Raw genomic sequence first — 72,089 nt, 5'->3', positions numbered from 1 at the left:
ACCCCCTTTTATTACTGTAATTTTATAAATAATATCAACAGCAAATGAAAGCTATTACTCTATTTCACTAGCTATTTTGTAAAAAAAAGGGTTTGAAACATGGTTCTAGTTCACCAGGAGCTTAACCACTCTGGATAATGGTAAGACACTTCAAGTTAATTACCTACTTGAGGCCACTTTAAAGAAGTAAAAAAAGAAAGAAAAGAAAAGAAAAGTTAATTGTATGTTACACTGTCTATCAATTTGAAGGTATCATAAATAAAAAAATAATAAAAATGGATGTTCTCACTGTTAATAAATGAGAGTTTTGTTCATTCATTCATTATCTGTAAGCGCTTATCCAAGTCAGGGTCGCGGTGGGTCCAGAGCCTACCTGGAATCACTGGGCGCAAGGCGGGAATACACCATGGAGGGGGCGCCAGTCCTTCACAGGGCAACACAGACACACACACACACACACACACACACATTCACTCACACACTCATACCTACAGACACTTTTGAGTCGCCAATCAACCTGCAACGTGCGTTTTTGGACTGTGGGAGGAAACCGGAGCACCCGGAGGAAACCCACGCGGACACAGGGAGAACACACCACACTCCTCACAGACAGTCACCCGGAGCGTGAATCGAACCCACAACCTCCAGGTCCCTGGAGCTGTGTGACTGCGCCACTGTGCCGCCCAGTTTTGTTCATGTAAAATATTAATAAATGTTCTACAGTCTTGTATGATGACTTGCATGCATCTATCAATCAATTTACCTTTACAAGCTTTACATAGTTCTGTATACCAATATGTATCTATGGAAATCACCTCACATGTAAACTATTTCAAAAGTAATTCAAAATCCACTCATTCTACAATAACACTAGCTGAAGTGTCTTTAACAAGAACATTTTATCAATCTATCAATTTATCCTGTAAACCCTAACATCAAATAACATTATTTTATAAAGTTTTTATTATTTTATTCTATTTTGTTTTTTTTTTACTTAAATCAGCATTATTCTCCAAAACATGAAATATAACTCTTTATTATGTATTTCTGTATTTTTCAATAAATATCACATGAAATAAAAATGTTTCTTATGTGTATTCAATTTTTTGTTTTTTAGACTCTTTGTAGTAATTATAAAAAAAAGCAAATATACAAAGAAAATATAAAAACTTAAAGAAAACAAATATTTCTGACACTGTAGATTCATTGACACATACGTATTTTAATAGACACAAATACTAATTATATACAAATGAAAATGTGATGCTTTAATTTACATGATTCAGAATTCTGTACACAATTCACATACAATGTCCTTATTTTCCCAAAATTACAAAATGAAATTGATTGAAAATGGAGTATTTCTACCAGCTTTAAATTTGTTTGGTTCTTGAACATAGTTTGATTAGAGCAGTTGGTACCACCAGGTTTACAATCTGTTTATTGTTGGTCATTAATTAGGTTGTAAATGCATTACAATCATTAATAATCATATATAGCACATAAATAGAAAGTGCATTGACCTGCTCTTTGCCAAATTGTGAACCCACATCCATCTACACCATTAAACCTCAGATCTCTGGGTACTTACCTTCTTTTGTCTTCTCCTTCAGTCGATATTAACTCTGTCAGATTCAGCATATATTTGTAAATATGTTTAACCCTTTAACATCCACATTTGACCACAATTAACCACAGAGAGAACCTCTTTTCAGACACTGATGATAATGTGGTACACCTTAATATATGAAATGAATAAATTCACATTCTAAATTATGAATTTATTCTTTATCTCAACATTTTCAGTAAGTTCTGACATTTTCACTTTTCGATTTGTAAATCTTTGAGTTACAAATGATTATTAATGGCTTTTAATATGTTTACAACATAATAACAGTTATTAAACAGATTTTTAAAACATTCATAAACCTTTATAAGTGTAGTCTTATTTTAATGTGGTAGTGAGTATTTAAACTTAAATGCAGTAAATAACCGCAGTTTGAGTATTTTTAAAAGATAAATGTCTCAGAATGCATTTTTTGCCAAAAGCAATGAAAACTGACACCGTTTAGATCACATTCAACACTGTTGTGTAGTGTCAGGACTTTGATGAAAAGTAAATTCAGTGTTGATAAATGTGGCTGTGGAGCAGTGAAACTCTGCTGCCTGGAGCATCACCCAATACCTCCGGGATCAGCCGTAGTGATATATGTGACCCAAAGCTAGTGCTCCACCATCAGTATCTTGAATGCAGTCCTTATGGCATGAAGTGTAGAGCATGTTACTGCAGCTCCATTATTACCCTTCATCCAGGAAAAAAATAAAATAAAGAAGTCTGCAAACTTTGGGGTCTATCTTACCTACACATAGCTGGTCCTGTAGAACAGGATGAAATGGGGCTTAAAACGTATGTTTACATTTGTATTTATTTGAGTAACAAGCTTGTGCCACATTTTCACTTTGTCTCAAAACGATCTCACTTGATTAAAATGTGAGTGATTGGATTTCTTTTGGAAGAAACCTTACAAACCTCTATTTGATCTTCTTTCACTTCTTGCTGAGCTCTTATATCATGTTCCCATAATTTCTGTGATATTTCTATCAGATATAATATATTGTAAAAGGTCACCGTTATTTGACAGTTTGAATGGGGACCTATTTTTTTTTTTACTGTATACCTAGTATAAGGTCTCTTCATTGATTACCTGCTGGATTTGTATCCAGAACTGTATTATTCAAATATATACTCAAGCTTTCATCACAGTTAGGCAGTCACATTTAGGGCATATATACTTTCTCTTACAAGTAATTACTGCAGCATTGATTCTTTATTACATAAAGAGGAAGTGATAGTTCACCATTTTTTAAAATGTCTGTATTAAATTGTGAGTAAGATGTGAACAAAGTCAGTTGGTGAGATCTTATGTGAAGTCAGAGTTGTTCTCAGTGGTGCTGTGAAACCATAACCCCTATTTATAAAAAACGGTGGCGCTGCAGGTAGTGTCGCAGTCACACAGCTCCAGGGACCTGGAGGTTGTGGGTTCCGGGTGACTGTCTGTAAGGAGTTTGGTGTGTTCTCCCTGTGTCCACGTGGGTTTCCTCCCATGGTCTTAAAACACACACTGGTATGTAGATTGGCTCTGGACCCACCGCGACCGTGAACTGGATAAGCAGTTACAGATAACGAATGAATGAAGTTTAACTTGTCTAAGTTTTTCACAGTTTCACAGTTTGAGTAACCAAAAACTCATTTGTGCTTCAAGCTGTTTTGTTTAGTTTTGAAGCACTTTTGGTTATGCAGTTAGCTGTCTCCCAAGATTGGAATTTCCACCCTAAGTGATTTGAAAAAGCAAAAATTTTATTACTCACCTATGGAGCAGGAGTAGAGCAACATCCTGATTTCAGTTCATGTTTTTTTCAATGGTTGCATTTCTCTCCATTGTCTAAATCTCCAGCTGCCTCTGACATGAGCAGAGAGAGAGAAAGCCTAGCATACCGGACTGAGACAGTTTGTTTTTAAATTATTTACAGACACCATGGCACGCAAACACACTGAAGAGTGAGCAAATAGTGAAATCTTCAGAATTTATCAAGTACATTCCTGCAAAATGGTATGTGGTACAAAGGCGATATGATATGATCTGCAGATACTATGTATGAATACTAATTTGCTAGTGTACATAAGTCCAGGTTTAATGTACATGTTAATTAGACTGGATATAGAGTATAATTAGGTAGAGGTTAACATGGTAAAAAAAAGACGTGTCAAAAACTGCAACAATGCACAACAGAGCTCTGCATGTGTAATCAATTAAATAAGATGCTAAAAATGTTATGCACCCATGTCAGTTTAATTAGTGGAAATGAATATGTTTCTAATGCTGCCTTGTTCACAGTGTATTTGGATTCTACCAAAATCAAGTCAGTTGGAGAAAAGGTTCTGGGGGTCTCGCTACTGAATACACACGCTCAAGCTTTGCCTCAGTGACTTCAGGACAAATGAAAAGTTTTATCTGCATGTGCATATTCATATCCGTTTGACCGGAAGCGCAGACACTGTACACAAGGATTACGCACACAAATTTGCCCTCCCACACAAAAACGCTGGGAATAACTACATCTTTTCACAGGCTAGGATACATATTCATCACACTCGTACACACACAGCTAACACACACACACACATGTGCACAATGCCTTTGGCATTCCATTGTATTAAAATGAGGATCTACCGCATGCCTGATGCTTAGCGTTAACCTTTGCTTATGCTTACTCTTCTTATTTTAAGAGTGATGAAAAAGAAGTCTTAGAGCTATTGTCAAAAGGGCACTCGAAAGAGCACCGTCTTATAAATTACAGGATTTTACCAACTTCACCTGACAGTTACTAGAAAAGTAATTGTGCATTATCCTACTCACTTGATGCATAGCAACATGACCAGCTTTATTATTATTATTATTACTACTTTTTATATATTTTTAAATTAAAGTAATTGTAAGAACCTGGCATCCCCATAGACAAGCACTGCAGACAGAACTGAACACTTCAGAGCAGTCAAACATGAGTCTAAAGTCACCATGCTCAATACCACGAGTCTGCCAGAGGGGCCTAAGCATTGGGCTATAGAAACCCAGAACTGCATTCTTTGGAGTGAAGGAACCCCTTATTTCACATACTTTCAGCAGCACGGTGGCGCAGCAGGTAGTGTCACAGTCACACAGATCCAGGGACCTGGACGTTGTGGGTTCAATTCCCGCTCTGTCTGTGAGGAGTTGGTGTGTTCTCCCTGTGGTGTGTTCTCCCTGTGTCTGCGTGCACAGGGAGTTCTGGTTCTCTCCGGGTGCTCCGGTTTCCTTCCACAGTCCAAAAACACACGGCGGTAGGTGGATTGGCATAGGTGTGAGTGTGTGTGTTGCTCTGTGAAGTATTCCCACCTTGCGCCCAATGATTTCAGGTGGGCTCTGGACCCACTGCGACCCTGAACTGGATAAGCGGTTACAGATAATGAATGAAAGGATGAATTGTTGATTGAGGGATACACGCATGGAATTACAAGGGAAAAATATAATACCCAAAGACTGATTAAAAGGAGGGGATTTCTCTTTTTTCACCACATAACATTACTAGAACCTGAGTTCTACACTGTATGGATATCAGTCAGCATATTCTTATGGTGCCTGCCTGACACTTAGCTCTAACCTTTGTCTGTGTTTACTCTGCTTATTTTTAGCGTGATGAAAAAGATATCTTGGGGCTATAGTCAATAAGACACTCGAAACTGTGCAGATGTGCAAACTTACTGGATTTTCTTGAGGGGAATTAATTGTACATTATCCTAGCCGCATGCTGCCTAGCAATACAGCCAGCATTGCTTTTAAGATCAACAGCTCTTTTGCATCAGTGCTATCTTTCCCACCCCCCACAACACCCCCCTGCCACACACACACACTCTCTTGGCCTTATTAGAGTCTTTTGTGAGATTTCCTGCCTACGTTGAAGCATTATCCGAACAAACAGTGAAAGACAGTCCTCATTATGCTGTGAACTCCTAAAGCAACGCAGACACGTAACATGGCGGCCGTGGACATCTGTTGCTGGTACAGTTCATTTACCCTTCCATCACAAAACAGCTAAACTGGCAAATGTTGCCTCACATAAACGGCTCTATCTCCAGGCAGAAGCAGGCCACGTTAATTACAAAAAAAAGGTCTCACTCCTCTCAGCTTCTACACAGCGCTACGATAAGACAAGTCTCAGGGGATCTTACATGAGAGCCGCAATCATGTAAGAAAATGGGACAAACAGGTGACGTTGGGAGGGTGAACCCTTCTCTGAGCAGAAGGAAGTGCTCCCTGATCTACTGAATGAATTAAAAAGGAAAGGCTCCCAGATGGAGGTGCTATGTTCCATGTGACTCACCACAGCCCTTTTTTTTTTTTTTTTTTGATTAGGCCTTTAGGCAGCAGTAGTTGGCTAACTACTGCAACCTTCACCCTGCAGGTTCCAACAGCCAGAGGAGGAACATTGTGCTACAGAACACAGCATAATGAGGAAAAAAAAAATATTTGGGCACCCTTCCTAAACGTCTTTTGTTGCATTTTCGAATTGAAAAGACACATAAATTGATATATAAATGTGCTGAGTATGTGACTTGGCTTAAGAATAGGTTCCATAATACTTTTTCAAACAGTGTTTTTACATCTGGGTAGCAACCACTAAATGACATGCTCTGGTCACATAAAAAAATGTTTTCTGTATTGGCCACAAGACTTTTTGTCCAATCATTTAATTTGGACAGGATTAAATGATCGGATTGCTTACCCACCTACTACAATACCTTCAGATCTCCTAAACAAGCTGCTAAACAGTGCAAGCAGATAAACAGGGCCAATTCCAGACTCCAGAGACTTAAGGTCATGTTTTATCATCATCTCCAGATTCTCAGCCCATTGAAGTCACCTTCTTTTAGGGCTTCCATCATATGCCACTTCTCCTTTACAGAGCATTCAAAATGCTTTGGCTTGTCTGGCCTGAAAGTCCCCCCTTGAAGTTCCTCTGCTGAGATCACTCCATTGGCCTCCTGTGGAAGCAAGATGCAGGTACAAAGCTCTGGTTCTTACAGTTCAGGATTCAAAGGGCTCAGCTCCTCGCTGTCTCTGCTCCTGGGGTCAGAACGCTGTATCTGCACTTCAGTATAGGTCTTTGATTTCTGGGCTCTTGACATGTCTTTTCTTAATATCTGAACGTATTAACGTGAGCTTGGGTCTTACTTGTCAGTGTCCAAGTTCTAAGCAAAGGAACAAACTTTCGGAACGGAATGGTCTGAAGACGAGCAATAACACATTACTGCACTCATTGACACTTCACCTCACTGGCAGTGCTCTATAAGCATTGTTGCATGAACATGATTTCTTAGCAAGAGAACCTGCCTTAAAGCTTGTTGACATCAAATATTTCTCATTATGAAAATATTGCTCATAAGGCGTGGATGGACACTGTTAGAAAAAACTGTCAATGCGGTGGTACTTTCAAGGGGACGTATTATACATTCATTCATTGTCTGTGACCGCTTATCCAGTTCAGGGTCGCGGTGGGTCCGGAGCCTACCCGGAATCACTGGGCACAAGGCAGGAAAACACCCTGGAGGAGGTGTAAAAATGAGCATTAATTAAAATTAGCTGATGTTTTTCTTTCTATCCCCTCCAAAATGATCACTACTCAGAACCATTATGAAATTACCTGCAGGATTAGTAGGTGATATTTTTACAGAGAACTCATGCATAGCGCTGCTATAGACACTGAAAGCACTTTTCATTTATTTTGGGATATTACAGAGTCGCCACAACCACCACCGATGTGCAGAATCCTCCTGGATGATGTAAAGGCAGCCAATCTGTGCCAGTACACTCACCCCGCTATTAGTTAAGAGAGGAGACGAGAGAATGACAGAACCAATGAAATGGCCATAGTGCCAGCTTTAGCAGGACATGAGTGTAAAGAACTTTGTTTAATATCTCATCCTAAGAAAGTGGCTATCTGTTCAGTACAGTGCCCCTGTCACTGCAATCAGGCATTGGGATCCACACTGAGCACAGGGAGAGCACACCTTTGTGGGCTGCACAGATATAATGGCAGCTGGAAGCACTAGCTACCACTGGTTTCTACATTTTGTACTTGGGCAAGACTCTGTTTCATTTGTCTTCCTCCCCACATAATTAAAATTGTAAATGAGTCTGTATGAGCAAATAAGTAATGAGAATGATAGTAAAGTGGCAATACATTCATTTGTTTGAAATGAAGTGCAAGCCTAAAGGCTAAAAAACTGTTTAGCTCACAGAAAGGAGGAGCATTTCCATCCATGAGTTTACATTCTCTTCAAAAGATACACAACTAAATCTATAGCATTCTGTGTTTTTAACTAAAGCTTACACTTTACGGTGTGAAAAATTATTGATTGCAACTTTTTGATGGTTATAGATTCTTAATTTGTCTAATAAGTAATCGCTATAATCCATTGAATAAGAACCCTCCAAAGATGCTTTCTATTAATGAAATATCATCTGTAAATTACATTTTGCGCCCTGCTCCTGGTAACTGTCTGTGGGGAGTTTGGTTTGTTCTCCCTGTGTGTGTGTGTGATGCCCTGCAAAGGACTCTGGCATTCCACTATCTGGCAGAAAGACTTGATACCAGTTATTTCAAGCTCATTTGGTTGATAGTGTTGTTTTTTCCATGATCTTTTTGGTTTAAAAATAATAAAAATAAATTAAAATAAAACAAAACAACAATAAACAATGAACTAGATTTCCAGGCAGGAGTGTTTTATACCTACCCAAGTTGAGTTCAGTAAGATGAGGGAAAATGGAAACAAGGAGAGAGAAGAAGGAAACAGAGAAAGATTCTTTTTATGGGTGTCTATGAGCTTTTGCCCTCCTGGTGGGCTCACCGTGCTTATCTGTGGTCTATACACATCCTACAGTGAATACCCTGTGATGCAGCAATTAGCATCCGCCAGTGTTCATCTGTAGCTGTTCTGATGAGTTCTGATTAATGAAAATACATTCAGCAGCTCCAGTAGGTCGCGATCGCTGGGTGGTGCAGTAAAGAATGGAGCTGCTTTCTGAAACTTGCAACGACAACAGGTCTGTTCATTATTCAGCTAGATTTAGATTTGGGTCGAAACCTGGATCTTCTGCCTCGGTGAATCCCTTCATACCAGGATTTGTATGCTGCCTTCTAACATGGATTGGGGCAGGTTAAATTAGGCATTATGGACCATATTATCGTCTTTATTGGACCTTGGGAGTGCACCATGTTTCTAATAACATGCTAATAAGCTTCTTCTTTTTTTTTTTTTTTTTTTTTAACAGTACACATAAATTCACTACACTAAAAGTAAACAGCACCCACTTGGTTCCACATTATGACACTTGAAGCCAGCTACTAAACAAAATATTCATGTGTCATTTAATAGATGCTGTTATCCAAAGTGAGTAACAATTTTGATTATGACATAGGTAAATAGTGGTAGGAGTCCATGGACCCTAGTTTGATGTATTCTCCAAAAAACTAAACACAACTACTGCAAAAACACTGACTGAAATGTATCTTTCAGCCAATAAGACTTCATACTACATAAACATTTTAACTCCTTAAAAGGAGTTCCTCTTAACTGTCAAAACCACTGCCTACCGTTCAGAGTAGTTTGATCTGAAGGTCTCCACTGCAGAGAAAACCACCAGGTCAGAATTGATCACAGTGATGGTGATAAGAGCCAGATGTCTGAAGAGTTTAATGCCACTTACAAGCTCCCTCTCAGAAACTACTGCAATACAACAGTTACTCCTGAGAAAATGAGATTTAAAAAGTGATTTGAGAAGATAAAAATAAAACTAATATCATGATAAAATCAATTATTACAGTAGGTATATTCTCTGTGTGAATGTGTTGATTTCACCCTTTTCAGATCTCTCCACATGGCAGTCCAATATTATTTGTGGTTGTAATACATTACCTGTATTTACTGGTTAATAAATACTTCATAATGTTAAAACAATGATTTAACAAATCCATACAAACCAGGAGAACATCTGGAAAAAAATCTTAATCATCACATCTGCCCTCAACACACCTACGAATTTTTAGGAAATCAAATCATTTTACTTTAACTTTATTCATATTTTTTTCATTTATCGAAATTATATAAAACAAGCACAAAGATAAATTAATCTTATTATTATTACCTTAAACAATAATCAAACTTATGATTTAATGCACTTACTACTTCCTGGCATATAGCACTCAATGTAAGTTAATTTGTATAAATTGTGCTGCAGTTTGAATGTTAGATCCTATTTTGTAAGTCGCTTTGGATAAAAGCATCTGCCAAATGCATAAATGTAAAATGATAATCATCTAAATGTGTGTGTATGACTTTTGCACACTGCTGTATATATTGTTACATGAGAAATAAATGTCATTAATTGCAGCAGCGATACGGTGAGTTCCAGAAAATATGGCAAATAAGAGACCCCCTTGGGCTGAGTCTGTAAATTTGTTGTCTTTATACCCGAGTTAGTTGGAAGAGAAAATTACCTTGTTCTGATTAAAGACAGGAGTTCAGCATTTTTACAGCTAAAATGTGAATGTTTTACAGCTTATCAGTTTGTCCTTTGCATAACTTTCCTAGTCACATGTTGATGTCCTACTCTTTGTACTATTTTTCCCCTAGTGAAATAATAGGGCTCCCATGACATGTCAGTGTTTGTACATGGGTGAGTGAGTCTAGTTTTACCTTAATTGGGGCAGAAACCAACTCTAGGAGAGGCTCTCTCAGTTGAAGGCACTTGTAGCTCCTGAGAAGTGCCCTCTTTCAGAAACCACACAAAATCATAGCACACTGAAGCCCTGCTTCATAAGCACAAATAAACACAATTTTAACAATTTAACCAGTCTTGAATTAAGACGTACATTGTTAATCAAGCCTTGCAGGTATAAATGTAATCAAATCTAAATGCTTATAGTTTTTCGCACAGCAGCAGGAAGCAAAGGGTGGCTTTGGGCTTGACTAAACATATCAGTGAGAACAGTTTGGGCAGAAACAAAGTAGTCTGTGTTATTCGGCTGCTTGAACAATGAAAGCTGGAAGGGAGCAGTCTGAGCTTTTATGTGCCTGGAGACTGCCCAGTGAAAAACCTGAAGACTCTATTTGCCCCCAAAAAAACACCCACAAGTGCATGCATCAGCAAGAGTGACCTGACCAAAGAGTTCAGCTGAGAGAGGGAGTGAGGCATTCCCTTTGTGCCAGCTTTGAGATAAGCTGCATATTTGAGAGGGAAAATGGAAAACAGAACACTTGTTATAATTGCTGTTTTACTTCAGTCAATAACAACCCCAGTGTCAGTGGTTTTAAAGTCATTCAGTGGGATTTTGGTTACCGGATCATAAGAAATCTGGCCAATTAATTGGCTGTTCCTAGGATTTAGCTGAACCCAAAAGCAACAATGTGATCAGGTTGACAATCTGATTAAGCTCAGAAAAATAAGGGCAAGAAAATATTTCAGATTTTTTCATGCTTATTTTGATTCCCGTTCATGTTATTTACTTGTTTGTATATATTCAGCATAGAAACCAATCATTTAACCTGTAATTAAGATTCAATTAAATAGCAGAAGAGACTCATCCAGCTATTTGCTTGAAGGCCATTCTAAAACATTTATGAATGGCAATTTCAGAACTGTGGTTTAACTCCACTGATTTGATCCTACATGGAAACCACAACTTTAATTGCAGCTTCTTTGCTCCATAAACATATGGATTCCCAAACAAGCTCTCAATTAGATTAAGTGAAGAACATCTGGTGTAATATTATCTCACTCCACACCTACGCGAAAACCCTGAGGCTTCCAAATTAGACTTCTGATCACTTTCATACATCAGTCATAAACTGCAGTGACACATTTATCATTGCAAATCCATTACTTCAAACATGACATAATTTACATATTTATTCAGTTTCTGTTATTTGCAAAATACGCCAGTCCTCTATATATCCTGGACTGAAACTGAGAGAACCCCCCCCCCCCCCCCCCCTCACAGACAAAAGTATCAAGTTGCATCCTGCCACTGGGCTGAGCTATATATAGGAATATATATATATATAGGAAGCCAATGCAGCGGATGACAAATTGCAAGGGAAGAATGCTTGAATTTGTCATATGGACATGCTTAGCAATATTCCACTTTAGCATTTCTGACATAACGCAACTTTAATTTAAAGGTCACTTTGTATAAAATGTTGATGTGTTTGTAAATTTGTGCATGAATGATGAAGACTTATAATAATGAACAATACCACAGTCTTAATTTCTGTAACAAGTAAACTGAAATATGGCATCAATTAAAGAATTTAATTATCTAAAAGCCTGGAAAAATAATGACACACAGAAAAAAAACTCAGGATGACGAGGATGCTGCCATTTCTGTCCCCAATTTGAAAACTTGAAAATAGTGAATGCCAATTAAATATAGCCACAAAAAAGTAATCCACTTAGGCTTTTTTAATTGTATTTTCTTTCTGTTAGCAGCTTCTGTTCACATTTAATTTTCGATACATATGAACATTGGCCAAAAAAGTAGGGCCTAAGTTCTGTTACACAAGAAGCTGTAATTCATGAAGTATATAAAGTGTTCCTGTTACATCCAGTAAATACATTTAATACAAAAATTCTGGTACGTTTGCACCTAAACAACGTGATTCTTCACGCTTACATCTCCATTGTTATATTAATATGTACACACCCATGATAAAAACAGCTACCTACAGTTCTTAATCTTGAGGAAAAAAATATATATAATAATTTAAAATAGGTTTAAACACCTTGATAAAGTGTTAACTCAGTGTTTCCTAAAGTAGCTCCTGGAGTATGCCTTCTTTGCATTTTCTTGTGCTAAAACAGACAAGAAGGCTACACCAAAAAGCAGAATTTCATAATCAGCTGGTCTCATTTCCAGAGTGTGAGTTGGCCAAAAGAAACGAGTCTTACCTCTACTTCTGTAAGTTAGTCTTTACTTTGGGCTAAATTACCTGCTTAAATGACAGCACGTGGTTTGTTGAATAACCCCCTGCTCTAACTAATCAGAAAATAAACAACCCTTGCTAAACTGAAGGGAGCTCATAATGTCAGATTTGGAAAAGTGCAGAATGCTCCAGGACCAAGTTTTGAAAACACTGTCTTAACTGTGAAAGGCATGTCAGTGATTGTGGTTTGTGGATGTGCAGAATGCCACATGCCAGGTTTTTCAGGGATGAAGCCAGTGTTTTTCAGCTTAATTTCTATCTGCAGTGCAACAGACTGTTGGCCTCAGCAGTATCCATTGGCTTCTTTTGCAAGTTAGTTTTGATTCAAAGGTTTTTTCCAGTTTTCATACTATGTACAAGTAAATCAAAATACTTGTCTGTGGTGGTTGACTATATAGGGATTAGGTTGAAAAACACTGGCGTATTCCTTTAACAGACAGAAGTGCCAACTCTACTGGTCACAGTCTGGATGACCAGTGAACTCAGGCCTAAGTTTGGTCATATTTTCATGTGAGGCACAAAGAGACATTTATCCTCCTCCAGTTTCTCTGTAGAGCAACCCTAAAGACAGAAGTACACCAAGTCTGACGCCCTGGAAAGCTATGTGCCTTATATGTATGTATGTACGTGTTTATGCAATCAGCTGTGAGCCTCAGCAGGAGCAGTTTCCACAGCCCTTTACACTGTTCAGGATCTCTTCCTGCAGCTTCCTGCGCTCCTCCTCCTTCTGAGAGATGAGCTCGGCCTGGGCAGAGGGTTTGTCGTTGCCGTTGTAGTTCAGTATCTTGCTGTTCTGTGTGTTCCACAGGTCCGCGTACAAACTGCCCGGTGTGTTCAGGAGAGCTTGGTGGCTGCCCCGCTCTGCTACCTTCCCCTGTGGAGACAAACATGAGAGAGAGAGAAAGGGGGTGAGAAAATCAGAGAACAGATGGGGAGGAGAAAGTGAGAGAAGAAACAGACAACCAAATTAAGAGGGTGCGGGGTGTGTGTGTGTGTGTGTGTTTGGGGGGGGGGGGTGGCAAGCCAACATTAAAGGCAATGAGAATGTTTTAGAAACAAGAGGGAACAAAGGAAAAAGAGAAAGAAAGAGATAGGACGAAGAAGAGAGAAAAGGGGAGAGGCAAAAGTAGTGGATAAATTAAAAGGAAAAGTTGGAGAGGAGAGAAAAAACATGACAAATGATGGAGAAGGAAGAAAGAGTGAAGAATGAGGAAAAGGAAATCAGAGTTGGGGGGTGGTCATTATGAGAAGGTAAGAATCCATCCATTACGAGAGTAATAGAGACTGAGAGGAGGAAAAAAAGAAAGAGAGAGAGTGAGACATTAACTCACATTTAAACTTGCAGAGAGCAGGGAAGGTTAATGAGAATTTATAGTGTCTATTTTTTGTCATGGTTGACAAGACAGAACCATGTTCAAGCACCGGAGTAACCTACTCTACTGTGATCGAGAGCTTTCTGTTTCTTATACAGCTATACAGCTCTATGCAGCAATCGATAAACAAAAGCTACGCTCACGCACAGGCGTGAACACGCACAATCTGGCACTTCATGCGGGATTTGCCTTGGGAGCATTTAAAGAGACTACTTGAGAGTATTATGGTGCCATTCATCTATGCGTCATCAATAGGAAGGCACAGTTTTAAATGACCGTAACAGGCCGGTGGTGCAGCTGGATGTGATTCTGCAGCAAATGGGAGCACCAAGCAGATCAGCAGTGAGAAGAGGGGCAATGGCAGATGAGCCAAAGGAGGAGCAGGAGGGAGGGAGAGTGTTTGTGTGTGTGTGTGTGTATGTGTGTAAGGAAGAGAGGGAGAGAGCAGAGACAGACCGAGAGACCGAGAGAACACACAGCGGCCCTGAACAGGCACACAGGCTGTGTGTGGGCGCGCTTGCAGCACTGGGTCTTAAAAGACTGCCAGCAACAAAGCAAAAGTATGAAATTAGCTTGCACAATGTCAGCCGAATATGTCTCCGGGCTGTTTTCTAGTTATTGCCACAATTACTACACCGCTCCTCGCTGAGAAAGGCGGTCTATAGCACATGGCATATTTTTAGCAGCCGCTGCATTTTGCAGTAACATGGTACGACTGTGATCCTTTTCAAGACACTAAAATGTAAAAAGAAACAGGGATTTCCTGATCAAGTCACTCTTCCAGATCCAAGCTGGAGATGTTAAATACAAAAGTTTTTGTCAATATCAAACTTGACCCGATTTGTTTTTGTAGCTAATACAGTATGGCGTCAAAATAGAGCCAACATTTTCAGAACCAAAACTTATGGTTTATGGAGAGTTTTATAAATGGGTTTGTAAACAGAATAGTTCTGTATTTAATCATTCATTTTGTATCTGCACATTTCATTGGATTGGAGGAAAAAAGAAAGAAAGAAAAAAAAAACCCTTTCAAAAGCTTCTGGCCCCGTTTTAAAGGGAGTGCAGGATCTAGTCAAACCATTGGCTGCTGGAGATAAGCCCCCTTCACCCCTAAGCACATTCTACATGCCCCACTAAGAGCCTGTGGGTTTCACCTCTCCATTCATATGATTTCTCAGTTACAGATTCTGCTTATAGGTTCACAGAATGTTTGTCCCTATTTTGACGCCATATTACAGCCACACACTGTAGTATATCAAGCTTGTACATTAGTAAACAGGTGAAGTATGAAAAGAATCACACATTCCCAAACATTTTGCATAAATAATGATGTCTGATGCAAGTCTTTTTGATAGGTTTCATCTGAAAAATAACATTTATAAGAAAGCTATATTCAGGTTGTTCATAGTGGCGGTCATAAAAGCAGACGTTTAAAAGAGATTAATAATTTTAAAACGGCATTAATAACATGAAATGATTAATAATCCGCCTGATGCCTGAAGCAGTGTTTTAAGATAAGTTTGACATTAAGTTAATAGCCTGAAGTAAATATACTTTGAACTAATGTTGATAGTAAATACTAAATACTGACAGCCAGCACAGATGTCACCATAAGCTTATCCCTAACTGCCATGTGAGTATTTTAATGCAGTACTTTTATGACAATGTTGCAAACAGGGTCAAGCACCATTAATATAACATTGAAACTAACTCAAATTTCAAAACAGCTTATTTCAGGGCTGCTTGAAAGTATTCATAGGACAAGTATGAACTTCAACCTCCATATGCTAACTCCCAGCTGCCTGTCTCGACACTCTTTCTGACCAACAGCACCCACGCTTGAGCTCCTTAAAAAGGTCCCCACTCAAAGGAGATACACAGAAGTGTTGACGTCAGAGTGGAAGGTGTGAGCCACTTCCACTCATTATTTTAATGAGGACCACCGCCCACTGATCTTCTCTCTCTCTCCAGAGCTCTGGTGACAGAAGTAGAACATCTGTTACAAGCACGGCTGCAAGTATATAAATTCCATATATTTTATGAAGCGTTTCTGTAATGACCAGCGTTTACCTGAACAATCAAACTACATACTAAAAAACAGATTTCTGCCGTTATTATTATGTCAGCCAAAAAAACTGATGTCCGTGTGAATGCCTGGATCTAGGATTTCCCTGCAGAACATTATTAATGCCTGCCCATTTCTCCCACATCCAACATGTTGACTATGAGAACAGACTGTTCGCTTAATTTCTAATATTTTTCAGAACTTGACATGTGCCATTATTACAAGTCAACATTAGCTGCTTCATTTGTGAGTGGTCTTAATATTTTGGCTCACTGGCTTGGTATTAAAACACACTGATCAGCCAAAACATTCAAACAGCCTCCTTGTTTCTACACTCATTGTCCATTTCATTGGCTCCACTGCAATGCTACACTTTGTAGTTCTACAATTACAGAATGTAGTTCATCTGCTGCTCTGCATACTTGGTAAGCCACCTTTACCCTGTTGTTTACATGGTCAGGAGCCCCACAGAACCACCACAAAGCAGATGCTATTTGGGTGATGAATCATTGTCAATACTGAAGTGACACTCACATATTGGTGGTGTGTTAGAGTGTGTTGCACTGGAACGAGTGGATCAGGCACAGCAGTGCTGCTGGAGTTATTTAACACTTAAGGGTGACTGCTGGACAGAGGGCAGTCCACCAGCCAGCATCGTGTAACTACTGATGAAGAATCCAAATAACACCTAGTCTGGGGTGGTCCTGAGCTCTGAAGAACAGGTGTCTAACAAAAGCATGCAAAGCAACACAAAGTGCCCACATATGATAACTGGAGCTGATAAAATGTATAGTGATTGCAGAAACAAAGATGTAATTTTAATGCTATGTATGGCAGGATAATTTGAATCATTCTCTTTGAAACTGAAAGGTGTGTGTGTGTGTGTGTGAGAGAGAGAGAGAGAGAGAGAGAGAGAGAGAGAGAGAGAGAGAGAGAGAGAGAGAGAGAGGTTTCTACAGCTCTGCCTTTGCATTTCAAAATCTGCACCTCACGAAGGTGATCTTATTTTCATACTTCGATGGGTGAGAGTTCAAATCTTTTCACTAATGAAAGGGGTTAAGAGGTCAGCATCTGCAAAGAAGCTCTCTCGCTCCACTGCCATTTCGAGGTCAGTCCAAGAGCAGAGAGTCACTGTGTTTCGCAGGGTCTTCTTATTCACACCGTGGCCCTGCCTCTCATCACTAGCACAATGTTCAAGGCTGCCTCGCCATTAACAACACTACTAAAGCACTGCACTTAAAAATATATATAAATAAAGAAAAGACCCAGAAGGCCATGGGACAGGCTTTTTTAATAAATATCCCTGTAACTCCCAAGTGGTGCAGTTGGCTAAGAAATTTACATTATATTGCCGGATATCTAAACACCATCCCCAAAGATGGCACAAAACCATCACAGTCACTTGAAGTCAGGAGTCAGAGAGAGTAAAATTTATCCATATTGTTGAAAATTATAACTGCATGAAATGGGCAAAATACCATATTGTTATAAGACTTCTAATGAATGCTGTGTGCACCCCTGGACAAAATGCATGCTTTGTTGATTTTCTAGTAATAGTTTCTCTCTTCTTGTTGATTAAAAAGATGCCGGTCCAACAATACTGTAAGAGTCGCAGCACAAAAATACAGTAGCTTGGACAGCGAGGACGCTGATGTTTATGGTGCAATAGTGGACATCCAGAGAGCAATAAACATTGGGAAGGTAATTATGATAAAAGGAGAAGGAAGTAAATTCCTTACACAGATTTAAGAAAAGACACTGGAAATGCAAAATCTGTATTTGTCTGGAATCTGTTTATGCTGAGCACCACTGATTTGCCAAAAGATGGCTGAACTTTCCCCAAAACATTTTCAATTATAGCTCCATCTCAAAACACAGTAGGCTAAACAGTGTCTTGAAAATTCCACAGTGATCCCATGTACAACACAACTGAGCTGGACCTTGATCATAAGAATCACACAGGGCCTTTTTATTAGCAATCGGAATTAACATGCAGCATGGGTACTATTCCTTCTAATCTCATTTAACAGTTAGGGATCACGTTTGTAAACTATATAAAATTTATGCTTTCATTTTTCACAGATGTTCTCTACTATATTTCAATACACACTAAGTTACTATTGAATAAAATGATTACTATGAAAAGTTTCAAAAATATTTTGCAGAGTAGGGTATAAGTGGTTTCTAAAGAATACCTTTAATACAGGAATGGACAGGAAGACCATAGCACAATTGTGCCTTCGCTGTGTATGAGCTCTCTACAACAAACTATTCAGCTTGCCTTAAGAAGCATTACTTCAAAAGCCACCTGAGTGAATTTTTAATCAGTCTTCTTTACTCTGCATGGAATTCTCAACTGAATGTCTTATTGTGTTGCATACAGTAAGTGATCTTACCTGATTCAGCACAATGATCTCATCTGCATCCACAATGGTGGATAGTCGGTGGGCAATGAAGACCGACGTCCTGTCTTTTACCATATCTTTCATGGAGCTGAGAATGTTCTAGAAAGCAATGAGATTGAGGGAACAATAACATAATTCCCTGAATAATACCAAGTTTGAAGAACAATTTTAGAAACATTAAAATGAATCCCCACCTCCACCCCCTCTGTGATGTTTCAATGAGAGCTTGCCTGGCTTATGACAAAGATGTGTCTCTTCCTTTGTAATAACTAGTACCAATATGATTGACAGGATTTATATGAGGACTTTTTTTTTTTAAACATGATACCGATATGGGGAAACAAATAAATAAATAAATAAATTTAAAAAAAGGCTTCAAAATATCTCCAGTGTCTGTAATAACCTTTAAAGTCTCATCCTCATAAAAATAATTGAGCTTCCGTCTAGAGTGTAAATATCCATATGAAAAAGTCCACAATGACATCAAGAACAGACCCAGCCAATCTTAGAAAAAAGTAATTGCTCTCTCTACCCACTATCCTAAATATATTTTAAATCACTAAATGGCTGAATATTGGAAATTGAAAGGTCTATAATGCTTGATGCATAAGAATCATTAGCTACAATCATTTCATAAAAGCAGTTATGTTAAAAACCTTTTTCAAAGTGTCATAAGCTCATTTTGCATATTACAAACCTGCATATTAAAAGCCGAAATGTAAAATGCTAATAATGGCGATTAATAATACAGTTATTAATACATTCTTTTTTTTTTTTTAAACCTATATTAAAGTCAGGTTCACATTTGGTGTTTTTTTTTCACTTCTAGGAATCTTTTGGGACATTTTGTAATGATCCTATTTCCCAGCCTCAAACTGCTCCTATCATAACATTTGTGAAACATGTTGCAGTGAAATCCACCACAGAAGGACCTTTTATTATAAATTATATGTTATTTCTATTTCACATATTATTTTGGAATTAAGGTTTGTGCAATTGGGTGCCCTTTATTTAATTAGGTAGAGTATTAAAACAGTATATTTCTGTACCTTATCAAAACAAAAACCAATATATTTTCAGCAAATACTAATGCAGTTACTCTTTCTTTCATAACATTAAACAATTTAATTAATATCACTCCCTTTGGCATTTATCATTATTATAATTTTTTATTCATTTATTCAGTCATTCATTTCATTCAGATAAAATCTTTCAACATTTGTAGATTAAATATATTCCCCACAAGCTCAGACAGTTTATGGTCTATTCACAAATATTCTATTATGTTTAGTTCAAGAGACAGTGAGGGCCATTTCAAAAACATCAGGTTGCAGCTCTTTAGGTAGTACATGCTGGATTTTTAGGTATGATTCCGATGATTATCCTGTTACAGAAGCCACCCTTCTTCACTTTCAGCCTTTTAACAGGCAATTTAACTTTTGAATCCAGCATTTGCTGTTTTTTTTAAATTGTGGAATGTATTTTCCTCTAGCTTTGCAATATAGCCATCCCCACTGGTGGTAACACACCCACAAAGCACGATAGACCCCAATGCTTCACAGTTAAGAAGATGGTCTTTTCATGAAATGCAGTTCTTTTTTTCTACACTACACATATTGGATAACTGTGGCAACAGAGTTCTATTTTGACTTCATCAAGCCACAGGATATTATTTCAAAACTCATCTGGCTTGTTTAGATATACTATATATACTATATAATGTAGAGTTTGTGACAAGGTTGTATATAACGTTTGCTTCTTAGACTCTTCCAGGATTATATTTGTTCAAGTATTGCTGCACAGTGGAACAGGGCATCATAACTTTTGCCTCAAATCATTCGGCAGGTTTCTGGAAGTCATATGGGAGATTTGAATTGCGTTTCTTGCCAGCATAGTGGTTCTTACCAGTCCAAGAGTTTTAGTCTTCCAGATCTAACAGTGACTTCCCAGTTCTTCTGAACTGCCATTCCTTATAATTCTGCATCCTAGTAGCCACAGGCTGAAAAAACTTTGCTAGGTTCTTATAGCCTTCCCTACCTTGTGGGCATTGGTTAGTTTCATTTTCAGATCTTTAGACAGATGCTTAGAGGAGCCCATGATTGCAGAGTTTTAGACAATTTATAATACCTGGAAAACTTATTCAGCTGACAGATGCTAGTCAAGGTCCCAAAAACCAAATTCTGAACAAATGTTTTTAAAACATGCTATGAAAAACTAACTGAATTATGATTTGCTGAAAATAGTTTTTTTTATTACATTTTATATTATTATTATGTAATAATTCATGGATGTAAAAATTGTTTTCCAAAAAAAAAAAGTGTATCAAAATTGAACCACATGGGTGGGCAACTTGTGACGTGACAATGATCCTTACCTCTTCAGTAATTGAGTCTAGTGAAGAAGTGGCTTCATCATAGAGCAGAATGGGAGGGTTTTTCAGGATTGCCCTGGCAATGGCCACACGCTGTTTTTCTCCACCTGTCATTAGCCAGACACATCCAAGTGTTCCTCAATGAGTGTTTAATTAATCAATATGCAAAAAACATCATAAAATCATTCCTGCAATGAACTACGTGTATGTAACTTAAATGTAAATAAGATCAAAAAAGCATAAAGACCTGTTCTTGATCAATGACTAAAAGCAATATTCACATAAAGGGAAATTATTTGAGAATTGTGAACATTCCTCGAATATAGAAGATGGCATGAGATTGGCTAAAAAATTAGCGTTTTGCTGAATGAGAATGCCCTTTTCACATAGAACTCCTCTGAGAATTAAAACACATTCCAATCTCCATAAACCTTACAAACAAAAAGACAAGGATGTAGGGCTATATTTCTGAACTTGTTTGTCTGTGCATGTCTGAAAGCCTTTGCAAGGACTAACATGAGATTAACAAATCACTAGTTTCGATATTCAGATCTCATTTTGAAATGGATCAGCAGACAACCACTGTGGTAAAGTAAAGTAAGTCATTTGAAGGGGAATTATTATTGTCCAAATTATGATCCCATTCTTTTGTATAGGACTAAAAATATTTATTTATGTCTCATTCATTTTATTTTATTTTACTTTTGGTAAAAAATTAATTAACTGGACCAAATAACCTCTTCTAACATGTTTCACTGCTGCCTCTTTAAAAATAGTATATTTAACAGTACTAAGCAAAATTGCCAAAACAGAGAAGAAAGAGAACTAAGTGAAAATGGCTAAAAACAAAGCTTTATATCACTCATGTCTATGTAATTGCATTGTGTGAAAAGGGACTCATTCTTATTTAAAAGAACAGCTGCTAAAACTATTTTTTTTTAAAAAGGACTGTTTAAAAAAAATGTGAGAATGATGCATTGTTTATTTTTTAATAAGATGTTTCATTTGAGCCTCAAAATGAGTGCAGGTTTTTGATCAATGTGAGCCTTGAAAATATCGCTGGTTTTACTTGCGTGAGGCTGCTCACACTTGAAGAAAGGATGGAGCCAGGTTAGCCTTGTGATTGTTCACAGTAAAAGCTTAAATATGCTTTACTCATTTTAGGACTGCCCGTCTTACATTGAAAGGGGAGAAATACTGGTAAAATACTTCAGACCTTTTACAGACTATTATGAAAATATAAAAAAAAACATTATACGATTACAGTGGGGGTTATGATGACTCAGATCAACTTAATTAGAAAAAATATATATATATTTAATGAATTTTCACCATACCTGAAAGCTTTAGGCCTCGCTCTCCAACCTGAGTGTCATATCTATGAGGCATTCTTAGGATAGCATCATGGATACCAGCAAGCTTGGCTACTCTGTACACATCCTCTGGTGTGGCATTGACATTTCCATACAGCAGATTGTAGAAGATGGTGTTGTGGAAGAGGACTGCATCCTAAAGCCAGAGACAAGCAAGATATAAGATGTGAAGCAGAGGTAATGACATGTATGTTAAGACTACAGTTTAATTTAAATTGGAATTTGAGGTTCGAACATCAAGTGTAGTGTTAACAGGATATCACATAGCTTATGCCTGGCCCACATTTCAGGACAATCTAGATGACTTTGATGCTAATTTGCACCTTCTGACAATCCCAAAGTTTTCTTGATTTCAGGGTGATTTTAAAGGATGGTCTTTCTAGAATATCCTGTAGTTTGGGGCCTCCCTAACTGTGAATTGTAGTATGAAATACGTTCAATATTTATGACTAAGCATCCTGTATTGTGGGCGGCACAGTGGCTTAGTGGTTAGCACGTTCGCCTCCCAGCTTCTTGGGTTCTCCCAGGATCTTGGGTTCAAGTCCCATCTGGGTGGAGTTTCCATGTTCTCCCCATGTCTGCGTGGGTTTCCTCCGGGGTCTCTGGTTTCCTCCCACAGTCCAAAAACATGGAGGGTTTGTAGATGTAGAACATGGAGATTAATAACTGTCCTGCTGTGTGAGTGAATGAGTGTGTATGTGAATGAATGTCTGTATGTGTGAGTGAATGAGTGTGAGCCCAGATATGAATTGGCACTCTGTCCTGGGTGAAATCCTAGTGCCCGATGCAGTCCCCCAGGTGGACGGTCGTTCCTGGTCGAGAGTACACTGTGCGCGTCTGGCTGCTGCTTCTCGCCAGTGTGTGTGGATTGAGTGTTCTGAGCAGTGTGGATTGTAAAGCATCCTTGGGTATCTAGAAAGGCGCTATATAAGTGTAACAATACACACCATTTGGTATGAAATTTGACATTGAGGTCATGCCTGAAACACTGCCAACAAATGAAAGCTGACCTAAACTGAACTTTTCTGTGTGTACCAAATTACACGGTTGTGCAGCAGGTAGTGTCGCAGTCACACAGCTCCAGGGACCTGGAGGTTGTGGGTTCGAGTCCCAGGTGACTGTCTGTGAGGAGTTTTGCGTGTTCTCCCTGTGTCTGTGTGGGTTTCCTCCCACGGTCCAAATGTTAATGTGTGTGTGTATTGCCCTGTGAAGGACTGGCGCCCCCTCCGTGGTTTGTTCCCGCCTTGAGCCCAGTGATTCTGGCTAGGCTCCGGACACACTGCAACCCTGAATGGGATAAGCGGTTTCAGCCAATGTATGTATGCATGTATAGTTTCTTCCACATACTTTTTTTTTCTGAGCAGAAAGCACTCACCACAAGCACAGCACAGGTTTAGCTTTTCAACAGTCATGTTTACGAGCGTCTAATTTTATATTACTCCCTCCTGCTCACACAATGTAGCAATTTGTGAGAAACCCAGAGGATTTGAGGATTGGAGTCGTCAGTAGGACGTGTATGTGGTGTTTCATTCAGTGCAGATGGTGTAATTTAGTGTAAAATACTGTGTACAAGTGTATTGATATAAAATATTGCATAAAGTACTGAACATATTTGATGGCTGACAACGATCAAGCACAGAAAAATCTGTGAAAAATGTCGTTATTTGTGGAGTGTCTCACATTTTCATCATGGTATAGGATGTTTTTAACCCTGCTATATGAGCCAGGCATGAAGCATATGTTTACTGTACATTTCATAGACTTGTAAAACATATGAAATAAATGATTTAAAGTAATTAATTATTAAAAGTACTGAGCAGTAGGATAATGAGTTACTTTGGAAAAAGTCAGTGTCCTGGATCTCAAGAATTTCAGAGTTTTCCCTACTTTAAACTCATTAGACATATCATAAGCACTTTGTGAGTTTACAAATTGTGTTAGAGTAGAGTAAACACAAATGTGCATTACTGAACTGGGAGAATCTAATATGATCCTATTTTATAGGATCACTTACCTGGGGTACCACACCCAAAGCCTTCCTCAGACTTTCCAGACTAACATCTCGAATGTTCTGGTTAGCGATATAGATGTTGCCCCTCTGGGGTTCATAGAATCGAAACAGCAACCTGACGATTGTGCTCTTTCTAGAAAAAAAAGAAAATATAAAAAAAGATGTTTATCAATAGGTAGAAGACAAACACCATAAAACAGCATTCCTACAAGTTGCCAGTAAAGTGGCAGAGTATTGCTTTCCACTGTGCACTTACCCAGACCCGCTGCCTCCAACAATGGCCACCTTCTTCCCAGCAGGCACTTCAAAGGAAACCCCGTTGAGGACTTTTTGTCCCTCCAAGTACTCAAAGTAGACGTCCTCGAACCTGATGGTGGCCTCCTGAGGGGTAACCAGCAATGAAGGAGCTAGCTCTTTCTCCTTCAACACATAGAACATGAGGAAGAGGTTTATTTTCGATGCTGGAGGAAAGAAAAAAAAGATATTGATTTTTTGAAGTACAAGGAAAAGGGACACAGTGGCATTTTTCTACCCAATGCAGTTACTTTCACATCTTTCAATTTAGCTGGTCATATTGCCTGTCTACTCAGGGAAGCAGTTGATATTTCCATGGCACTACAGACAGAACAGATGAATGAATGTTTTAATTACTATATCACGGTAATATACATTATTTATTTAAAAATGAAAATTACTCCGTACGTTAATCACAAAACACCTATGATTCAGTGCACAATCCACATGTAGTAGTAATGCTTAAAACATCTATAGTGAACTTGTCACTATACTATACTATGTTTACAGAACACACTAAAGATTTTAAAATTATTATAACATTAATGGATTCATTAATTATCTTTCCCCAACTCACCTAAGGATAAAAGTACGCTAAGGATAAAAGACGCTAACTTTTTAAGGGCTAAGGCTGAATGGTTGTTGGTTCTATTCCCACAACTGGCAGGAAATTTGGGGGCAGCGGGAGTGAGGGACTAGCACTGTCCCCCTCCCTCAATCCACAGCTGAGGTTCCCTTGAGCAAGGCGCCGAACCCACAACTGCTCGCTGAATGCCGGAGGTGCCGGCCCGCCACTCTGGGTATGTGTTCACAGGCCCTAGTGTATCGTGTGTGTGTGTTCACCACAGACGTGTTAAATTCAGAAGACATATTTAATTAATAATTGCACATTTGCATTTTCTTAATATACTTTAAATTTTAAGTAATTGTATAAGGCCTACATGGAACATTTGCATCCTGTGGTACGTTATGGTTTTAAATTGAAAGGTTACTTAAATATTTCTTTTAATAACTTAAATAACAGTCCATACTAGTACAGGAACCTCTTATTAGTCTTCTACTGAGCTATACTAGAAAAGGACTTCATTTCTGAGTTTTCATGCTTCCAGATTTAGAGAAAAAATTTTAATGATGACTTTGCTTCCTGCTACATGAAAAGAAATAAAAATTCATGACCACTGCATCCCCAAGAGAGAATACTTTGAAAAATGTCCCTGCAGTAAAGAAAATAAATGGCTGAAAAATTAGATTATAATAGGAAGTGAATAAGCACTCATCTCAACTACACTTTTCTAATCATTTACCAAACCTACGTAACAATAAATAAGTCAGCCACAATGATCATCTATGATATCTATATATACACACACAATACAGTTTAAATAAACTCAATCTACAGAAATCGTCCCATGCTTACATTTTATTTTATTTTATTTATTAATTTATTTTGCACAGCATGCAACTGTCATACCAACAAATGACCTCGCATATTTCAACTCCATGTCTGGGAACTAAAGCTAAGCAGCCCAATGCTTTTGGTAGAACAGAAGTACTCAGCAAGTTTACACTAATTCTACATACAGCCACATTATTTCAGAAATCAAATTAGAGCCCCCAGTAATGGCTTGATGGGCTGTTCAGTCATGCAGAGAGCCATGGTGAAAACCATTACTGATCACTGGGAACAATTGGACAGATTTTATTCACAGTAATTACAGGCTGCATACAGAATTAGCCAAATGAAGAATGAGCTTCATCAACCTCAAATGCATTTCAACCCCCCTCTTCCCTCACCTCCAAACCTCCCCATCACCCCAGCCCCATCTAGCACTGATGGCATGAAAAAAGGGTGGATAAAAAATAAAAAGCAAAAAACGTTGCAGAGATTTAAATAAATACTAAAGCAAATGTTATGCAAATTCATCATGTTCAAATCCATAGAGAGAATAAGAGTTAAGAATGGGACTGTATTCCAAAAAGCACTGACATTTCAGGAGAGGTATGAATTGTGGAGAGAGAACAATAAGTCCTGATGAGCTTGGGACTGCAGTTATAAACAGAGAACAATTTAAGGGAGAGGAGAGGGAAAAAAAAAATCACTGTCTGAGAATGATTGTAAGGTTAAAATAACTGCTTTTGTGCAGCCCACTGACTTCATCAATCAAACCATACTAATAAATCAGACAAGGAGCTCCAATAAACCGTTAAGAACAGCCATGTCACAACAGCACCTCTCTACTGTGAAAGTGCTGCATAAAGGTGCAACACTGACAAAGGTGGTATCTCTCTATTGACATTGTAATGTATAATTTTCCCAAAATATTACATTTACAAATTTAAAAATCACAAAATTATCGTTTTTATCATCTGCATTTAAACCCTGTGTATTTGCTTGAACTGTTGTAGATGTCGTCAGTCAGGTTTCAATAAGTCTTGAGTTTCAAGATTCAGTATAGTCAGTAAAAGTCAGATTGGTCACTTCTTGTACTTAAATATTCTGTCTATTTTTTCTATTTATAACTAAATCACCAACTGAAATTGTGGAGAGAAAGAAATCTTTAAATCTTATAATGCACCGAGTTGTTTTCTAAAGAAAATCACTGCTAGGTCAAAAAAGATTACACCCCTAATGCTTCACTTTCAGTATACAAAGACTTTACCTTGATCTTGGTATCCACACTGAGGAGAGTGAAGAGTGTGTCCATGTCAATGAGAGCCTGTCTTGTCTCTCTGTACACTGTGCCCAGGAAGTTAAGGGGCAGTGAGAGCTGGAAGAGGAGTCCATTAACCATTACCAAATCTCCCACAGTCATTGTCCCTATAAAAGGCACACATAAAAAAAATGAAAAATTTAAGTCTGAAAGTTAAATCAGGGTTCACAAATATGTGATTTAGCAATATTGCTTGATTTAGTCAGTCAGTTTATACATATGAGCAGGGACATCACTATGAAGAGAGGAGGCTGAACTTGGAGATTTTTTTTTTTTTTGAGAGACTCCAGCTGAGGGACAGCAGCAGTGTTTCTGTCTATCTCAAACAAATAATTTCTCTTAAGTCTAGCCTCAGCAATAGAAATTGAAGTGTGCCCCGTATCTGTGCATTATGGAACATGCTGTTAGTGTCCAAATACAGGACTATTCCCATTTTACGAGATGGTTAATTTTTGGGACTAAAGATCTACAGCATATAAGGGCTATAGCCAAGCTCTAATATTTATCTAATGATATCAGTACATATGAGAAATTGAACAAATTAAACAACATTGTTTAATTCTGATTTTTACCTGCCATTATGCCCTTACTAGCCAGCACCATGATAGCAGTAAGGCCAACACTGAAGATTGCACTTTGTCCAAAGTTCAGCATGGCCAGGGTAGAGGTAGTTTTCAGTGAGGAGGACTCGTAGACTTTCAGAAAACCATCGTATCTCGCTGCTTCATATTTCTCATTGTTGAAGTACTGAAAGGAGGAAGAGTGACAAGGTCAGTGTCAACAAAAACAGGCAGAAAAGGACATAGCTGGGTGTTAAAACTCATTTGAAGGAATGCCGTGTGAGGACATGACACATTATTTTTTTTAAATGATTTCTTACACTCAAACACCGTCTATTACCACATAGTACATAAACAAGAACTGGAAAAACTCCTCGTACTGATACCACTTAGCAGAATTGGTTTACTTTCCTTCTCTTGCAAACAGGAGCTTCAGGAAGTAATAGCTTGCACTCACCCACTTAAAACATATATTCAGATAGTATGAATGTTTAGCCTTATTTATGAAAAAGGCAGCGAGTAAACAACCAGAGGTTTAGAGAGGGCACTCCATTGCATCAGCAGGAGCAAGATATCAGAGATCCAGGAAACAGCATGTAGGCATAATGTAAACACATTACTTCCTTTGCTCTATGTTTCAGAAACAGAACTGCATCAGGGATACATTTATTGGTTTCAAAATGTGACAAACATAGCTGAGGTGATAAACGCAGCTTGTTAAACATGTCCATTTTTTATCTGGAGGACTGGAAGACAGGCCAGGATTACAAAAGCGTGCATGACAATGAGAAAATGGGACCTGCCGAAATTGGTCCACATTGGCCTCTTTACATAAAACCGATAGCATTTTGTGACCCCTCTTTGCTGCATGCCAAGAGAACTGCTGTGGCTCATTAGCGCATTACGCGCATGCATGGCAGCCTCCACCACGACATGATCAAACAGACAAGTCTCCTGGACTGTAATGACAATCCGAATATTTCATTAGAGAGCGTCAAACTTAGCAAGAGCGTCCTGTGCCAATTATCTAGGGGAGCAAAAGGTATCAAGGAGCATGTTGCAGGCACAGGAGCTTTATAAACAATTTCTTTGCTGTCAGGAAAGTGGGTTTAGTGGGCTGGGGAAGACAAGTGGAATTGGGGGGGGGGGGGGGGGGGAAGGGGGAGAGGGGGAGAGAGAGAGAGAGAGAGAGAGAGAGAGAGAGAGAAACAGAAAGTGTTCATGTTATGCAGTAGCTTTTGTGAGAGTGGAACGGATTTTGAGTGGGTGGAGATCTAATTATGTATGCACACTGGCTTACAGTGATACTAAATCCAGCCGCACTGACATCAATGACACAAAATAAAGCCCAGCACAAAATATATCTTTGCTTAACAACAAGGGCATAAAAAGAGGAGAGGGGTAAGAAAAAGGATAGTAAAGAGAGAGAACGAGTTGAGAGCTGAAGCAGAGGCTGAACACTTTCATCAAAAGCATCAGCGGGTAGGGCTGGTAATCAATGCAGCTAACAGAGGACACTGAATTTCAATGCCACAATCTGAAGAAGCTTCTGTGCAGTTAGTTTATTCTCTCTGTTACACAAATTCATTTATTTTTGCATGCTTTCTTTTTAAATCCCCAAAGCAGATTGTCCTGACTGTATTTTCTTATAGCTACTTCCACACAAACATGAAATAGAAACTATACCCCAGCCATGAGTTGAACATTTCTACCTAATTAATTCACAGGCTAAATTGCCCTGAGCAAATCATACTAACTAAATATAAAATGTCAGAAGAATAAATATTTGCACCCAATAAATGGCTGCTTTCTTGTGAGGATTGGGACAAGGGGAAGGACTCACCTTAACAGTCTCGTAATTGAGGAGAGAGTCGATGGCTGCGTTGCCTGCTTCATTATCCGCTTTGTTCATCTCTATCCTGAAACGTGTCCTAATCCCAGATACACAGAGGGTTTTAGCATGAAAAATAAATCTCTTAGCTGGAGAAAAGGCCATATTCTAAATTGTCCAAGCTTTTGGTAATCTGCCCAGTGTTTTTAAGCTAGTTAAAGCCTAGTCTTTGGCTAAATTACTATGCAGCGGTGACAATTCATTGTAATGCTAGTTATGAATTTAAATGTGGCTCTATTCTGTTTCTCCTGACCAGAGGCAGTGGGTAAGCACAGTGGGTGACATACTGGATTGCAATAACACCCCACTGACACTGTCGGACATCCAGGATTCAACCCTTGTCTCCACAGGCAATAAAAAAACTCACCTTGGATTATACACAGGCTTTAATATATGAAAAAGCAATATTTTTTACTAAAGCCAATCAAGATATATTACATCTAAAATTCCAAGAATCAACAAAAGCTAAAACAGAGACTTCGATCAGGACATTAATAAGTACAGCACACTAGGAAATCCCCAGTAGCAGTCCTATCCAGTAATCTTGGGGAAATTCAACATGAGCAATATACCCTCTAAAGCACTGTGCTCACACACTGCCCCTTGAGGTCAGAAAGAATAAAATAAAAACAGAAAGCAAATAAATGGACAAATATGTATGCAATTTTGTGTCTTACTGTACCTCCACTGTGTAACTGCGATGGTGAATGCTGTGTAGGCTGACAAGGTCCCTAGAGTGACTAGTGCGAACTGACCACCACATTTATAATACTGCCAAAGAAATGAACAGAGTTTCATTAAAGCAGTGACACGTTTACATAGGCCATGACACACTTCGGGTTCAGAGGAAATGCCTAGTTCAGCCTCATCTAGCTGGCTAAAAAGCAGCCGTAGTCATTTCACGCAGCACTTAACACACTTCCATTTTGCGATTATGCCCATTAAATTGAGTGTTACAAATGGACAAAGTAAAGGAGCGGTTGGAGTTAATGTTTCAGTCATCTGGCCATAGACGTCATTAAAGGACTTGAGGGTGATGAACCTGAGGAGGTTAATCGCGCACATTGCTCGCTGATGTACAGAGTGTGTGCGTGAGTGATGTTCAAGAGTAATACATTAGTACAGTCTAATAAAAACTGCCTGGTGGTTCAATTCAGGATAAGGAAAATACAGTATCAGTCAAAGGGTCTGGTCATAACACACTGACTGTGGAGATATTTAAGTTTAGAACAGTATATTGAAACAATATTGATATTTGTTTTGTTAAAAAGTCATTTTTGTTTTCTACAGCCCAGGGCTCAACATAATCCTGGTTGTTGAAAACCCTTTCAAATAGTTTCTAATCAGTTTTGAAAAACTGCACAAAGACAGTAAGAATTTACTTTGGAGGATCAAAGACATAATATGGTCTTGATTTTTTCTGATAGGTTTTTGCAAACATGTCAATAAATTTTAGGTCTTGACAATTATTCTGTAATGTACAAAACCAAATTAGCATACAGGATACAGCAGCTGTAAACCCTTGCTTCATGATTCCTGTTCTTACGTTTTCAGAATCTTCACCTGCTGCGCTATCTGACTGATTACCATCACTCAGATAATAAACATCCCTCTCAGAACAAGCCTCGATTTGTTTAGTCTTTCCAGGAGAAAACTGAACATTTAAATGTAAAAAAAAAATGAACGTCAGTCAAATGTTGCCATCGAATGCATCCGATGTTTGCAAAAAATCTAATTTACACAATTTTCTTCTAACCATAGAAATGGAAAATTGATTGTAACATGTTTGCAAGTTATTGCAACCTCTAAAATCACCATCCTATATAAAAAAAAGAAAAGTAAAGTAATCTCTTGTAAACTTTCTTACTGGATCACTTCATAAGTTATAAAATTAGACAAACTCTGTAATAATTTCAGGTTTCAAGGTAGATGCTTCTATTGCTTTTAGCCATGCAATGTACCTATGCCCATTTTAGATACATCATAAAGTTAAAGTGTGAATACCTCCACTATAGAAGCATCAGAGAAAACTATTTAGCCATTTTAGCTAAACTATAGGATCTTCAGTAACCAAGCTTGTCTTTTTTTAGGAAAGATAAACATTGTGTACATTTGATTGGTGGCCAATATATATACATTTGATTGGTGGCCATATAAGAATCATTTTAAACCACTTCCTCTTACCAGAATCGCGCTGACCAATGCCATCTCGAAAACGGTGGGTCCCAGGTTAAAGACTAATGCACTGAGGACGAAGCTGATGCCCCGTGTCCCCCTGTCGATAGCCTTGGATAGTGCACCTGTCTGCCGGCTCAGGTGGAAGCCAAGGTCAAGGTTGTGCAGGTGTAGGAAGACATTTTTTGCAATTCTCCTGATGGAGCTCTGGGCCACCTTCCCAAACACAGCATTCCTCAGCTCATTAAAGAGAGCTGATCCAGCCCGGGACACGCCATCTGAGAAACACAAACAGGGATTTCTTTTTTTTGGTCATTGCTTGTCAGTGTGGCACTGTTATAAGCGAAAGTTTGGAAAACCCTAGTTTAAACACTAGAAAATTTTTTAAGTTTAATTGATTTTTGAATTAAATGAGTGCATTTCATTGGCAGAGTTAATCATACTGTAAAAAAAAAAGCAAACATATATATATTCATATATTCATTCAATATCATTGCTTACACTGTTCATTTGGGCACAAACAGCGTGTATACCCTCCAAAGAAATTCTTTGAAGCAGACAGATAAGTCCACCACTCCTAATGCCACACACCCCTCCCTCCACCCCCAAAAAATAAGCTGTGGAGCAGTGAAAAAGCATCCTGTCAAGGGATCGAGTTTCATTAAAAAGCCTTTTAGAACAATCATGCCACATCAGTACATGACCAGTAATAGTTACAATAACTTCTAGCATCAAAGCCTTTGCAGAATAACCTGAAAGCTACAAAAACAATGGGAGACAAACCATGGCCACGACTATTAAATCTACTGAGCAGTGGTTCACACCAAGGCCTGAGAGACTGCTACAGAGATTTTCAGTGGTTGTATATGTAAAATGCAATAAATACTAAATATGTGAGTGAGAAAATTTTATGTAAACATAAAGACATTATTTGCCCCTTTCAGTTATGTTTTTAACGAAGTATAAAGCACACAAAGACACATTCAACAAAACACATTTAAACATACATTACGATTCACAACAATGCTGCTACAAGTACAATACTAAGCACTAGTTCAACATTTTTTTTTTTTTTTTTAAATTAGCCATATTGCCATATTTGCTCTGATAACAAGGTAAGGCATGTCTCTGGACATTCTCACGAGCACTCAGAGGAATGGGGGCTTCTCACTGCCAGAGGTCAGAGAGAGTAAATTAGAGCTGAACAGCGGTGCTTCTAGAAACCGTGGTGTGATGAGGACGGCAACGCGACAGTGGCTTCCTCTGTTGTCTTTGTGCACTCAGCTGTGCCACGCGTCACCTCAGGCTCATTAAAACCACTCTACAGCTCCCACAGTCACAGGAATTTCTGCCTCGTCTCCACTCGGTGGTGGGTTCAGGCTCTTGAAGTGTCACCAAAATGGAGTAAAAAAAGAATTAAAAGGAAAAAAAAACAAATAAAATGTAAACAAGCAACATTAGTCACAAAATGCAACAGCGTAACAAAGTTAAAAGCTATGTGGTTCTTGTTTTTATATTATATATATTATTCTGTGAAAAATGTTAGTTTTCACTATAGTTTTTCCTTGTAACCCTTTCTAATCACTGGCTATCAGCACATCAATAATGACTTGAAATTTTACTGTGTTTAAGCATTCATAACGTGTGTTGGAGTAGAATTTCAGACCTAAGATCAAATTCAGCGAGTTGACGTTCAGTGAATAATGATTTTACTCACTCCATCATAAAAGGCAGTATTACTTGAAAAAGCGTTTCATGAACACAGATGCTAGTGGAATAAATCCTTTTGCCCTAGGCAGCCAGTCTTTCGTGTCTAATACACACTACCGGCGAAGGCAAATTTTTGCTCAGGTAAGGTGCAGCTTACAGCATAAATATATCCTATCTGCAGAAGCTCAGACAGGGAGCTCCAATTAATGGTGTGTGCACAGGACTAATGGGTCTCATTAAATCTGCAGCTTACAGGGAGAACTGACAGTACATTTTGACTGCATGCTACAATGACTTGCAAAGTGAGTAGATACTATAATTCATTAAGTTTATTTTTTTTTCCAAGTGATTGCATGCAAGCAAGCAGACTGAAATGCACAAACAGCGTCAATTGTTCATGTTCCCTGGCATGTTACCTGTGTTCTTGAAAACGGTAGCGTTAAGTTCAAATTTAGACGAAAAATATTTTAATGCTATTGCATGACCCTTCGCTCAAACTCATATGTTTCACTCCACTGGGATGTTCTGCCCTACACTTTATGAAAGATTAAAAGAATGGCTGAGGAGGCAGTCAAAATATGAGCCAAGAGATAGATGCAGCCTTAACAAATGGACAAAGCCCAGAATGTGAATTTGTAATTCAGAACCATATCTGAAGTCTCTTGGTCCCAGAGGTACTGTGACTGTTCGGTTACTCAAAGCCAAACCTGCCAGAAGCATCTTTTCTTTTTCTTCAGTCAATGTTAATGAAACTGCCACAATATAAAACACCAAAAAAAAAAACCTAAATTGAATTAGCAGCTGAGGAGGCAGAAGTGTCAAGTCATAGCAAAAGCAACGAGAGGTTTAAAAGCAACTTTGATACCAATCTTTTCCAGAAAAGGTCACCCTGCTCATAATACGTGGCATCCTTCCTGAAATGAAGTCAAACACCTGCCAAGAGAAAAGGGGGAGGACTACTCACAGCCAATCAAAACTGCCGTTGCCATGGTCGCCACCGTGTTTGGCGCGTCACTCAGGTTCAACATGTGTCCCGACATCTGGTTCAGGCTGTCCACTGCATATTTAAACATGAAGGGCACCATCACATTGGTGATCTGGAGAATGAGCCAAAAAATGGATAGGCAAAAAAAAAAAAAAGGTAGGAGATAAACAGAGAGAAAAGGGTGAGACCAAGTGAGCTTAGGAAAAAAGCTGATAATTTTCAGGCACTGCATTAGGGGCAGGCTGTTTTGTGTGCGCTCCTCTAGAAACATCGGAAAATGAGTTGGTTGATGCATCCACTAATGGAATTGAAATGGTTATTAAAGCTAATTAAAAGCTCAGGGACAGCTGCTCAGCTGCCGCGCTGCAACACATTAGATGGGCCGGAGTGGGTGCAGCACACCATTTCCCCTTAATTTTCCTCACCCTCTTTAGCTTAACCCTTTGTATTATGACCAGGACAGAGAAATTTAGGTGAATGGAAGCATTTCTGTCATGTAGTTGCCATCCCCCTACACAGCACCCACTATAAAGCAATAATTCAGTCTCAGAGATACAGGGCTGACTAGTGACTGTGCTCAGGTATGTGACATTGCAACATAAAATGATGAAGCTTCAAGTAACAAATTTCTTGCAACAAGTGGTGGCGCATCTGTGGAAAACGCAGCAAGGATTTCTGACTTACCATTTAGAGCAATGAAGGCCAATTTGTTTAATATATTAAGGGGAAAAAAAAGAAAAGAAAATGAGCTGCCAACACCTCGCTAATAACTTCACTTTCAAGTCTCACTTCGGTACACCCTTGGCATCTATAGCTATGCCCTTTTCCATAAAGAGCAAGTCAGGGGACGGACTTGATCCAAACCAGCTTTAATTACCCGTCCGACTTCTCTTTCGTGTTGGCATGGGAATAACCTTGGTTAGGCTTATTGGGGTTATAAAAAGAAAAAACTCCATACCATCTAGACGAATTAAGGGATTTTGAGACATCTCTGGCCGATTCTTTGCTTTAATGACGCAATGTGGCGGACATTCCTCCTCTGCGTTTAATTCTACCCGGCGTGATAAGGTGGTGAAGCCCCAGACAGGCTGTTAAAGCATGGGAGGTTATCTGTGCACCACACACTTGTCAATCTTTATCTGCCTTTCCAGATTCGACCTCTCCTGAACCACAGCCGTGAGATAAAGAGGGCACAAGCAGGCAATGCTCCAGGCAGAGAGAGCTGTTAGCCGATTCGCTAGGATGAATTCTCCCGTTCCCATCCAGCACCTGAGTCTGCAGATCGGGAGCCCAGCCAAGGGCAAAATCGTTATGTATCAACATATAGTACATGATAATACACCAATATGTATTTGCTATAAGCAACCCTTTCGATAGAGAACAATGTAGCTTAGCATTTGTCAACAGCAGAGAGTCATTTGTGTGACAAGTGCTGCATGCTGAGTGAGAAGGGGAAACGAACACAGGGGAACAGCAAACCTGTCAGTCTTCCTCTGGGTGCGAATTAGTGACAAATTATACAGAGGAGAACAAACAAAACACAAATGATAGTGTTTTCCTTTGTTAAGTTGGCCGTGCTAACACAGACATTTTGAACAGCCCTTGAAAAATCTGCTGTCAAAGTATCATAAGTATGACTCTCCCTGATTGAGGGGTTTGGATGGCTTTTTAATCCTAACCAACACTAAGTAAAGGTGTTGTGGTTTTTTTTTTTTTTTTTTTTTTTAGTAAAGTAACTATTTTAATCTCTAAAGTAGGTTAGTAAAATTTTTCGATTTTCCCTTCAATCATAAACGTTCTTTAGCAGGCAGAACTTTGTTTCTGATTCAGTTTTTGTAGTCATTTCGTTCCACCATGCGTTTGCGAGTCTTTTTGGTATCATTCGCCAGCTTCTTGAATTTTCTGTTCAACATTAAGAGCAGAAGCTAGTGCTTTAGTTTTGAAACTTTTTGAAGTAAATGTTTTTCCAGTTTATCAGTTTAAAGCACACAAACCAATTGTATATATGTCACTAAATATTTACTTAAGTGAAAGTCAAAAATGGAAAGATCCCAGCATTTACAAAAATTTATTGTCTAAACCACATAAAAATTTTTGACTAGACAAGGCTGGTGTTATTTTCCTTTCAACAATAAATGTCACTTGAGAGGCAAATCCTCGCTTCTTTTCCAAGCATTTAGTTTCACCTTAAATGGGTCCATTTAAGAGTCTTATTTGCGTAATACTCCAGCTTTATACTGAATACTCATTTCCACATTAAACAGCTATCTAAGCAAAAGCTAGTGCTAGGTTTTATAAACAAAACTCGTTTTGAAACACTTCTTATTTGCCATTTTATTTTATTTATTTTAAAACACACGACCAAGTGTACATCATGTCACTAAAACATCTAGCCTACTAGAGAAATGCTTATATTTGCTGTGTACTACCAAGCTTGGTTTCTCCGTTGAACCTTCAATATGTGAATATGCTAGACCTTTCAAACACAAATCTTACTCTTTTATTTGTTTAAAACACACACACACCACCGAGAGACTGCTAAACTGCCTCCACTTTTCAAACACAAGGCCAACATTTCCTCTCATTTTACTCTCTCTCTAGTCATGGAGACCTTTAGATGGGCATTGGGGTTTTTTGGGTCCGATAAAATATTAACTCTGTTCACTTGGTCATTTTCTTGGCTGCAAGACAGTATGTTTGTAGACCTGACAGCAGCATGTTTGGACTGTAAAATGATTGAACAGAGGACGGGATCACAGGCAGGACATCTGAGTAGGTGGGATCACAAGAGCTCTTCTCCGGCCTATGCACTTCTCAAAGAGAATATCCTGCTTTACCAATGCTATGAGAGGCAGCAGTTTTTAGCTTTGACAGTTTCACACACCTTGGACATTTTATGACTATGTACAGGAAATATCTTACAGATTGCTCCTTTAAATAATGGGGTAACACCATATAGAAGCAGCTAATACAATAAACAAGCTTGTATCTTGCTGAGTATACTTTTGTAAAATTATCCTTTAATAAATCACATGAAATAAACTGTGTTGCTATTGAATTTTGGGGTTTTATGTTTGCAAAAATAATACAAATACCAGCACATCAGAAAGAACTTTGATAACTACATCTAAGCACACTTTCACAGACATCATAACCAGCCATAGCCACTGTGTTAATTTTCACTTACTCACCTTGGCTCCAGCTAGCAGACCAAGTGAAACTGCTACTCGAGCTCTTAGGTCAGGTCGATCTTTAGGCCAAACGTATGACATCATTGCAGAGAGGATCTTTGTCGAGTTCACTTCCTTTAGCTGAGAAAAGACAAACCCATTAGTAAAAGCAATGGCAAACGTATCTCTGCCATTTATTTCTTAGGTATGTACTACAATGTTTAAGCATCATCTAGTTGATTCAATCTGGAAAGTACAGAGCCTGCCAGTAACTGAGGACCTGGGTAGTTAGCACTTTGGATTGTAATTGGACTGCAGTTGTTTTAGAACATGGGTGTCAAACTTCGTCTATCAAGGGCTCACAGCAGTGCAGATTTTAGCATTTTTCCCCTCTCCAGCACACCTGACTCAACTTATTATATGCTTGATAATTAGCTGATGGTTTGAATCATGCATGTTAAGGAAGCAATGTGGATGAAAAAATGTGTTTTTCCATGCAGTGCAGAAGATGTCCAGGATCGCATTTAGATTTTTTTTTTTTTTGCCCAAACACATATTCTTCATCCACTAGGCAACACATTTAAATGCACACAGAGAAAAGCTGTCAAATCTAAATGACACATATTGCCCTGATTATGCTCGGACGTAGTGCCGTTGCCATACAGTGTCCTGGGGTTATGGGTTATGGGGTCTCAGATGACTCAGATTTTGTGCCTGTTACATAGGGAACAGGACACAGCATCATACCATTCAGAAATTAAACAATTTGTAGCCTGGTGTGATGCCTATCATCTTGTTGTCAATGTAAAAAAAACAACAACAACAAATGATATTTGACCCTAGGGCGGTTTCTGAATCAAGTCCAATGTGTATCCATAATATTCCCATACGTCATGTCTCTTCATATAAATATCTTGGTGTTTTTATGTATTGCTCACTCACATGGCACGCCCATATAGAAAGTCTTTGCACTAAGCTTCAGCAGAGAATGTATTTTTAAAGACGATTTAGGCAGTATGGTGTCAGTAGCAGGCTTCTGTTTTTATTTTTTCAAAAGATCTTAAAGAGTGTGATGCAGCATATCATGCAAACTTGGATTGATAACCTGACAGTTGAGTTAAAGTCCAAGACGGGATGTCTGGCCAAAACTTCACTGAAGATTGTAGGTCACCCAAACCAGTGCTACATGCAGTCTCTCTAGGAAAAGTCAATACTCAGGGAGGCAATAAAGATTATAGACGACCCCACACACGTCCTGTATCAGGAATTTGCTCTGCTACCCTTTTTTTTATATGTATGTGCTGTGCAAGTCTGTGACGCAGTGACTGTGAAGTCCAAGACGAGCGTGTTCTTTTAGTGTTTGCCTGGGTTTCCTCCTTAAGTTTCGGTCCCTAACTGTGAGCGAGTAAGTTAATGTCTGAGTGTGTGATGCTCTTTGATGGACCAGTGCCCTGTCAAGGACATGGTCCTTGGACAAGACATTTTTCTGCATAGTTCAATCTTCAAGGTCTGTTGATGAGGTATACTGTGGTGAATTTTAGCAACACAGATTTTGTAAAAATGTTGGTGATTGTATCAATGCACGCTCTAGAACAATATCATAGACATTATACTTAACATCCAAAACCACCAGACAGCCTACATATTAGCTTTGATATATTGAGCTCAAAATCAGAATCAACAATGGGAGAAAACAGCGGCATATTCACAGAATATAATAATAAAATTGTACAAAAAATGCTAGGTATAACTCTTTATGTTCCCAGACTGAACTGTTTGTGGCATTCATCTATAAACCACTTTTTTGTAACCTTTCCAAAACCATGTGCAGGTTGTTAAGCTGCTGGGGGACATGCCATCATATGGCCCGGGATGCGAGGGCACACAGGGCAGCAGCAGTAGCAGCAGCCGCTGCAGGTGGCCGTGGAGACACTGCCTGGCATCCCACGCACTGCCTTTCCCCCGAGCCTCCACCAAGCCCACTCCCGCAAACTCTGCGTGCCAACCAGCCTGTTTACTCTGTCCAACCACCTGCTGTCATGACTGTCTCGAAAATATGAGTAAACTCCTCTAATCCTGTCAATATGGTAACATAAAAATGAGGTGCTGGCGGAATGGCATGGGAATAAAGTAAATCAAATTAAAAATAGCCAACACCTGTGCTTGGTCACATTTAACTAGGCAACATGAACGGAAGGGGGGGGGGGGTGAGGGGGAGGAGTGAAGGGATGGGGAGCATAAGCTTCACTCACTTGTCACAGCACTGTACGAGAAGAAATTCAGTTTGTTTTTAATCCAACATGGCTTGTTGTTATGCAGAAAGAATCTCAAATATTGAATTTGCAGCCTCTGATGTATTATTCCGTATCATTATGAATGCCAAGATAGGTAGCCTGATATCATGCCCTGTGTTGTTTTTTATTTATTTATTTATTTATTTATGTACTAATCCAGGTCTGTACTACAAATTAATTGTAATTCTTTTTGAAATCTAAACATTTAACAGTCATGGCTAAAATCACACTGTACATTTTTCCATCATATGACAAATCAGGCTCATTTGTCGCTGTCCAATCAAAAACATGCATTTTTTTTACTACATCATTGGAACACAGTGCCTGTCTTCCTTATTTTGTGAAAATTTCATGATGAATGGACCAATGGAAATGCTCCAGAATTACTTGAAAAAGATATCTTTTCAAGTTCATTATACTGCTGACTTCATACCGGGAACACCACTGCCATCAAGGTACCTGGTCTGCAGCTATGTTTAGGAAGACAGCACATGTCAAAGTACCACCTGAATTTCAGGAATTAAAGCTTTACCACTGCTCAGACTATCTTGCCATAATGCATCCTGGTGCCATCTTGTCCCCAGGCAACTGGGGGCTGGGTGACACACCTGGCAGTCCACATGATGTAGAATAAAATATGAATCATCAGCCATGGTGCAGATCTGATGCTCATGTGCTGAATATAGATGGTTTCGGTAGCAGACAGTGGTCAGCTTGGACACTAACTGGTCTGTGTCTATGCAGCCCTGTCCACAGTAAGCTACAATCAATTATCATTTTTAGAATTTTGTCCTATAGTAGCTCTTCAATGGGTTTGGACCAGACAGGCTAACCTTCGCTCTCCAGATGCATCAATGAGCATTGGGTACCCATAACCCTGTCATTAGTTATATTGTTTTTTTTCTTGGACCAGTTTTGGAGATGCTCTGACCCAGCCTTCTAGCCATCATAGTTTGGCCCTCAAAGTTATTCAGATTCAGTTTGCCCATTTTACCAGCCTCCATTACTAACAATTTACATGTTATCCAATATATCTTACGCCAATACAGGAGACCATACAGAAGAACTTTGTAGTTCTACAATTACAGACTGTTGCTCTGCATATTTTGTTTGCCCCCTTTCATGGTTTTTTTCCTTTCAATGACCAGGAGCGACACAAAGAGGCATTATTCAGCTGAAATATTATAGAAGTATTATTCCCCGCACTGCACTGACACGCTGGTTTTGGTGGTATTAATTAAACAATCGTCCAACCTATAGAAATTTATAGAACATCCAATTGAGAAATGACACTTTTTAAACATTCTGCAGACAGGACAAATGATAAATTACTTGAGTACTTTGATGCTCATCAACTATCTGATAAGGGAGCATAATAATAACAGTTCATTGGAGTGAGTGAAATATACATTATTCATAGGATTTTTAATGTATGCCTACTATTTTTTTCTATTCAGAAGAACATTTTTTCAGCAAATTGTCTTCTCCCAAAATCACTGTCAGTTCATTCATTCATTGTCTGTAAGTGCTTATCCAGATCAGTGAGTCCAGAGCCTACCCAGAAACACTGGGAGCAATGCAGGAACACATCCTGGAGTCTTTCGCAGGGCGACGCGACACTCACACATTTACTCACACCTATGGACACTTTCAAGTCGCCACCTACCAATGTGTGTTTTTGGACCATGGAAGGAAATCGGAGCAAACATGCGCGGACACAGGCACAGGACTCCTCACAGACAGTCACCAGGAGTGGGACTTGAACCCAGAACCCCAGGATCCTTCACTGTCAGTTGATGAAGTCAATTTTATTCCTTATTTTCTTCTCCCAAATGGAGCAGCTTAAGTCACATTTATTGATGTAACCATGGCAGCCCTAATGTGGAGCAGATTTAAAGTCCTTATGTACGAATTAAAGGGCTACTGTAATACAACACAGGGGGGAGTTGGGGATAAAGGTGTGGATTAGGGGAAGAAGACAGAGGAGAAAGGGAAAAAAACCCACTTACCACATTCTTTGGATCTGCATTCAAGCCCCCACCAGCGTGACCATGCCAGCATGTCCTCTCTGGTATCTGTAAGTGCTGAAATGTAAAATTTGTCAAACTGAATTTTTCATACAACATACAAGTATTCAATGCATGCAATATATGCTAAACATTAGTACAGGAAGCATTAGGTATATGGAAAATGATAGTCTTGTTTTTGTTTTTAAAGGATACATAAGGTTTGAGTGCACTTTTAGTGATTTGAAGTGACTGTACAAATGTAAAGGTCAAATGAAAGAAAAAGCTCAATCATAACCAGCTCTGTGGTATTACCTGAAAATAAGAACTCTCTCACTCTACAAACACTTTTATAACTCTCAGGCTTTCATAAAATATAGTTTAATTAGCATATCACATTGAATAAACACATCCAAAGATGATCAACAAACTTACTTTTACAGATTCCAGTATCTGTCGACTGTTACCTCGACTTGGCGCCCATGTCTGCGATGTCAAACGTGGACCCAGTAACAGCAAGGAAAAGATATTGAAAACTGAAAAGCCATATACTCTCAATGTAAAAATGAAAACAGGAAAAGGTGTTTCTTGATTCGTGGATTAAGCCTAATTTTAGACTAAAATGCTTTCTAAAGATAAAGCCCCTACACACAGAGAAAGGAAGTCAAACCCAAACATCCACAAACACTGACGCCGTTTTTATAATCCTGTTTATTTTCATTTCACTGCACTTAAGGCAGCTTATGTAATCAGAAGTTTTTCCTTTCCTATGACCCTTAAGGTCTTCACTGGCTAAGAATATGTCATGTTTGGGACCGCAGATCATAAACACATCTCTTGTCAAGCTTCTGACTGAGGACCTAGGTTCAGACAAACCATAGACAACCTTCTGCTGGATCTACCATTGTAGACGGTCGTTCCTGGTCGAGAGTACGCTGTACGCGTTTGGCTACCGCTTCTCACCAGTGTGTGGATTGAGTGTTCTGAGCACTCTGAGCAGTGTGGATTGTAAAGCGTCCTTGAGTATCTAGAAAGGTGCTATATAAGTGTGACGATAGAGATAGATAGACACAAGGCATACACTTTCACAAGTATTTTTGTTGGTCCAAATGTGTTTTGCTTTGACTTTCCTGTCCAAAGTGTGCCTCACAGTTTCTACAGAAGTGTTTTAAAATCTTTGTAATGAGATCATTAATACACAATCATCCTTCAATGATTTTTCCCCTTTCCTCCCCAGAATTCAAAATTTAAACTTGTATTTAAGGTTATCTTTAAGACAAATGAAGAACTGAAATTAATTGTAGTCTGAATGCAATGGCACAAATCTGAATAACGCAACATGCATCCATCCTGAAATAACCTGGGACAAGGAAAATAACAACTATGTTGTCAGCAACCCCAGAGCACAACACTGCCTCCTACATGGTTGACATATGTATCAGCATTATTTTTGCCTTTTCCATTTCTCCATAGCACCTCCACTTTAGTAGCATATGCCTATGGCTTGTTTTTAAAAGAAGTGTTTGCAAATTTCTTACCACTTGGCCTGCCTGGTCTTTATGAGTGTAAGTTGGCCTTGATTTATTTTCAGACTATTGTTAAATGGTCTTCAGCATGGCAGATATAAACATTCGTGTAACATTTTCATGTAATGTGTCTAAAAGATTTATTTATTAAAGTATTTGCAAAAAAAAGGCTGCAAAAATAAAAGTTTTATTATCATATCAATATTCAGCAAAACAATACACAGCAATAAACATAAATCTAATGCTTGTTTTTGCAAATGCTGGAGAAACATTTTTATGATGCTAAAAAATAATATTGGTAACAACCTAAATACTGGAGTATAATTGTTTATCAATGAAAGAACAGGTGCCTGTATTAGTCTGGGTTTATATGGAAATTACAGTATTGACGTGATGGTGACACAGGACTAGAGCTGGTTTTTACTCACTTGCTAAGCACTGTCACAAGCTGTGTGGTCAAATGTTGTCCAAGAAGGGAGGAATCGCTTTTTCAGTCTTATCTCTCCACACAAGTTGCAAAGTACGATAAAATGTTTGCTTTGACAGCTGTCATCATGTGACAATGCTACAGTGATATCATGAGTTCAGGCTAGCTCTGCATTTTCTATGAGAAAGCAATTAAGCCCAAATGTAACAAGAACCACTTCGGCACGTTGCCTGGCGCCTCATTCAATACAAAAAAGACGATAATACATACAACAAATGTATTATAATAGCGGCATCTGACAATAACTGAGCAATCAAGTTAATACTACTTTAACACAAGAAAAATAAAAATACTAAACATTTAGATAAAGTTGGAACTAACTGTATGCAAATAAATGCAGTCATTTTACGTGTGCATTTTGCAAAAGAAAACCTGGTGAATTCAAATTTTCACTCATAATTCATTCATTCATTCATCTGTCCATCCACTTATCTTGTGTAACGGCTTTATCCTGTTCAGTGCTGTGGTACGTCATCCCACTGCCCCTTCGGAATTATGGGGCACAAGGGAAGAATAAACCTTAGACAGGGCACCAGTCCATCACAGGGCATCACATACTCACTGAGTGAGACTCTTTGTCTGTCTGTCTGTGTCTCTCTCTCGTGGGTGATTTGCACAACCATCCCACTTTTTTTAAACCTACAATCCCAGGAACCCTGAACTGTGTGACAGCAACACTACTTGTAGTGCCATTGTCTTGTCCCACTATTTCAAATGCTACTACATAATGAACAAATGTGAACACCTAGTAACCAGATGTGCTACAAAATTGAGTTTAGTTTAGTGTACTTCTCATTCAGAGTACTGGGTACCCAAGGCACAGTTTGGTTGTAGTTGGTTTTCTTTTTTCCTTCCCCTTTCAAAGTTTTAACTGTATTTTTATTTATGGATAATTCATGTTTACTCATACCAAGTTTGAAATACGGTCTATCGGAGACATAACAAAAAATGTATCTAATTTATGGCTTTTTTTTTTAATGAAATTCTCTTTCAGAAGGATATTAGCAGAACTGTCATACACTGGGGATGAACAATAACACTAATAATCTGTAAATAGGACAATCCAGTAGAAAGTGAATGATATTTTTTGCATATCACTGACATAAACAGAGCATCTACTCCATGCTATGGTTAAAGAAATATCACACTGTTCTTTATATGAGTGATACCCACTATTTAATAAGATCCAAATACACTGCAGTAATAAACTGTTTAAATACATTATTATGGCCTTACGCCCAATGATTCCAGGTAGACTCTGGACCCACCGCGACCCTGAACTGGATAAGGGTTACAGATAATGAATGAATGAATGAACGAATGAATGAATGAATACATTATTATGGGAAGAAAATCAATTTTCACAATTGCATTATTCTTCCACTGAAGTTAATCAAATTCATTTTGTTTATTTCAAATTTTCCAGTCATTGCAATTTAAAAAAACTGTAATATTTGATCAGTAGAGGTAGCATCTATGAGCACAGCCATTGGCTCAAGAGCTTCAGGATTCCAATTTTTCATTGGCTCACAGCAGGAAATAGGCAATGCTTTATACTATACCCATAGACAGGGTATATAAATTGGACCCAGTGAGCCCACTGTTTTCAACCGGGAAATCTGTGGTCAGTTGTGTCACTTCCTTGACTTCTTGCGCAATTAATTCCGGGAAAGTGAGAGAATGCCAGACACACACACAATTCGAATCTCCTGTGTGCCATTCAAACAGCCATACTGTCTGTAGGAGCTGTGCTGTTAAATCCCTACAAAAAACCCTTGTTAAAAAATAAAATCTTGGCCAGAATGCAGATGATTTAGCACAGGCATAAGCATAGGCTAAACTTAGTGAAACCTGCTGTGCTCAGTTTGGCATTAGTTATCACCATTACAGAGGAACATTTCGAGTCATAAACTGTCTGAATAATACGCATTGTAAAACTCTATAATTATAGGTGATAATTAAATATATTTTAAATCATAACTTTAAAACAAAACGATTCTACTGGGATTATACTGAGTTTCTTCTTCAAACATTACAGCACAGTGTTCTGGGTCACCACTGTATCACGTCATTGTAGCATTGCTGAGGAAAAATGTTCATTTCTAAACTATGAAGAGTTTGTAAAGTTTCTGCACTCAAACATCTGCTGGTTTGAATGTCATGTAACGTGTCATGTAACATGTTATTGAATCAGATGATGAAAAGTTTGCACGCCAATCACAGCAATGAAACGTGCATTTAATTTTTCACACCTTTGATTAATGTAAGACATAATATTTATTCCTGTCCGAGTTAAAAATGTAGTGAAACCAGTTAACTACAGAGTAAATACATACATGTTTCTAACTGCTATATTTGTGGTCTAATTGCAACAATACTGTGGATGCTAGCAGGTATTCCTAGCTTAAAGTTTGACAGACATAGCAACAGTCACCAATGGAGGTGGGACTTTCTAAGTTTCACTAGCTAATGATTAATGGAACATGCTGCGACTGGACACATCTGCCTTTTTAAAACTGCCTTAAACTTGAACCAGACACTAGATAAACGGTATTAAATAATTAAAATCAAAGTATTGTCTTGACTGAACATGATATAAGCCCTTGTAGTCCCGCCAAAGGCAAAAAAGACGCACAAAAAGCGCTAGGAATCTAGACACTGAAGAGTTTTATGTTTTACTCAACACAACCGACACTGACAGGATTCAAACGTTGGTCATTGAACTGAACAACTACATTAGGAGATTGTTAAAACGATACTGAAGTAAAATAATAGTAATAATAAAAAAAGACTGCCTGAATAGCACAAGCAGGTTCGTAAGCAAAACAAGGAAAAAAAAAAAGAAACCGGTTTAGCAGCAGAGTTTTAGAAGCTGGTTAGTTAATGTTACCAAACCCGGCAGCTAGCAAAGTTAGCTAAATCTCTTTGGCCAATATTAATTCGTGTTTTAAGTCCTCACATTGAAAGGACATATATGTGAATTCTATTATATTGAACTCTATTTACAGTCTGGAACTCAAGACCCTCCTGGAGGCACACAACCAAACCCGCTCTGTAGCTGGTGAGTTAGCAGCAGCCAGCGTTACATTATCCGTCCTTGCGGCCGTTAGCTCCGGATAGTCAGAGAGTGTATTTAACCGTGTTTACCTGATAAGCACTCCTCTGTCTTGGTCTCCATGCCCCGACAGAAGCTCTGCTGTCGTGTCTCTGGCAATGGTAACCGCTGCTGGGCCTTAGGAGAAGGACAGCAAGTCTCCGTCTGTGGAAGTGTAGTCCACATCGCAGCGGCTCTAACAGCGGCGCCATCATTACCTCACTCACGAGGGAACGCGGGGAAGTCCACGGAATCCGGTCGCTGCCCAATCCACGCACTCGAGCCCTAACTAGTACACTTTAATCGTGCGATGGACAATATATTACAATCCACTGGAAATGGATTTTTCTTCTATGTTTAAAAGAATGAGTATAATAATCATCAGTCAAACAAAAGAAATCTTAAAATACAGTTTTATGATACAGCAAATATTTCCATTCTTTTCACACAGTTTTCCATTAACCCAAGTTCTTATTTTTAATGTGTATCTCTCATCAATAAATTGCTGTTATTCAAATTTTCATACTAAATTCAATTAATTATTAATTTAAATATCTCCCTCTCTCTCTCTCTCTCTCATATATATATATATATGTGTGTGTGTCTTTTATGTTTATGCCTCTGATTAACTTATGTTGAATTATTAAAAACAAACAAAAAAACTGCAACACTACGTTATTTTCTATTTGCTGGTTAGCGTGACTATTTGATAATATTAACAATCATGTGAACTCTAATAACGAGTTAAAATAAAACTTTGCCTGGATATTGGATGTGACTTTTCTTATTATTCACGGGTCGTGTCCAAAACCGCACATAACCAGACTGAATCAACATAGTACACTACTCTCAATAGCATTTGTAGCAGAGCGTTCAGAAATGTAACGTGCGTAGTGGAGATTTGGGACACATCCAGACTTTCTCCTAACCGTCATGAGCAGAATGTGACAGGAGACACGCTGCTTTTCCGTTTACTTTGTACTTTTTGTGTGAAATACTATAGGTTCGTAGAATAAATTCTGCGTGGAAAATATATTTTAGTGGTAGTTTTCGGAACAGTAACATGCCTTGTCCGAACCAGCAGTTGAGCAGCTCTGAGAACCCAGAGCACGCCGTGACGAAGCAGGTCCGCTTCTCAAATGGCAGCAATTCAGACAGCGATTCACAGGAGCAACCACATGAAACTCCACTGAATCTCCACATCGACGTCGGACCTCAGCTGAAGCTCTTACCCCTAAATGACCAAGTCCGAGAACTACAGACTATTATCAGGGACAAGTGAGCAGCACAGATGGTGTCCTGAACCAAATAACACTGCTTGTTCGTGGCATGGTGTTAGAGTAGCAATAACATATTGTTAGAACAAAAAAAGTAACAGTGAGTATTTATGATGAAAGTGACTGTCATTTTTCAACTCGCATGACATGAAAATTTTAATTTACTTATACTCTCTAAGTGAGGTAGTTTATGCTCCATAGAGTGGGTCCCCTCATTGGAGCGGCCATGTTTATAAAATTTGTAGTATATAGAATATTTGACATGTCCTTGCCACTTGGTGTCAGTACAACGGCAGCTCTATAACATAAAGTTGAATATTTGAAGAACATGTTGATTGCTGAAGTCTAATGGCTGCCGTCTGTGTTTGACAGGACAACAACAAGAGGAGATTTTGTGTTCTGTGCTGATAGACTGGTAAGATATTTTTAGTGTAGCTGCAAATATGCTCACCACCACTCAGCTTTAGGAAAAAAAAGTGAATCCCATGGAATTTTCTGAAATATTTACATAATTTATTCATTGAGTTTTAAACAGTCATTCAGAGAATGGAGGACAGAGTGTTCATGATAAAATATTTTAGATATCTGTATAATCAATAATAATAATAATAATAATAATACATAAATCAATAAATTATTAAATCTATTCATACTTTTTTTAAAATTGAAATTATTTTTTTATTTTATTGTGAAATACCAGTTTATTGTAAAACACCAAATATGAATGTGACCGTTCATATTTAAAATTTCACAATTATAAGTTAGTTTTCCAGAATGGTGTTTTCTGTATTTTGATATTTATTCGTTCAGTCATTCATTCCCATTAGAATGAGGAGGCTTTGTGTCAATAAATGACAAACTGGGCAGGACTCAATGTATAATTGGCTGATCCTGACCTCTGTCATATTTCATACAACATTTCATATGAACCTGCCTAATCAAGCACGCAAGGCTTTTCCTCAGTGCCTGAAAATATAACCCAAAGATTTAAAATCATACCACTCAATATTCTGACTCAGTAAGTCTCTCCAGATTTTACAATAAAACACTTTGGAAGATTTCGTTTGCATCTTATTGGAAAATAGGATCAAATTGTGAAAAAATGTTTGGAATTTTTCTCTGTCTGATTCAAACCAGTTTAATTACTTAAACATCATCTTTTGGGCGGCAGGATGGCACAGCAGGTAGTGTTACAGTCAGTGTCAATTGTGGTTTCAAGCCCCGCTTTGGGTGATTGTCTGTGAGGCGTTTGGTTTATTCTCCCTGTGTCAGTGTGGGTTTCCTCCAGGTGCTCCGGTTTCCTCCCACAGTCCATATACACATGTCGATAGGTGAATTGGCGACATGAAAGTATCCATAAGTGTGAATGTGTTTGGCAGTGATGCCCTGTGAAGGACTGGCGCCCCCTCCAGTGTGTGTCCTTGCCTTGCCCCCAGTGATTCTGGGTAGGCCCCACCGCGCTCCTGAATTGGATACGTGGTTATAGATGAATGAATGAATGAGTCTTTTTGAGGTCTGTTCATTTGCATTAGAATTGTGACTACTCTTTATGTATTTATAGATTCGACTCGTGGTTGAAGAAGGATTAAACCAGTTGCCATATACTGAATGTGTAGTGACCACACCAACAGGTCAGATTCCTTGACTGTTAATGACTCCAGAATGCATTTAAATCCAAGATAATTACAGATGGAAACAATACCCCAGGAGCATGTGTATTCCATGTTTCATAGACTGAATGTGGATATCGTATTCTGTGTTTATGCCTGATGTTCTTGGAAGACATTTTAGAATTTGATAAAAAAAAGTATAAATAAACAAAATTCAGGGTCCAGTTATGTAAACTCATCTTAACTGGTAGAGTGTTTACTGTAGTGCTCACGTTACCTTTTTATATATATATGTCACGCCCTCGTCCCGTCTGGTCTGTTTTCTCAGCACATGGCTTTGTTTTGTTGTTGTTTTAGTCCCGCCTTTGTTCCGCCTCCTTGTTCGTCACCCTCGTTATTTGTCTCAGGTGCGTCTCGTCTGTGTTTTGTGTTTCAGTCCCCTTCCCTCACTTCCTGTTGTCGTTCATTTGTTCTTTGTACTGTGTCGGCCCATGTTGTTCTTTGTACTGTGTCAGCCCATGTTGTTCTCATGCTGTTTCAAGTGCTCTATTTGTTAGTATCCCTAGTCATGTTGTTTCTGGTTCTCGTTCTTAGTCTTGTTCTTTCCTCGTTTCGTGTTTGCCCTTGAGTTCGTTTATGTTTGTTTTGTTAATTTCTTGTTAATATAGTCTTTGTTATTAGCGTGTGCGTCCGTCTGTCAGTCCGCCCAGCTCACCGTAACAATATATTTTTAATAAGACGCTTTAGGGAACCCCAGCCCAAATTATTTAGCTTTGTCCTACAAGGAAGAAGAACAAACAACACCAGAACAAAGAATAGACAGTTTCCAGTGTATGCCAAAGGATATACGCATTCACTGAATATAATAATAATAATTCAGTGTTGAGAGTCAGGGCTATATCTGTTTTTTTATGAGTAATCTTTTTACATCTTACCATCTAGGACACAAGTATGATGGCGTCAAGTTTGAGAGAGGCAACTGTGGTGTCAGCATCATGAGGAGTGGTCAGTAAAGTAACTTTTTTAATTGACCTTTTCAGAGCAGCTAACTTATATAAATATTAAAGTAATGTGTTATGAGTTATAAACTCATAACTTGAGTATGAGTATATACTTAAAAACTTAAATGGTACATTTGTAACACCAAAAACAGGAGAGGCGATGGAGCAGGGACTAAGGGATTGCTGCCGATCCATCCGCATTGGAAAGATTCTCATACAGAGTGATGAAGAGACACAGAAAGCGAAAGTGTACTACGCAAAGTTTCCGCCGGACGTTTACAGACGCAAAGTCCTGCTCATGTACCCTATCTTGAGTAAGTACAGAAGGACCACTTGTTTTCTATGAGTGTCTGTGGGGAAGTGGATTCACAGAGCCGTTTACTAAAAACTTGCATTCCTTATTATGATTTATGTGATGCATACTCTTAAGTAGGGCGGCACGGTGGCGCAGCAGGTAGTGTCGCAGTCACACAGCTCCAGGGACCTGGAGGTTGTGGGTTCGATTCCCGCTCCGGGTGACTGTCTGTGAGGAGTTGGTGTGTTCTCCCCGTGTCCGCGTGGGTTTCCTCCGGGTGCTCCGGTTTCCTCCCACAGTCCAAAAACAGGTGCAGGTGGATTGGCGACTCAAAAGTGAGTGTGTGGCTGTCTGTGTTGCCCTGTGAAGGACTGGCGTGCCCTCCAGGGTGTATTCCCGCCTTGCGCCCGATGATTCCAGGTGGGCTCTGGGCCCCCCGCGACCCTGAATTGGATAAGGGTTACAGATAATGGATGGATGCATGGCAAACCTTGAACTATTTTTGAACATAACGTACTAGGTTTTTCCTGGATGCTGCTTTAATTTCCAAGCATGAGTTTTGAACATTTCACAATATTCTTTAACTTACATTGTCAAACACATGTCGCCAGTATATTTTTTGTTGAAATAGAGGTCAAATTACATTTACAAATTGCTGTATTTTGTTTGGCGGCACAGTGGTGCAGCAGGTAGATTCCCGCTCTGGGTGACTGTCTGTGAGGAGTTGGTGTGTTCTCCCCGTGTCTGCGTGGGTTTCCTCCGGGTGCTCCGGTTTGGTGACTTCAAAGTGTCCGTAGGTGTGAGTGTGTGAGTGAATGTGTGTGTGTCTGTGTTGCCCTGTGAAGGACTGGCGTCCCCTCCAGGGTGTATCCCCGCCTTGCGCCCGATGATTCCAGGTAGGCTCTGGACCCCCCGCGACCCTAAATTGGATAAGCGGTTACAGATAATGGATGGATGGATACTCTTAAGTAGACGTTAAATAAGAAGCAAATTACAGGGATAATTGAGAGGTCTGACTTTAACTTCACTTAAGGTAATAAATACAAAAACATGGGGACTCCTGAATATGTCTCCAATATATGTTTTTATTATACTTCCAGCACTCTGTACTTTGGTGATCTGGCTAGTGACAGTGCAGCTGTCTTTTTCTACTGATGACATAATAAAGGAAGGTTAATAAATTGTGAGGCGGCACGGTGGCGCAGCAGGTAGTGTCGCAGTCACACAGCTCCAAGGGCCTGGAAGTTGTGGGTTCGATTCCCGCTCCGGGTGACTGTCTGTGAGGAGTTGGTGTGTTCTCCCTGTGTCCGCGTGGGTTTCCTCCCACAGCCCAAAAACACATGTTGGTAGGTGGATTGGCGACTCAAAATTCTCCCTAGGTGTGAATGTGTGTGTGTGTGTGTGTGTGTGTGTGTGTGTGTGTCACCCTGTGAAGGACTGGCGCCCCCTCCAGGGTGTATTCCCGCCTTGCGCCCAATGATTCCAGGTAGGCTCTGGACCCACCGCGACCCTGACTTGGATAAGCGGTTACAGATAATGAATGAATGAATAATAAATTGTGTACCTGTGGTCAATAAATAGTGTACCACATGGTGCATGATAAAATGGTCAATACATTTTAGCAAGTACAACATAAAAATACCTTAAATAAAACTAGTGAGGTATGATGGAATGAAAAGTTGAAAATTATGGCTTTTTCTGGGAAAGTGGCTTTGTGAGTAAAAAGGTTATGCAGCATCTCTGTTAACCTGTGCTCAAGTGGCTTAAAAATGTTGACGAGGATTTTCTGTTGGTGCCTTTTCTAATATTTTGTCCATCAGTTCCTGATGTGCACACCTGTAATTGCCTTGCAGCCTACTGGTAGACATGCAAAATCAAAGAGCAAACCACCCGAATCCCCCACCTCACTGCTCTGTTCTAGCTGACCTTTGCGTCTTGTCCCACGTTTTCCAGCTCATTCAACCACAGAGGGTAATTATAGCTCTGGCAAGGAAATTATACAGCGCTTGCCAGTTAGCCAGCGAGTGCTGAATAGCATGAGAATGGGGCCCTGAAAATAGCTTAGTAATGGGCGGTTTACGCCCGCCGTTAATACACTTAACCATTGTGCACTGGTCGAAGTCGAACAGCGCCACACATAATGTCTTTATCAGCAGCCCTCAAAAACATTAATTCATTCCAGAGGGTCGTGTGGAAGAGGTCAACACCATCCTACAATGTGTTTACCTTGCACTTATTGCCCTCGTGCCGCCGTAATCAAATTAATGTGAAGATGACTCCATATTTAAGAGGCTATTGAGTGTTTGCACATTGAAGTGTTCATATGTGGGTCAGGATGCCATTGATTTGATACCCAATGTATGTATTACACCGAAATGCTTGATTAGAAAATAACTCGTGATTCTGAACCATCACAAAATTGCTTGCAGTTGTAGTGTTGTGTAATGACACATGAAAATAGCTACAGTTCATCTAACAGGTTAATAAGTTTTAATAATAACAACGAGCTTACTTGTGATCTGTAGGTAACATGCTCAGATTTCTCACAAATTATGTGGCACTAGAGAAAAAATTTAATAGCAATAAAACTCTCAACAAAAGGTCCTATATCACATACATAAACATGGTATATTTTAAGTGTTTGAGCGTGGGCTCTTTGAGACTTTGTAGATCTGTCATTTGGCTTGACATTTCACTCTAAGGTGGTTAAAGAGTACCAGGTGAGTGCTGGTCAGAGATCTGGTGGGAAAACATTACTATTACTTTAATTTTGCCTTAGGTTTTAAAAAAAGGAGAAAACATACTCTGATTTTGTATTCCCTCATTTGGTGACTACCACCAGCAGCCAATATAGTTAGTTTGGAAGGGGACTTAGGTCTTCAATTTTTGGCAGTCTGTCGTTCAGGTGTTTGCTGTATGAGTGTTCAACTCTGTCAGAATGTTCCAACTATTAAAGATTTCAGATGGTCTGCAACCAAGGGCCACTGATCAAAAAAATAAATAATAGTGCAAATAAATATGTAGTGTGTCCTGATTTGTCTCCACTTTAAATACTGACCTGTAGGTAGTGGCAACACAGTCATTGAAGCGGTCCGGGTGCTGATAGATCATGGGGTTCAGCCTTCACACATCATCCTCCTCAGTCTTTTCTCCACTCCTCATGGTAAGTTGGCGTCAATACAAATGTTAACATGTTAAATAATTTGGATAAATCAAACCTGACTGATTATCTCATACATTTTAAATATTTATAATGTGTTTAAAACTGTTAATATGTATTATAGATGTTTTATAATTATACACAGGTATTATGCATAGTGATACATGTGTTAATAATCAATTATAGCTCATTATAAAAGCCCTATGAAGTATTATTGTAAAACTTACAAAGCATTAATTCCAAATTATTAAGAGTCATAACTGCCCTTATAAAGGCTTATAATTATGGGCTTCACAGAAAGTGTTACCGCAATCTGCATACTACAGTTTGTAAATCTATGGCTTTCTTCACTTTCACATGTGACTGCATACACACTGATCAACCATACCATAATAAAATAAACTCAATGTTTCTAACATCATTGTCACTGACATCTCTTCAGTTTCACATAATATTTAGACACTTTGTAGTTTTACAATTGCAGCATGTATAATTTGCTGGTCACTTTTTAGCTTGTTGTTTCGGTTGTCAGGACCTCCACAGGACCAGCTTGGTCCTGCGTGTAGTAATACCAAACACAGTAACTCATCTGTTGGTACACAGATTGTGTTGGTTCTTTAGACCTTCATCAATGGTCACAGGATGCTCCCCTCTGGATGGATATTTTTGGACGATGGACAATTCCCAGACCAGCAGTAAGACTGAGATTTTGAAAAATTCCAACAGACCTGCTGTGTCTGATCTGTTCATACAGTTCAACACACACTAACACACCACCACAGTGTCACTGCAGCTCTGAGAATCATCCACCACCCAAATCATTCCTGGTCTGTGGTGGTCCTGTTGGAATCTGTCTTGATCACTGAAGAAAAGTGTATTGGTTTCTAACAAAATATGCCGAGCAACAAAGGGACTGCATTCAATAGTTGTAGAGCTGCACATATGGTATACAGAGCTAATAAACTGGACAATGAATTTACAGATCATTTTATTATCATGGCCAATCATTGTAAACGTCTTTATGATAGATATTTTATCCATTTCAAGCTGTTAATCAGTGATTAATATGACATCCAGCCACAGAGACTTTAAAATGTGGGTGTGACTCTAAATCTTCTAAAATCTTCTAAAAGAAAATGTCTTACTTTTGAAATTGTTACATGCTTGAACTTTAGCTGCAGGTTTTCATTTAAAACAAACAGAAGTTTATCTCCATTTGTTAAGTCAGCTTCTCTCAGTCCTCCAACAATTGATTTATTGCACAAGATTGGGCTCCTGTTTACAGTGAAAACCAGCAACATGACACTGACCCTTTGTGGATAAGATTACTGACCCATGGATTAGCGATAGCCCCCTTCTAACATTCCAAACTCGACTCATGTAGGTCTTGCTAATTAGCCGCTAATTAGTTGAGTCTTGTGAGTTTAATGAGGCAGAAAACTTACATATGCAGTGTTATGGCACAGAAGGAACTCACCTAAACAACTCTAGTTTGAAGTGTGTTATGAAACCCAATAGGTAAATATATAATAATAAAGTGTCAGAACAACAAGGATACATTGTGTTATTAATGTGAAGCAATGAATATCACCCATTTTTGAAGCATTTTGTTAAATTAGTGAGTGATTGAGAGAAAGATGTGGTGCGTTTAAAACATTTGAATACAGAAATACAGACAATTGTACAATACAAATAAACCTTATAGTCTATGATCACCAAAATTAATCTGTATTCTAGTATGTTTTTCAAAGACCACTTAAAATATTTTAACAAAAATGCAGAAAATAATGAAATAATCAGTGAACATGGATTTGATTCAGTCATGTATTTGATTATGGTATTGGCCTGTATACATGGTTTTTTTTTTCTTTGCCTTTTTAATGGCAATTTTTATTATTATGTGCTTGTTTTTTTAACATATATTTCAGGTGCAAAGTCTATAATTGAAGAGTTTCCAGACATCACTATACTGACCACTGAGGTTCATTATGTCGCTCCCACTCACTTTGGACAGAAATACTTCGGTACAGACTAATTTATCAAGTTATTCCACCCTAAAGATGTTTGACGTGCAGTGTTCTGAGGTATATTTATATTTTTTCAGGATAAAGAATTGTGTCATAACAGTTTGAAGTGCCTTGCATATTTAAATGGTTTACGTAGACTGGGGGGCTTGGCATCAGACATGGTGACCTTAATCTTATGTTGAGCTGCTCCACAGCATGAATTTTAATTCACATTTTGTAATGGAGATTACAAATGCTGTGTAAGCATAATAGAAGATCTATGAAATCAACAGGTGCGCCATAGCTGAATGCACTCTTTATAAGTGTTGTCTAGAAACATTTGTATAGTGTATAATATAAATTAAAAGGGCAACCATGTGTTCAAATTCATTTGTATTTTCAAAAGTAGATCTTGCTAATAAATTGTATTAATTTACCTTCCCCATCAGTCAGCATCAACCCTGTCTGTGTCATCAGATGTTCCTATTTATCATTTATAGGGAAATAGGCTTTCCAAACTTCATCAGAAACTGGAAAAGAGAGAATAACAATTTCCATCCTGCTTCCATTAATATGTACAAATACATATTAAAATAGGTTTTTTGTGTATTTTTATAGATGTATACACTTGTGAAATCCTTAAATGTGGAGTAGGAGCGAGAGCAGGGTTAGCTGGCACAGTTTTCTCTCATTAACATACAGTATATCTCAGGCTTGCCAAACCTTAGGATGTCCATTGCCAAGTGTTGGCAAGAGGGGCACAAAACCCCCCAGGCATTAGACTTTGGAGCAGTGGAACCACATCCTCTCAATTGATGAAGCTCCTTCCACTATCTTTGAAAGGATTAAGAGTGATGTTTATGACCCAGAAATAATCATTCAGCATTACCACCTGACCCAAATAAAGCACTTGTGGATGAATGCAAGCCAATTCTCAAAAGAAATGGTTCAAAATACAGTCAAAAGCCACCAGAGAAGAGTAGAGATGGGGTTATTGCAGCAGCGGGGACAAATTTTCAAAGGGTGTTTTTTTTATTAACAGTTTCATCTTTGAATGGGAGTTGTTGAATGTTCATCATATGCAGCACTTAGAATGTTCATAAACAATGCCTGTACTGTTTTGAAAATATATGTCATTATGTACTTGGATTGTACTTGCAGTGGCCAAGCACATGAATACATTTTTGAAAACAAACAAACAAAAAAGGGTACATGTAACCGCCTCAAAAACAAGACTGGAAAGCATACATACAGGCATTTGACATGGAGTGTAAAAAAGTTTTACATTACATAAATACAGGCACAAAAAAGGTTTAAGGGCAAAAAGAAACTTAAGCTGATATGCAACACAGTCCACGGTATCCATGTATTAATCCCATTCTGTCTGAATGTAACCAAGCAACTGAGCAGTATCGTTTGTGTCTGAACTGGCATAACAGTGCAAGATAATCTCTTTATTTAGAAGAACAAAGGTCAGGTTCAGGGAACGCGCTGTATCTAGCTGTGGATTTGACAAAATCCTGGAGTCCAGCCACACGATTTCCTAAACCATGAAGGGCTACAGTGGGAGAAACACTGAACTAGCCTTTACTGTAGAAATGCTGGTACCATATTTGCATCTCCTAAAACAGGGGTCACCAGTCTTAGTCACAAAAAGCTGGTGTGACTGCAGGTTTTCATTCCAATCAAACAGACCAGTGTGAGAGTAAGTGTTATATGCTATAAGTTGTCCTGACACCGAATTAGTCTAAATATTAGTATCATTGCATTAAACATTTTAATAACAATTACCAGTAATGTAATATTACTAAACAAAATATCATGACTTGCCACGACTGAATATGCCATTTTATATAAACATTATGTACAGTATTCCACTAAGGTTTTGCTGTCAAAAGGAAAATGCTTTTTCTAAACCTGCATCCACACCAGCCCTTAGCAGTAGCCCCTAATGTACAGTATCTTTGTGGAAAATGGCAGCAAGGTATGATACATTTATTTGTAAATTACTGTAATACACATGATAAATAAAAAAATAATAATCATAAAATCTCATGATTTACGATCAGTTAACTCCCCCACACCAAAGGAACAATTGACAACACATTCCATTTACATTTAGACATACATGTAATGAAAATACTTATTACATTGTAATAAAAAGACAATATCAATTTTAACATTTACAAAAAAAAAACTATAGGTTACGGCTGCACCACAGTGATTTTACAGAAAAGCAGTCGCAGTCTTTGATAAATCTTTAAGGCTTAGAGAAACAACATCATGCTTGTAGTTGAACACTTATGTGCTGTGAATTAATGGACAGCATTTGCTTTTGCAGTGTGGGACGGGAAGTGTGTATTAGTGGAAGTGTCTGACGTTGAAATGGACGCAACTTCCACTTTTGTTCTTTCAAGTGGACGCTGTATATATGCTGTGATGCTGGTGGCCACTGACAGTGTAGTAAGCTGAGAGGTGATAGGATTTGAGATTCAAGCCCAGTAAAACTTGATTATCTTGTGAGGAAAAACCATGCCCAAGTGAACAGAAAGAGTCAGTAATTGCCTTTGGTATTTCTCAATACCAAATTCTTGTGGATTGTATTAAATTCTGAATGATAAATAATAATAAAAAAAAAAAATAAAAAATAAAAAAAAACTGTGGTCCATCCAGATATTTGGCACTCCATGGAATCTGGAATCTTCCAGCATTTGGAATGCAGTCTCCACATCCAAGGTTTGGTACGTCTCTTAAATTATGATTTAAGTTCATGCTTGAAGCAACTTAAAAGTGCTCCTCTAGTAAACATAAGACAAAAAAAAGTAACAAATATTTGTATAGCATTGATGTACCTCTTTTAAAAGCACCAAGACTCTAGAATCAAGAATCTATATTTACCAAGAAATGAAGCTTGTCCATTAATTATGATTCTATATCAATGGTGATTGAAGGATCGTGTTCCACTTCACCTTCTGAAAAGAATGAATGTTAAGAGAACATGATCATCAACCCAACACCTTCTAAACACTCACCATTCATATGATCACGAAGAAAAAGACCTGATAACAGTGCTGTTATTACACCCAAGCTGCCTAAAAATTCTGCAAGAAATATTATAAATGCACATCCTTTGCTCTATGCCCTGTGAAGGACTGGCGCCCCCTCCAGGGTGTGTTCCCGCCTTGCGCCCAATGATTCCAGGTAGGCTCTGGACCCACCACAACCCTGAACTGGATAAGCGCTTGCAGATAATGAATGAATGAATCCTTTGCTCTACACCATACACAACATGTAAGTATATTATAATGCCACTAACGGATGTCCAACCTTTAGGACAAAATTACATACATCAGCCAATGCAGTGGCATAATGGCAGATGGAGCTTGACAAGCTCCTATAATTCAACTTCTTACTAGTTACATCAGGATAAGCCCATGTATTTGTGCTACTTTTTAATTCTGGATGCATGAGGCACAGGCTGTCATTCCTCAGCCTCTATGAAGTCCCACTCACCTGTGCTATCCTCGTCTGATCCATAATCCTCCCCCCATCTCCCATCATTGGCCAATAAGGGGTTCCGAGATTCACACATGGTCCTTAGAGGGAAATAGTGGCCATCGCCTTGACTATATAACACAAAAAAAGGTTGTGTACATACTTCAGATGCTCTTAGATTCAGGTCAAATGTGAATGTGGATTGATACAGTTGAGAGCCATATGTAATAAAACTAACCTGTGTGAAACATTAATTTTCCAAACTAAGACATAAAAATGGGCTGGCACTCTGTCCAAAGCATGTCCCTGCCCTTTGCCCAGTGAAGTGGTCACAAATAATGCATGCATAAAACTTTGTGTGCCCATTGCCAATTGCTCCCAAATATCATGATCATTATTCATTCTACTGATCAGCCACACCATTAAAGGCTAAGCACCACTTAATGGACCTCCATGAATATTTCACATTATTTTGGTTACTGACATAAGTATGAACAATAAGAGTGGACGACTATTGACTGACCAATGTTTACAGAGAAGGTTATCGACCAATAACGGTAGCTCTACAGTCAGACCGTCCAATCAGAAGATTTTAGGCTACTTCACCACGCCCCCTTCTCACTCAAGTGAACAAAACAGTAGGGTGATGGCAGGACTAGTTTGTGAATGAAACGCTTCTCGAAATTCTATGTAAGCTCTAGAAAAACAAAATCCCGGACGTTTGTGAAATTCCGGCCGGACGTTTTTTTTAAGTCTAAAAGAGGACATGTCCGGGTAAAAGAGGACGTCAGGTCACCCTACTATTATGACAGTATCTAGCTAGCTAAATAATCAACATTATTCATAACAATAGCCGAGCAATAAGCTAAACTCAAATGTAGAGGTACCGTTATTCTTGTAAATGTGATCGAAGTCGAGCTTGAATTCATCCGACACTATAAACCTCCGTAATGCAGCTACGTAGCCGAGTATAATCTGAGCCACCGAGTTTAGCAAGTCAAGCTAACGTTAACTAACACCAACTAAAACAGGCGAAGTAAGTGTCCTTACCCTGTTTACCTCCATGTTACAGAGGCTCTTGAACACCTTTCGTTGGTGTCCTTACATGCCCATATTGTTGGAAAAGCGCCAGTGAAATGAGCTACAGATAACGGAGTGAGCGGATGGTCCTTTCCAAAGTGCGCGTTTAAAGTTGACAAATTTAATCCATTTTCTGGATATTTTGGGGTCCTTGGGCCATTTGTGCACAGATGTCCCACTGTACATTGAATTATTGCAGCCAAAAACAGTCATTTTAGTCATTTTGCATTAAATTAAGTGCTTCTTAACTTCTAGAGTTGTTGTCCACCGTCTACGTCACAGGCAAGACGCCTATTCGAGTTTCCAAACACCGTTGGGGGGGGACCAACGGTCTTTTAAACCTTATTCCTTGAATTAGTAAGAAATAACATATTTTCTGACTATCATTAAACACAATTTAGGAACTCAAATTCAACTGTATTTATTTATTTGACACTTTCATATAGCTGGTGCTTAGCCTTTAAAACCTTTGACAGGTGAAATGAACAACAATGATAATCGGTTTACATTGACACCTATAAAAGGATTGGATAGATTACGCAGCAAGTGAACAGTCAATTCTTGAATTTTATGTGATGTCTAGGTGACAGGGCAAGAGCATCTGCAAAAGGGTAGATCTTGTGTGGTATGCAGTGGTTATTACACACTAAAAGTGGTCCAAAGGAGGGCACACTGAAACTGGCAAGGTCTGCTTTACTTACCTGGTAAAGACTGGGAAAAACCAAAGTCTTTTTTCTTCTCCAAAGACCTGCAGAAGATTTCTGTGGAAGCCAACATTAAAGCCATTCCGGTCAGGACCATTCTGGAACACTGGTGCAGAGAAAGCCTCTGGAAAGAACATGAGTAGGAAATGCCAAGTTAAAAATATAATAAAATAAATAAATATGTGAGATCCAAATCTGACACCATGAGCTGTCATTTAAATTTTTAAGCAGCTATTCATCTTTTTCTGCCCTATAAGCTACTTCAGACCATCATGTAGCCATTGTCACAGGTGTTTCTGGCTTTTTTCAAAAACGGGAAAGCCCAAAATACCTACCCCTGTCATTGGAAAGACTGGAGAAGGTTTTTTTGTTTTTTTTGAAGCTTCATATCAATGTCTTTGTTTACATATTTTTATGTGATTGTGTTTTAGAGAAAATTTGGAGGGCAGGATTAATAAATGCAGAAATGGAAAAAGGAGCGCTAAGTTTTGTTCATAATATATAACACCAGCATCAGTGTTTTTCCTTGTTCATTTTATTTAAAAAAAAAAAAATACTGGATGATCTATCACCAAAGAACAAAGGAGACCAAGAACATTTTGTTGATTTTAAGAATTACTTATTTATTCAGTGTAACAGCTTAAAGCATGCAAAAATTTAAGGAGGCAGTGTGCAGCTATATGGAGTTTAATAAATACATTAACGCCACAAAATGTCTCCGCCCTACTTCCCTTCACAATATTTCAGGCAAAGACCCACACTCATGCAAAATAATTCAGCAGTCCTCCTCTCTCTGTAAGATATAACACGTGTGTAAATTGTCGAGTTCCAAGCCGTATTGCTGAACTTGTGAATTAACCAATGCCGAGCTGAGGCTCGCCAAACACAGCCCCAGAAACACACACAAATGGAGCGTGTTCCTGTCTCTATCCAGTTCACGCTGAATAGAGATGCATGAATACCGATACTAGTATCAGGTATTTGCCCGATACAGTGTTCATTGTACTCTTAATCGCAACCAAGGCTCCGATACCAACATCTGATACCTTGTGCTTGGTGCACGTTGCTGCGCTAATGAGCAGACAACTCAAAATATCGGCAATCTGGAATTAGTTCACAATTTGTGATGGCAACCCAAGCAAAGCGGACTGCAATGAGTATGGCGCACTGTCTTGACTGTCCTTGAACAAGGAGGGTTTTTCTTTACTTAAAGTGTATTTTCTTCCGGGAAATGTTTTCCCATTTGCGAGAGCACAGTTCATTGCTCAAGTTGTTTTGTCCCTCAAATGAAATTATATTCTGCTCGCAAATTTTGAATGGGATCTGATAGATCAGGCTGCTGCTCTTAAATTAACACTGCCAATACATAGACACTCCAAACTATGATCATATAATGGAAATTGTCTTCCCAAAGATGCACACTGCATATCAAGAGCTTGTTCCATGTAATGTTACTATTTTATAGATAGATACTTTATTGATCCTAGAAGGAAACTCTAGTTATTGGTGGTGCAATTTGGGAAATTGATAAATAAAACATACACAAATTAAAAATGTGTCTTACCCAATGTAGACCTGTTCTTAGCCACCAGCCAGCAGTGGTAGCCAAAGAGGAACATGAGACTGACAAAGAACATGAGAGCCACAAACAGCAGGAACAGGACATGGAACTTGGCATGGCTATTGGGAAGATCCCCCTAATAAATAAACAAACAAATAAATACAATTGCTGAAAACTGAATAAACACTCATTCTGTCTGTTTTAAATGACATTTAGCAGAAGACTTTACGTGCATTTTAATTATAAATGGCCATCAGAAGAAAGTGTCAGTATTTTATTCTAGGAAGGATACTAAATAATCAAACTCACCACCCAGAACTGGAGAAAATACTGGAACACTGTTGCTGAAATGAAAATGCAGTAGAGCATAGAGTAAGACAGAAAAAGCAGGAAGTACTTGTAGTTTGAGAATCCAACACAGTTGTTCACCCTGAAACAGAGCAACATGCAAATTTAGTTCAAACAGTTTTTCAAAAATCAGTTTATATCACCATACATTCATCATGGCAAGTGATTTACAGCATCTTTGTTCAGATTTAAATTTACAATTACTGATTGGAGACATTTATTTCAGCCTTAATTCATTACATCAGACATTCAGAGGGTCAGAGGGTGTTTTTTTTTTAAACAATCAGAGGAATTTCAGATATTGATGCTCTTGTGATTATGTTTAAAAGGGCCTACATTTACAACCAGTGACCCTTTTTTCTGCATTTGATACAACAGAAACTGCCAAGAGCTTAGACAAATAATTTGTGGACTTACACAAGTCTGATTTCTACTTGGGAGCAATTTCAAAACAAATAAAAGTACTATTAGCAGCTTTACAAAACCTGTATTCAAATATAAAATGTCTGATAAAACAAACAGTACATCATTCAGGAAGGAGACATAAATTAAGTCCAAGAGCCAGGGGCGTAGCACAAAATTCTGGGCCGTATGCAGTGCCCATGGGCCCCCCCCCCCCAATTGCCCAGCAGAATGAACACTATGTTAAATGCACCAATTTAAAAAGCCCGGATAAGGCTGACTAAAACATTTTGTGCAAAGGTGAGGGTGCCTGTCCTCAGACACTGTATGTTGGCTAGGACACAGTTTAGTCCATGAATCAACCGATTTATTTACCAAAATCATTACATTTACATAAGTTAGCAACATATATTGTAATCTACTTGGGGCTCTGGTAATTCAGTCCCAATTTTCATCCCACTATGACACCCCTGTCTAGGACTGAATGAATTTAAGATTCAAATTAAACCAAGACAACAAAGGAACTTATGAAGGGCAGGAGATAAAGTACCAACATGTCCACCATTAATGGGGGTGTACTCGGCAAACTGGGAAAATCCACTAACTGCATGAAAGTGAAAACAAACTGAAAAAACTACAAAATGAAAACAGTTTGAGTTACAAATGAATTTCTGTGGCAATTCATAAAAGTTTTTTTCTCAAACCTACCTAAAACCTAAAATAGATGGCAAATTGAAAAATTAATTATTTAGAAATCATTTAAAAATTGTTTAGGAACAGAAGCAACAGGTCTTGGCATCAGCCAGAAAGCTTAACATTTTTCCTGTTCCCATGAGCAGGGAATTAATCTTTCACCTGGACATATGTATACTTTTAGTTTCCACCGTACATGGAAGCCTCTCTAAATGACTAGAAAACGTTTCTCCTCATTATACAATTTTACATTAAATGGAGAGCAACTAACTACAAAGCCCATTTAAAAAAAAATGTAAAAAAGCAATGATTTTCAAATTTCCTATAGACATTTTTTACAACGCTACAATAAATTAATCAGCTCATTAAAGCTGGACTGGGAAAGAGGAAAGGTGTCCTTTGGTCCAACTAATCAAAATTTGAAATTGTTTTTGGAAACCATGAATGACACTTTTTAAAGCCTAAAAAGAAGAGGGACCATCATACTTGTTCATAGTTCATCAAAAGCCAGCATCCGTGATAATATGCGAGTGCATTTGTGAACATGGGAGATGGGAGATTTTCACATCCGTGAAGGCACCATTAATGATGAATGGTATATACATTTTTTGAAGCAAAATGTTGCCACCCAACATTTTTTTTCACATTCTGCATTGATTACAAACAGCATTGTCCCATAGTAAAAGTTGCTAAACAAGTTCAGGCTAAATTAAACATTAAAAATACTATAACAAACTCCTTGAGCGGTTGAGCAGCTGAAACCCTATCAAAACTCAAATCAAGCAAGAATAGAAAACAGTTTCACTTCTAAAAACTACAGCAACTGGTCGTCTTAGTTTCCAAACCTTTGCAGAGTGTTGTTAAAGGAGTAGTAGAACACAGTAGTGAAGATGCCCCTGTTCCAAATTGTTTTAATATGTTGCTGATATCAAATTAAAAATGGGTAAATGTTTTCGAAAAGCAAAAACATTTAAACATTTAACATGTGAAATGTTGATTTTGAACCATTTCCAACTAAATACAGGGCTAAAATTATTTGGATACCATTGTATTCCATTTTTATTTACATTTTGCAAATGTCCCAAATTTTCTAAAATCTGGGTTTGTACAACTTAAATAAACAACATCCACTCACCATGGACAATGATGATCCATTTTCAAAACGCATCTACAAAAAGAAAGGTGCAGAAGTAATTAAACTGGACAGAATCTTGATATCTTCGATGATAAGGTCAAGTTCCTGCTTCACAACACCTTCTAATTATAGCAGGAGTCTCAAGTACAGAGATCCTCTTTCTACAGCAACTGAGAACAAATGGTATGAGGGAGATAGAGCAAATAGGAGATGGTTGGGGTAAGGAGGAAACTTACGTTTCACAGACAGAACAGTGGTGACAGCGGTCAGGTTTTATCAGTTGACAGCGGTCACAAAACCTGATAGCTAGACACACATACAGAAGAGTCATCTGGCTGCATTTCAATTCAGTGACACACTTCAGCATCCATTTACTTCCTTTTAATGCTTTAATGGCACTAGACATGCAAGAGCGTGGTAATTCAGCAAGGCAATTAGACTCCTACATACAACTAGACATAAAATATTGCCTGTACAACAGGGTTTCATAGGAGAATGCATAAATAAACAAAGGGCACAGCTATAACAAATACTGCAGGACTCAATGATTGTTCTTGCTTTCAACAATGAAATCAAATACATTTCCAATAAATAAAACCAAGGTATCCAAAACGATTCACCTCCTGACTGAGCCCGTGTGAAAACTGGGAGCTTCTTAGCGATGTCAATCAAGATCTGCTTCTGTACATCTGGCCTCTCTTCCATCTCATATCTCTCTTTGTCATTATAGGAAAGGTGGAACTGCAGACAAATGATACAACAGAGCTGGAAAATTAACTGTTTTTTTTTCTAAGTAGTAGTAAATGTGAGTAATTAAGTTTTTCCCAGATATTCTCCTTGGCCAAATGGATTTGTCACATCAACAGCACACTTGATTTAACATAATGAAGCATTTGTTAACCTGGGCATTGGATGATAACCACAAATAATACCACAAGGAGTGATTTGGAAAGGGTTAAACCACACATTCACACACAGAATATAACTACTTAATGTAATAATATTATTTAATTTAGTCTAGTATTAGGGTTTTTGTGCAAATAAATTCTTACTGCTGAGATAGATGTACATTTCATTTTCCCAAGTACTTATGACTGCACACTACTGTATGTTTAAAAAACCCACAATCGCAATTTTTATACTAACATTATTAGGTGGCAAATAAAGATTATATCCAACAAGTTCTTATATTATTTAGACAAATATTAATAACTTAAAAATATATGTACTTTGTAATCCACAAAGAACTGGCAGTCTGGCATACACTGCATTTAGCATTTAAATACAACAAACAGCACGTGGCCAAAAAGCTGACTTTTTATTTATTTATTTTAAGAAATGAAAGGCTGTTTAAAATCACTCACAAGTTTTCATCAAAACGATTCCAATTAGATATTTTTACCACATCTTGTCAGTCCTAGCACCATAAATGACTGTTATCTTTCCAAAATAAGAAATTGCTTAAACCCAATACAGCCAGTCTATCAAATACCTTCACAGCACAAACCTTTTTGGCTGGTGTTGAGGGTGGAGTAAATATGGCCTTCCAGTAGGTCCAGCAGAACATCACAAAACACACATGGAACACCAAAATGTAGGTCACTGCAAAGAAACACTATGTCACTTTTCCCACGAAAACAAGAGGGACACAACACAACGGTGAATTTGATCTGAGAGGAACCCGTATCAAACATTACATGAGCGCATTGTGGCATCAGAACAAATCAAAGATCAGACTGACATGTACTGATAGGGAGAATGGGGAACAAAAACTTACATTTCTCCAATGTGCTGTCGATAGTAACTGCGGCATAAACAAACAGTAACAGTCACTTACGCTTGTCAAACAGTTACATATTATCGTTATTAAGACAATGTGAAAGCATGACAACAACAACAACAACAGAAGCTCTGTTTAAATATTCTCTTTCCTATTTTCCGTTCCACCTTAAACAGTTCAGCTATTACGTGCTGGCCATAGTCTGTAGTCTCGAGCGCTAGAATGGAACAGCTGCACCTTTTAAGGTGGAACGGATGATTCGAAAAAACAGCCAATCATTTCAAGTAAAGCTAGTCTAAAACACAACACAACGATAAACGTCGGTAGATTACTATGAATATTGAATCAAACTTGTTTTAATCTCATAGTATTTTCAATGACAATAACCGAGAGCAAAAAAAAAAAAGACAAAAGCACTTCCTTCTGGAGGAGTCGGTTTTACATCACAGAGAACGATTAGCAAACAAAGCTAACGCCAGCTTTCCCCGTACTCACAGAAACACAGTTCAAACACATAGGCGTAGTACGACCACAGCACCACAGAGGCAATGATAGCCACGGGTATCCACGAAAAAATCCTCTGACAGCATCGCAGTCCCCTCGAAATGGCCATATTTAACCCACTGCCACATTCATGTTCTCCGGCATCCACTAACCGTCCTCCCACCTCTGTCAGGAGCCGATCTGCGCTCGAGTTATCAGGACTGAGACTGCGGGGGACAGCCTCATCACGTCACGTTTAGAGCTGAATAGGAACTTATTGATTACATTCATTTCTGTCTTTGATATTCCTTCATAAAAAAAAATTAAGACTTGACATCGATAATATTGGCCTTATTAAGTGGTTCCCATGACATTCCCATTTATTAATTAACATTAATTGACATTAATAAGTCACTCCCCTTATTAAGAAGAGATATGTCATTATTACACCATAGAATTTGCACATAATGGCAGTAAATAAGCACACGGCATTTTTGTTTATTTTTATACTAGTATAAAAAGCTGTAAAACATGAATATGGTTTAAATTAGAATTTTAGCAATATCATTAGCACAAGTCAAGAGTTAACGTTCTGTGCATGTACGAAAAACCTGTTTGAAAAACGGTACTCCAGCCCAGAATGCCTGTTTCTTGTTTTTGTGGTTTGCCTACTTGGACTCTACATTGACTTGCCCGGCCTCTGGCGGCTAGGTAGGTGAACTACAAAAACACAGACGGACTCTTTTACTTTTACTCTTCTTATAAATGAGGAGCATGAAAGTGATTGTCTAGTACTGTCCCTGCTGAAAAACACCTTCAGGCTGTAACATGCTCTGCTTGAGTAACATCTTATTTTATACCATTAAATATGTCTTAAATTCGCCTATGAAATGCACGAAGGGAAATAATGGTAAAATAAATAGGAACTATTTTAATCAGATGATATGTAACTCTTTGGGGAAATCTCTGCAGCTTGTTTGTCCTCACACTATACAGTATATAAGAAAATCTTAAGCGTTTTCAATTGTTAAATATCAACAGTGAATAAATATAAATCAATAATATATGGAAAGGCTAATCTATTATTTTTTAAAGCAAAAAAGAAAAAACAGAATCATAAAATAAACTGGGAGCCAGGGAATGCCAATGCCAATACTTGTGTAATGTCATCAGTTTGACTGAGCCTTTAAATGTGTGTATAGGTAAGCGTGTACGTGTAAACCTGAATTTGACAGTATACAAACAAAAAATCAGATTATGATGAATTATTTATCGATACTGAATATTTCCTGTGAGAATTGAGGTTCATATAAGATTTGATTACTTTTCCATCTCTGTCATCTACTGTGTGATTATTTGTTATTAATATTTGTTATTTTAGTTCTTTATGTGACTGTGGTTAAATTATTCCCTCTCAGGTTCTTTGTGCTGTACACAAGTCAGCCACTAGGTGTCAATACAACACTTCTTTAATCTGAAGCCATTCGGTCCACAGTTACCAAAAAATATTCACCGGCCTTAGACTGCTACACTTCAAAAATGTTCAGTGCGAAAGTCTCCTGTTTTAAATGAGCCAAAACATTAACACCACCTGCTCTAAATGCTGTTTAGGTCTAGGACATTTATCAAACTGACATCGGTATGTGGACACGAACTCATGGTTGCCCAGCAGAACTGTGCCCAAAGAGTCACACACCCTTCAGCTGCTTGTTTCTTCCCACATTATGTCAAGGTGCTATCATTTCTCCCAGTATACACCCACATGTTATGATTTATCATCTTCTTTTTGCTTAATCCAAATCAGGGCCATGCCTGGAGAAATTAAAATATGACTCATCAGACTAGGCAAACTTCTATCATTGCTCCAAGCTCCAGTTTCAATACTTTCAAGCCATTGTAGCTCATTTTGACATTGGACGGTGTTTACACACAGTTTTTTGACACATTCATCTCATAACCATCATTAAAACGTTGTGTACTTTTTGCCACAGTAGCTCTTCAGTTCTGACCAGACAGTAGAGCCTTTATTGACCTCTTGTCAGTGAGCTTTGGGCACCCAACCTCTTGTCACTGATTGGTCTCTCTATAGGGCACTGTTAATTGGCAGCACCTCTCACACCTTTTTATTTATTTGCCAGACCTTTTGATATGCCACCGATATAGATAATCCAAATTATTTCTACCATATATGAGTGTTTTTAATGTTTGGTTCATTGGTCAAGATGTATATATAATTTGCAAGACACAAATTTGTCTGGGGCCACACTATACATAGTAATTTTTACAAAATAATTGTTATAAAGCTGTTATAATAAACATTCTTTATCTGTAACAGCTTATCCAGTTCAGGGTCGCGGGGGGTCCAGAGCTTACCTGGAATCACTGGGCACAAGGCAGGAATACACCCTGGAGGGGGCGCCAGTCCTTCACAGGGCAACACAGACATTCACACCTACGGACAATTTTGAGTCACCAATCCACCTACCAACGTGTGTTTTTGGACTGTGGGAGGAAACCGGAGCACCCGGAGGAAACCCACGCGGACACAGAGAGAACACACCAACTCCTCAAAGACAGTCACCCGGAGCAGGAATCGAACCCACAACCTCGAGGTCCCTGGAGCTGTGTGACTGCGACACTACCTGCTGCACCACCGTGCCGCCCTATAATCCATCCATCCATTATCTGTAACCGCTTATCCAATTTAGGGTCACGGGGGGTCCAGAGCCTACCTGGAATCATCGGGCGCAAGGCGGGAATACACCCTGGAGGGGACGCCAGTCCTTCACAGGGCAACACAGACACACACACATTCACTCACACACTCACACCTACGGACACTTTCGAGTCGCCAATCCACCTGCAACGTGTGTTTTTGGAGTGTGGGAGGAAACCGGAGCACCCGGAGGAAACCCACGCGGACACGGGGAGAACACACCAACTCCTCACAGTCACCCGGAGCGGGAATCGAACCCACAACCTCCAGGCCCCTGGAGCTGTGTGACTGCGACACTACCTGCTGCGCCACCGTGCCGCCCCGCCCTATAATAAACAATTTAAAATAAAATGAGCAACTGTATATAGATAAATTATATAATAATTTAGAATGTATATAATATAAATGAGAGAAATTTTAATATGTTTCTTTTCAACAACAAAATGAGTACTGAGTGTGGGAGTGTTCCCAATGGTGGATTACTTTACAGATTCTTAAAAAGTATTTGAAAGTTGTGACATGGTAATAACAAGTTAGATTCAATCCTGCAGCAAGGTTTGTGTCATATTTTAAACTTATGGTTTGTCCATATATTTGATGGTATAGCATATTACATGTTATCCCACAAGTTCCCCATAATGCTTGGGACGGGGGACAGTGGCCTTCGGCTTTCTGGAGGAAGGCGAATTCATTCATCAGCGCATCAGCTGCCATGCCACTACTACAGAGTGTTTGCTACTATCATAATAGTAACAAGGCCTTAATCAAAACATTTACCCAGGGAAGCGTAACACAAACAGCTCACAAGGGCAGGCCCAGGCAGATCAAGCAGACAGCAGAAGAGAGAGAGGACAGCAAGAAGGGAGATAGAGAGTGAGAAAGAGAGAAAATAGAAAGAGATAAAGAAAGAGGGAGGGAAGAGGGACAAAGTTTTGGGAAGGGGGGGGGGGGGGCTCCTCTAAGGGAATTTCATGCATCTGGGTAAGTAAAGGAAAAGAGACCTAGGGGCTGACAGAACACTTCAGAAAGGAATGTGTTACCTAGTGAAAAGCACAGCGATAAGCTCCTTTACAGCCTCTCTGCCAATGCCAAACAGCTTATTCTGCCATTGCCTCATTTGGTGTTTGGTGGACTGGATGATTGATGTTTGAAGAAAAACAGACATATTGGCAATTTAACAATTTATTCATTTAAAAAACAGGAGCCTCAGTAGCATGTGGAATAACCACACACACAGCCACAACAGCCTGGCACCTCCTCCT

The 72,089-nt window shown here is 38.6% G+C and overlaps 3 protein-coding genes across 5 annotated transcripts; 1 reads left to right on the top strand and 2 right to left on the bottom strand.

Moving 5' to 3' along the window:
- Positions 1–11,606: 11,606 nt before the first annotated feature.
- Positions 11,607–47,335, bottom strand: abcb7 (ATP-binding cassette, sub-family B (MDR/TAP), member 7). 3 transcript variants are annotated; one of them, XM_066649459.1, is made up of 16 exons: positions 47,135–47,335; positions 42,410–42,460; positions 41,978–42,052; positions 37,696–37,815; positions 34,484–34,616; positions 31,819–32,087; positions 30,317–30,405; positions 29,587–29,674; positions 27,756–27,930; positions 27,133–27,290; positions 24,435–24,598; positions 24,182–24,311; positions 22,132–22,303; positions 20,798–20,901; positions 18,415–18,522; positions 11,607–13,454 (listed from the first exon to the last, which is right to left on the bottom strand). In XM_066649459.1, the coding sequence occupies exons 1-16, from the start codon at positions 47,294–47,296 to the stop codon at positions 13,233–13,235; spliced, it is 2,220 nt and encodes a 739-aa protein (XP_066505556.1). In that variant the 5' UTR covers positions 47,297–47,335; the 3' UTR covers positions 11,607–13,232. The 3 variants fall into 3 exon arrangements, with proteins under 3 accessions (XP_066505556.1, XP_066505555.1, XP_066505557.1); XM_066649458.1 differs by having other exon boundaries at positions 42,410–42,488; positions 47,136–47,335; XM_066649460.1 differs by lacking the exon at positions 42,410–42,460 and having other exon boundaries at positions 11,608–13,454; positions 47,135–47,334.
- A 633-nt stretch (positions 47,336–47,968) lies between these two features.
- Positions 47,969–57,305, top strand: LOC136673556 (uracil phosphoribosyltransferase homolog). The gene is made up of 7 exons (XM_066649096.1): positions 47,969–48,359; positions 48,731–48,773; positions 49,920–49,989; positions 50,911–50,973; positions 51,122–51,283; positions 54,329–54,427; positions 56,353–57,305. Exons 1-7 carry the CDS (start codon positions 48,145–48,147, stop codon positions 56,457–56,459), a joined length of 759 nt encoding a protein of 252 aa, XP_066505193.1. The 5' UTR covers positions 47,969–48,144; the 3' UTR covers positions 56,460–57,305.
- A 490-nt stretch (positions 57,306–57,795) lies between these two features.
- Positions 57,796–68,318, bottom strand: zdhhc15b (zinc finger DHHC-type palmitoyltransferase 15b). The gene is made up of 12 exons (XM_066649095.1): positions 68,124–68,318; positions 67,626–67,652; positions 67,356–67,450; positions 66,469–66,589; positions 66,085–66,154; positions 65,849–65,881; positions 63,580–63,700; positions 63,274–63,406; positions 61,707–61,833; positions 59,944–60,056; positions 59,329–59,402; positions 57,796–59,228 (listed from the first exon to the last, which is right to left on the bottom strand). Exons 1-11 carry the CDS (start codon positions 68,239–68,241, stop codon positions 59,353–59,355), a joined length of 1,008 nt encoding a protein of 335 aa, XP_066505192.1. The 5' UTR covers positions 68,242–68,318; the 3' UTR covers positions 57,796–59,228; positions 59,329–59,352.
- Positions 68,319–72,089: the final 3,771 nt, after the last annotated feature.

The sequence above is a fragment of the Hoplias malabaricus genome, chromosome 17 (genome assembly GCF_029633855.1).
Source record: "Hoplias malabaricus isolate fHopMal1 chromosome 17, fHopMal1.hap1, whole genome shotgun sequence".
Classification (NCBI taxonomy): domain Eukaryota; kingdom Metazoa; phylum Chordata; class Actinopteri; order Characiformes; family Erythrinidae; genus Hoplias; species Hoplias malabaricus.
The sequence above is the reverse complement of the archived record's forward strand: the minus strand, read 5'-3'. Positions and strand labels throughout refer to the sequence as shown.

Excerpts from the sequence above, each read along its gene's own strand:
- abcb7 (XM_066649458.1), bottom strand. The coding sequence starts at position 47,296 with ATGATGGCGCCGCTGTTAGAGCCGCTGCGATGTGGACTACACTTCCAC. Across the intron at positions 24,312-24,434 it reads GTTGGAGGCAGCGGGTCTGG|AAAGAGCACAATCGTCAGGT; the intron begins GTAAGTGCACAG and ends TTTTTTTTCTAG. Across the intron at positions 18,523-20,797 it reads TAGACTCAATTACTGAAGAG|AACATTCTCAGCTCCATGAA; the intron begins GTAAGGATCATT and ends ATTGCTTTCTAG.
- LOC136673556 (XM_066649096.1), top strand. The coding sequence starts at position 48,145 with ATGCCTTGTCCGAACCAGCAGTTGAGCAGCTCTGAGAACCCAGAGCAC. Across the intron at positions 49,990-50,910 it reads TGTAGTGACCACACCAACAG|GACACAAGTATGATGGCGTC; the intron begins GTCAGATTCCTT and ends CTTACCATCTAG. Across the intron at positions 50,974-51,121 it reads TGTCAGCATCATGAGGAGTG|GAGAGGCGATGGAGCAGGGA; the intron begins GTCAGTAAAGTA and ends CACCAAAAACAG.
- zdhhc15b (XM_066649095.1), bottom strand. The coding sequence starts at position 68,241 with ATGGCCATTTCGAGGGGACTGCGATGCTGTCAGAGGATTTTTTCGTGG. Across the intron at positions 66,590-67,355 it reads CCTCAACACCAGCCAAAAAG|TTCCACCTTTCCTATAATGA; the intron begins GTTTGTGCTGTG and ends ATTTGTCTGCAG. Across the intron at positions 65,882-66,084 it reads CACTGTTCTGTCTGTGAAAC|ATGCGTTTTGAAAATGGATC; the intron begins GTAAGTTTCCTC and ends TTCTTTTTGTAG.